Raw genomic sequence first — 72089 nt, forward strand, 5'->3', positions numbered from 1 at the left:
AAAATTACGATGAAAAACAATATAAATTCACAATATGTTAAATGCTAAGTCTTTTTAATACACAAAAAAATTCTTATAATTATTGTTACTATTAATATTGTCAATTCGTTTTCTTTTTCAAATATTTCCCAAGGTATATTTCACAGAGCAAGAAAATGTGCACAGTATTTGCTATAATACTTTTTCTTCTAAAGAAAGGCAAATTTATTTTACTTTGGCTGGAATAAAAGCAGTTTTTACAATTATTTTTAAGGTCAATATATGAGTCTCCTAAAGAGTTTTATTTATTTTTTTACATTGCTTTTTGTCCAGTTACTTGCCTAATTAATCTAACTTTTCTAGTTGAACTAGTTAACCCAATCAAGTCTTTAAATTTGAATTCTAATATCTTGCTAAATATAGTAAAATATTATCTTTATAGCAAAGTCAAGGGAAATTAGTTCTTGAAACGATTTAAAAATGTTTAAATGTCTACATTAAACCGCATTTAGGAAATATTTTACATTAAAACGAAATTAACATTTCATGGTACCTTTTGTCTATATGTCTGATACTGTGATTCTTCTAAAATCTCCTTTGGATAAATAATCATAAATCCACATCATGTTGATGTTGAGATTAATTCAGGATAAAATGGACAAATAATTTGGTTTAACCCCTTCAGACCTGAAATATGTTCCAAAATTCAGAAAAATGGGATGTCATGTGATGTCCATTGTAATGGACGCAGGGTCTGAAGGGGTTAAAATATTTACAATTTGTTGGTGTGGTGGCTCAGTGGGTAGCGGTAGTGCTGTCGCCTCACAACAAAAAGGTCCCTGGTACAAGCCTAAGCTGGGTCAGTTGGCATTTCTGTGTGGAGTTTGCATGTTCTCCCTGCGTTCACGTAGATTTCCTCCGGGTGTAATTGGTTGCAAAACCCCCAAAATCTGATATGGTAAGTAAGACATAATTTAAACAGGATTGAAGAATATGCCTTAGCGTTTATGCTATTATACACTCCACTGTATGGCTTAATATGTGTATATAATTGGATCCTTGTGGAGCCACTCAAACTGTTAAATGCGCAGAATGAGCTGCCAGCCCACATCTCAGCTCAAGAGGAGAGAGTGGGCAAATAAAGAGATGTTTTTTTTTCATATATCATCACTGAAATGCTACAAAGCCATTATTGTAAGCCAGTGCATAGACAATAGAAATTAAACTCTTAATTCTTCAAATTTGAGTCAGACAGGACCCCTTTTAGTTTTGTTTAAAAATAATATTTACATTTTAAACAACCTATTTATGAAAACTTAATGTTTCAAAGTAACGATGAGACCATATTTTGAATATATATATTGATATTAATAATTTGAAGAGTTTAAATGCAAAAACCTCTAAGTGCCGTCTGAAATTTTCATCTAAAATGAACATTTTTATCAGGCTGTTGTGTGTAGTTTCGGTTAAAATCACACTTATTGCCAATAATAGGTTATTTTCATTGCCTTTAAAGTAAAATAACTAAACCTGACCATAGTAGTCTGAGAAAAACACACATTTAAAGGAAAATTTCAGACGGCACTTGCAGAGGTTTTTGTATCTGAACTCTCCTTTTTCTAAATCATTTAATGTATTCTGATTAATCCTTATTTAAATTAAGGATTTAATTTATCCTTACAATAAGCATATAATAATCAGATTAATCTATCCTATCTTTAAAAAATAAATTATGATAATATCACAAAACAAAACAAAATATACAATTACTATTTTTATTACTACCACAGTCATACTACTACTAAACTACTTTTAATAATTATATTAAATACATATTCAATTACTGTGGTTGTCTTTTATTTATACTATATATTGTCCTAAAAGAATTTCTCAAATATATATTTTTGAATGGAGAAACACCAATACACTTTTTACACCTAATTTACACATACACTATGGCCAATTTCATTCATTCATTCATTTTCTTTTCGGCTTAGTCCCTTTAATAATCAGGAGTCGCCACAGCGGAATGAACCACCAACTTATCCAACATATGTTTTACGCAGCGGATGCCCTTCCAGCCGCAACCCAACACAGGGAAACACCCATACATTCTTGCATTCACATACACTACGGCCAATTTACCTTATTCAATTCACTTATAGCACACCTTTGAACTGTAGGGGAAACCAGAACACCTGCAGAAAACCACGCAAACTTGGGGAGAACATGCAAACTCCTCACAGAAATGCCAATTGACCCAGCTGGGACTCGAACCAGTGACCTTCTTGCTGTGTGGCGACAGTTAAAACCACTGAGCCACCGTGTCGCCTCCACATTTACATTTTATGTATTAAAGCTCAAAACATGTCAAAGTAAGGATGACAAAATTTTTAAATATATTGATATTAATAATTTTCTAAAACATTTAATTTATCCATAAGCATGTACAATTAACAGATAAATCTATCAATTTTTGTTTTAAAGAATTATTATGCAACATAACTAAAAATATATACAGTACTAACACTTTATTTTGATGGTCTGTTTGAGTATTAGTAGACGGTCTGCTTAGTATCTGTTGATACTGCTCCTTCAACAGACATTTAACTGACTATAATGAACTTTGCAAGTAACCCTAACCCCAACCTAACAGTCTACTTATAATCTAATGAGAGTTAGTTGGCATGTAGATACAATGTAACAAACTGACCATCAAAATAAAGTGTGGACTAAACGATTACTACTATTACTAAACTATTATTATAAATATATTTAATTACTTTTAATTTATACCATCTATTGAACTGATTTCTCAAATGTTTTTAAGCATATTCAATTGTCTGTATATGTCATCTTCTTTAGTTTAAAAATATAATAATTTAGCAAAATATATTTATTGATAAATATATACAGTTGAAGTCAGAATTTTTAGCCCCCATTTGATTTTTTCCTTTTTTAAATATTTCTCAAATTATGTTTAACAGAGCAAGAAAATGAGCAGACATTTCACAGTATGTCTGACCATATTTTTTCTTCTGAAGAAAGTCTTATTTGTTTCATTTTGGCTAGAATAAAAGCTGTTGTTTATTTTTTTAAAAACATTTTAAAGGTCAAAATTATTAGCCCCTTTAAGCATTTTTTTTTATTAGTCTACAGAACAAACCGTGGTTATACAATAACTTGCCTAATTACCATAACCTGCCTAGTTAACCTACTTAACCTAGTTAAGCCTTTAAATGTCAGTTTAACCTGTATACAGTAGAAGTGTCTTGAAAATCATATTTCACAATATTTCACTGTGAAATATTAATTACTGTCATCATGGCAAACATAAAATCAATCAGTTATTACAAATGAGTCATTAAAACTATTATTTTTAGAAATGTGTTGACAAAATCTGCTCTCCGTTAAATAGAAATTAGGGAAAAAATAAACAGTTGAAATCAAAATTATTAGCCCCACTGAAATATAAGCCCTCGTTTATTTTTTTCACAATTTCTGTTTAACAGAGAGCAGATTTGTTCAAGACATTTCTAAACATAATAGTTTTAATAACTCATTTCTAATAACTGATTTATTTTATCTTTGCATACTGTCATTTATGATGTCAGTAAATAATATTTGACTAGATATTTTTCAAGATAATGGTTTGTTCTGTAGAGTATTGAAAAAAAAGGCCTAAAGGGACTAATAATTTTGTCCATAAAAAATAAAAAATTGCTTTTAATTGTAGCCGAAATAAAACAACAATGATTTTCTCCAGAAGAAAAAATATTATGAGACATACTCTGTTAAACATCATTTGGGAAATATTAAAAAAAGAAAAAAATTCAAGGGGGGGTTGGGGGGGGAATAATTCTGACTTCAACTATATATTGGTGTAACTTAATTAACTGTAATCAAATTACCCTAAAATTAAAAGTCATCCCATACTTTTCTGTAAAAAAAAAATTAATTACAGTAACTACTTACTTTGCAGCTAATTACCTCCAACACTCATAACAATAGACTGTTAGGAAATTGAACAATTGACAAAATCACATGTAGCCACATGCAATATGACAGATTCTTAAATTGTAACTTTAATACCATCAATTTCTGAGGATACGTTAAGCAGAGCTTTTCCCGTCCAAACAGGTAGCAGGTCAGATTAACCTCGTGGGCTTCACTTAACTGACAAAATCACGCAAAATCAAGCTGATGTTCATAGATGCTGTGCCAGGCAAACTCATCAGAGTGTATGACACATTATAAATCAAGCCTGTACGAGCTGCCCTAGAGATTTAGTCCTTAAATATGATAAAAACAGATGGAGCATTGCACCCCCCCCAGGTATCCACCTCTCTCTCTGCTGCTTTATGGGACTGTCTTCTTTCATTCTTCCCTCAAAATGTCCTCAAACACCTCCTGCAGTTTCAGTCAGGACTGCTTTCCAATCGCTTCAGCAAAGTTCATGGCTGCATTAAAGGAAGAGTTTACACACACACACACACACACACATACACACAAACACGCACATAATTCTGTTATAGCGCCTTTATTATTATGATGTCTGCTGGAGTGCTCGATTATGATAGATCAGCTGAAACATTCATATCAAATCAGACTTTTGTTTCTTTAGACTTTTTAATTAATTAAAATGCAGTTGGCTATTAGTTCATTTTTTTATTAATATGAAGATATGCAATTTTTAATAGAATGCTATTCTCGAAATGGACACTAGGGGCGGTATGAATTATTTATGATTCAGTGAATGAATATTAACCCTTTAAGGTGCACTCCTTGAAAATATTTTTTTTGCCCCCATCTTGTATTGAATAATATACTGACACAACTCCAATAAATAGTAATAAGCAATTAAAATAATTAAGATAACTTATGAATAAATGGTCAACCAGGTGGTTATGATGCCTGTTAAAGGGTTAATGATCTTAATGAATCGTAATGTCGCGTTCATTTTAGTCATTTAATCTTTCATTTAATTAGTTCAATTGGCTGATTCACTGAGGAATGTATAAATGGCAGTCATTATGGATAGTTGATTGGTCTACTTCCATTTAAAATGCAGACCCAGAAATTAATCCTTGCTGTGTTTTAATCAGAGACGTAGTCCTTGCTGTTATAATATATGCATCTTTACATGTATACTAAAGCACACAAAACTTAACAAAAAATAAATAATGTTACCACTATGATGTCTACCAGATGTTGCATTTTGGTTTGCCATACTTGACAAATAGCACTTTCTAACCTAAAATCAACCCCCCCACACACACACACACACACATACACATGATTTGACAAATGTCATGACAACAAAGGTTTTGTTGATTTTACTTTAACTTCTTTCAATGCATTCATCAGGTTTAATTGAATATTTTTGATATAAGTTGGGATGACTTAAAGTTCCTTTGATTTAAAATAAAAAAAAATATGCAGCAATAAATATATATTTTAAAATATTTTTTTATTTTTTATTTAATTTTTTTTTTTTTTTTTTTGCAATGCACACAAATTCTTCAGCATTTTTCTGTGGTACTTGAGATGCTATTTTTTTTTTTACTCATTTTAGTGCTAAATAGTGATAGTTCTTTACTGGTTTAGTAGGTTACTGATAATCAGCAATAATTCTTTGGGGTGATTAAGGTGCCACATAAAATATCACCATCTTTAAAAGTGTACAAGCTAGCACTTAGACCCAATCCCAGTTCTACCCCTTAGCCCTTATCCCTTGAATTTGCTACTTGGTGAGGTTTAAAAGTGACCAAAACCCTCCAACACCAGGTTGTCCAGATGAAAACCGAATGGGTGACCCTCAAGTCCACAAAAAAAGCTGGTCATCAAAAGACGTATGCAAAGTACAGTGTATTTCAATGCTGCAGCTGGAATTACTCACCATTTCACATCAGAGCAGGGTAAGGATTTGTCAGCATTGTCATTTAAACACTTAAAATAATTTGGACTGAAAGCCTACTCTCTCATACGTTCAATCACCATAAACAATAAAAAAGAGAAAAACTAACAACAAAAAGAGAAGCTCCTGTTCAATTGAAACACATTAGTACTAAAAGGGCCATACATTATATTTACCTTATACATAACAGGTTAGTTATTGTGCGTTGATCATCCATTTTGTGCACCGCAGTTGTACAGCTGGCTTCTGTAATGGGGATTCAGAGAGCAATATGAACAGCCTCAGGCCTTCATGCACATGAAACAGAGCTTAGCAGAAGTGCGTCTTCATATCTGTTGTGCTTCATCAGCCACTAACAAGAACAACAGTGGGAAACAATACAGCTCCTGAATATTAAATACCCCGGTTTCAATTATCTTCCTTTTTCAATTATAAAAATTCAGCCCCTCGTCTTGGAAAACGTGTCATGGTTGTTTGCTTCCATGTTCCTTTCATCAGAAATACAAAGGAGAGGAACTTGTTTCTCTCATCCATTACATTACGAAGCTGCTTCACAGCATATTATATCTAATATCTGACTCTGTCTTTAAACTCGCTGGAATTGAATAATAACGTAATCTAATTACAGCAGCAGCTTGTTTTCATTTGTTTCTCCGGTAGTCCTGCGTTTTTTTTGCACTCGACTTAAGTTTAACTTTGAAATGAAAGATCAAAACATATTGTGTAAGGGAGAGAGACATCTTGTGGTGAGAGTCACAGTTTACGCTCGGCAATTTCCTTAGTGTGTGTCTGTGTTATAAAATGTCCTTTGAGAATTGAGGCAAATACAACCAGTGGTGGAAAGAGTACTGAAAAGTTATTCCTTAGAACCATTACTTGCCTAAAATGTAGTGCAAGTGGAGTAAAAGTATCTGTTGTAAATATTCCTCAAAGTATGAGTAAAAAGTAGACCTTTCAAAAGTACTCAAGAGTAGTATTACGCTGTCGCTGTGAAAAGTAGATGCATTTACATATGTAACATTCTGTAGTGCATTATATTGCTCAGCAGGCACACAAAGTCTTAAGACGTTAATATTAGATTAGATTTAGGTTGTGATGTCAGATGACCAAAATTCAGTGTCTAGCCAGCATCAAAGGACAAGGTTATTTTGTTGCCAATAATGTCAATTGATGTTGATATTTGGTTGATTTTAGGTTAGAAAGTGACCAAAATCCAATGTCATATTGAAAGGAAATACTGATATTTATTTGTCAACTATGGCAACCATAATCCAACATCTAACAGGCGTCATAGTGGTGAGGTCCACACCACTACAAGCTGTAACATCATTAGACGTTGATATTTGGTTGGATTTAGGTTGGACATTTTCTAATTCCCATAGACAAGAAAAAATATTAACAGCAGGTTGAAGAAAAGTAATAAAGTGAAAGTATACTGCACTAAAAATTTACTTAAATTATCTTAAATACTTAGTAAATTACAATTCCTGAGAAAAACTACTCTCGGTGGTTTGAGAATTTGCAGTTTGTTACTTTACACTACTGAATACAACCTGCAAAACCAGTTGGAAATGACAATGGTTGTCAAATTGTCTAATATTAAGCAGTGTGAAAGGGATAGTTTAGACAAAAATTAAAATGCATCAATTATTTACTCACACTCAAGTGATTCCAAACATTTGAGTTCATTTCTCCTGTTGAAAACGAAAAAAGGTATTTTGAAGAAAGCTGCAAACGTGTTACCATTTACCTCCATTATAGAAAAAACAAATACTATGGAAATCAGTAGTTACGGGTTTGAAGCTTTCTTTAAAAATACCTTCTTTTGTGTTTACCAGAAAAAATAAAGTCAAACTGGTATTGAAGTCAAGTAAATGATGGCAGATTTTTCAGTTTTTAGTGAACTATACCTTTTATTTCTTGTATAAGTCTTTTAGGCAAGGTTATTTATATAGCATATTTCAATTGCAATAGTATTTTAAAGTACTTTACACAACAATTAAAGAAAGAATAAGTATAAGAAATAACAGTTATATTATTTATAAGTAAAGTTGTTTAAATACTGGTTAATAATATAAAAAGAAAAGAAAAGACAAATAGTGCAATCTGTCAGACGTAGCACAGTGCCTTAAAACTTGCCTAATCCATTGAGGTCCTAGGCTAAATAGTGCTTTATAAACAAGTAACAATACTTTGAAATCTATTTTGAATGTAACTGGGAGCCAGTGAAAAGACCCGAGAACATGTGTGGTGTACTTTGATTTTCTGGTTCTGGTCAAAATCCTTTCAGCATTGTTCTGAATGAGCTGCAAATGTCTGACTGTCTTTTTTGGGAAGACCAATGAGGAGTCCTTTACTGTAATCCACCCTGCTGGTGATAAAAGCATTAATACGTTTCTCTACAGTAAGTCCTGGAAACAAAGCATCTAATTCTTTGCATCTCATTCTAATTTTTCCAAGCATCTAATTCAAATTTTATTTCTTATATTTATGCTCAAAGTACTTGAGGTGATAATATGCTGATTTAATTACTGCTTTGACCTGCCCACTAAAAGATCTGAATCCAGAATCACATCAAGATTCTTGACTTAATTTTTTGTTTGTTGAGAATCTCATCTTTGTTCTCAAATGCAGTGACTTCTGTTTTGTCTTTGTTTAACAAAATAAAAATTTGGCACACCCAACTCTTACAAAAAAAAACAACCTAAAAAGAATAAACGCAAAATAGAAAGAAAAATGTAAAAAACAATTCATTAACATAAGCTACCTTTAAATGAGCTTCCTAGTCTGGTGTTTTGTTGTCTTATTTCTCCATCTAGTGGTCTCTGCCTTCTTTACACTCTGTTAATACTGTTTACACTGTTATTTGCATACTGGCAATAAAACATGATTAGGTGTTAACATGACAGTTAAGTATCTTGTTTTCTGTTTCTTGTGTTGTTTTCTTGGCAACCAAAAATGACATTTATTTAAGATTTCTTCATTATGGAAATATAATTTTAGCATAAAGCTCCTGACTGAATCAGTTTATCAGACTGTAACCTTACTCTCCCTTTGTTGAATGTTTCTGCAGTTTTTTTTTCCCTTAAGTATATTTAATTTATTGTGTTATGCTTCATGCCTTTTGTCCCAGCTTATATTTTTTTCTTGACCTATAGGCTATTACAATCAACACCAATTTGACATTAACTTGATTTTATAAATGTACTACTGTATATCACATAACCAATTAACCTTTTGTAAAATCTTGAACATTTTTTTTAGAAACGGCAAACGTTTGAAGTTTACTACTGAAAAGTGTATACTTTACTATTTTTCATTTAGTTTTAACAATAGTTAGGCCCTTTGTGGGGGGGGTGGCTCTGACTGTCAGCTTGTTTCAAAGTAGAAATTTCACCTTTTGAAGGGCACTTTAGAGTGAAAACAATCATGCCTGTGATATCAGTGCTCAAACTACCCTCTTTAAAAGGCCTTTTTTTATGAAGGATTTTCAAGGATACAACATTACAGCCGAGATCCTTTTAAAAGTTTTTTTGGTGTCACACACCGTCTTAAATTCAGAAGGGGTCATCCCTCTGGCCTAATCCCTTCAGAGTGATAGGGCCTTCCTATTAGAACCCAGTATCAATGTATATGAAAATGTAGATGCTTTATTTATTTATTTATTTATTTATTTAATTTTATAAGTTTGTTGCTCTACAATGGCTTACCACTAGGTGGACATTTCCAACCACACTTATTAACCTTTGTCAACCTTTATAGAGCTATTGATCAAAACGTCTTATTTTTAAACACATATTTAAATGCAATGCATCATAAAATGTAATGCATGCATAAAAATAACATTCAAAGTATGATTTATGTCCAGTCACTATAATGATGTAAACTCAGATTCCACTTTGGATATGTTATGTTATGTTATGTTATGTTATGTTATGTTATGTTATGTTATGTTATGTTATGTTGATAATGTTATGTTTATAAGAATGACATCCTTGTATATTCTTATGCAGTTATCTTTGTAATAATGTAAAAAAAAATCTTGTGGAAAGCATAGTATATTATTATATCATGTTATACAGAAAAGAACATCCCTGGACTGTATTTTATGCATTTATCATTATGTTGATGATGCAAACAAAAACCTCCCTGAAGAAAAAGCAGCAGCAGTACCAGCCATCACCGTCCGCTACAACGGCGCTGCATCCCTGACTGGAGCTCTTGTGTTCTGGGTGGGGCTTTGCCAGTGGGACATTTCCTCTGGTGTCGGGTTTCTCCAGCGCACTGGCATTTAAATCTGCGGCAGTGGGAAGCCTGTGAACGCCTGTCATCGTGACTGAATCTGCTCTGCTGGAGGATTTGCCGCTCGTTTTCTTTTCTCTTTCACAACTGCAACATTTGTCGCGGTCGCTGAATGAGGCATTGTCGAGTGTTGCGGCGCGCGCTTTTATTCCAACAATAGCCTCAATTAAAGGCTGCCGCTCTGGCCATGTTTTGATCGTGAAATATCAGCATTATATTATGTAATAAGTTTCATTTTGTAATTATGATTTAGTCTTTTGTGCATTTTGTGTCGTGAGTGGCCTGCAGACAAGGGAACATTTTCAATGGACATTTAAAATACGTCGACGTCAGAAAAGATCCATTCATTCGAAAACACTACAGTCGGCGAGTTTGTGCGTATTTGTGGAAAAATTGTCCAAGTAAATAAAGAAATATTGTAGAAAGGCTGTATATATTAGAGTTGCATCATGTTCAGCTGGTTGGGTACCGATGACAGGAGGAAGAAAGATCCAGAGGTCTTCCAGACTGTCAGCGAAGGACTCAAGAAGCTCTACAAAACCAAACTGCTTCCTCTTGAGGAACACTACAAATTCCACGAGTTTCACTCACCCGCGCTGGAGGATGCAGATTTTGACAATAAACCCATGGTTCTCCTTGTGGGTCAATATTCTACCGGCAAAACCAGCTTTATAAGGTAAGATATACGTCTTTGCTCCTATATAACAGGTGCGAATGTCCTGAGAAGTACAGTATTAGCATTTTGTTGATGTATTTGAATATTGTTTCCTATACATTTGTTGTCTTTGCTGACTGGTAAGTGTCACGGTTAACCAGGTAACATTGTTTTACATGCATAAGCATTAAAATAATGAACATAAACGAGCAGTAGAAGTGTGTATAATTGTATTGGTTATAGGATTATTTAATTGTATTAATTAAATTACTTGGTGTTTTAAGTAGTATTTATAGTCTCCATGTCTTTATTGATTCATGGCCGTTATAAAATGTCCTGTCATTTACTGTTAACATAAATTTTAAGTTTAAATATAATATATGATTTTTTTTCTTTTCACAAGCCAGGTAACTTTATAATCACGCATCTTTAAATAAATATTATAAAAAAGTTATATGTGCGTAAACATTATGAAATAAAGACATAAAAGTGCAGTAAACAATGTGTGTGAATGCATAGGTTATACAGTTTATGTATAAGTTTAATTGTATTAGTTTAAAGCAAGTGGTATTATATGTGTTTTAAGTAAGATTTATAAATAATAATAATAAATAATGTCTTAACTGAGTCATGGACATCATAAAATCTCTTGTCATTTATCGTTAATTTTTACATTTAAATATAATATATTAATATGTTTTCTTTTCGCAAGCCAGGTAACTTTATAATCAAGGACCTTTAAATAAATGTTATGAAGAAGTGATATGTGCATACACATTATGAATATGGTCGTTGATTTGAGCCTCAACTGGATCAGTTGGCATTTCTGTGCGGAGTTTCCATGTTTTTCCCGTGTTCGCTTGAGGTTCCTCGAGATGCTCCGGTTTTCTTCACAGTTCAAAGACATGCGCTATAGGTGAATTGGGTTAGCTAACTTGTCCGTAGTGTATGTATGTGAATGAGAGTGTGGGGATGTTTCCCAGTAATGCGTTGCAGCAGGAATGGCATCTGCTGCGTAAAACATGTGCTGGATAAGTTGCCGGTTTGTCAAGGATTAGGATTAGGATAGGATTGTCAATGACACATTTTAGTTAATTTAAGAAGCACATAATAGACAAAAAAAAACATTTAAACAAAAAACTCCACGACTGGCGATACAGATTTATCCGTCATCTGTTTATACGAAAACTTAATTTCTGTGTCCACTGAATGCAGATCTTGATGTTACATGCTATACAAAGTTCTTAGCATGGTACTATAATTTCAGTTTAGACAGAGCTGGTTTCCTTGTAAACAGAGCTGGCTCCAGCTCTGAGATGTGTCTGTATGACACAATCGCTGTCGCTGCTGTGGTGTGAGACTCGTCTGCTGGGGGATTTAGGGCTACTTTGGTCCAAAAGGAAAGGCAACAAACTACTAACAATCACTAGGCAACAAGAGACACTTCCAGTTGCTCCAGCATTGCCATAGTAACTTGTCATTAATGGGTTCTAATGTAGAAAACGTTTAGGACTAACCTGAAGTCTAGTTTAAAACATTTATTTTTGTAAGACTTTTTATTCAAGAATTGTGAAATCATTAGTCAAATTGGCAACTTTTTAACTTTTATTTTCATCATGCAACATTTTGACCAGAGCCCACTTTTTATATTCATAAATGGTCAACTTTGTTTAATATTATTTAAAATAACATAACATTAAGTTAAAAGGCACCTATTTTACAAATTTTTCGAGATTTAAGATAAGTCTTTGGTCTCTCCAGAATGTGTCTAAAGTTTCAGCTCAACACCCATTGGATTATTTATTATACCTTTCAGAATGTTGGGATTTTCTGCTCTAAATACACTGTATCTGTTTTTTTTTTTTTTTGCCTGTGCCTTTAATGCTAGTTTGCCATGCTCACTGTTCCTATGTACCTGTCAGAATGTGCCTCAATCTCCACCTCGGCTGTGTCAGATAAACAGCACAGTGACATACATGAAGGAAGCAGATTTCATGTAAAGTTTGTGAGAAATACTACAGTATAGTATAACTTTACCAATGATTATTTGATGTATTTGTTGTGGAATTAATTCAAGCCTTTTTGCAACGAGTCACACAAAATGTAATTACAAAGTTCACGCACACACACAGCGCTTTTAACTTTGCACAGTGTTTGCTCGGCAAATGTGAAAGGATACACATTAATATCCACTACTGTATGGATGTCTGTTATGTTAATGTACAAAGTAAACCTGATTTAATGTCCGCAAACTGGGATTGAAGAGTCTTCTTTTGTAATTGTACTGACATTGGCTGTGATGATAAAGAAGGTAAAATAGCTGTAATTCATTACAAACATGCACTGTTTTACAAACATTTTAAACTTGTAAAACTTATTCTTGATCACATTTGATGACTGATGATCACAGAGAGCTGAACAGAACTTTTAATCCCAGTTGATTTGCGCACATCCTGTCTTGTGGATATGATTATACACGTTACTACAGAGACATGTTATACCCGGCTGTCAATCAGTTGGGTGGGCATGGAAACCACACTTCTACGTCATGTTGCGGGTGATCTCAAAATGAGAGGGATTTGGGTCCTGTTTTAACATCAGGACATTCAAAAAACAGACTTATTGTCTTTATATCACCCCAATATGACAGTGGACACACAATACCTACACACAGTTCTGTCCAAACAGCTTACAAAAGATGATTTTCATAATAGGTGCCGTTTAACATAATGCTCATACTGGTCAACTTTGGAGTTAACAAAAAAGAAAATAAATGTATTCTTTTATTAACCAAAGCTGTTAAATTTAATAAATCATTTGCAATGTTTTAAACCTGCTCACCAAAATATGTCATGCTTTGCACAAAAATATTAAGCTGCAAATCTAATTGGAATTTTGTTTTGAAAAAATTATCAGCATAAATTAAAAATAATTGTACACAAATAAAAAAAAATAGAAAATAATAATTTTTGATTAAGTATATTTTTAAATATTTCTGTATATTAACTTCTGAATTCACTTTTTAAAATAATTTTTCAGTCGTGTGTACTCAAGGTGAGTTTTAAATATGTGCGAGTGTGATATTGTCCAGCGCTGGTAACAAATGAGCCTCTTGATCTTTCGCTCTGGCTCTCTTTCCTCCTTGCATTATTCATAAGGGTCGTGAGAGCCTCAGTGGACACGCTGCCTGTTCTGCTGACTGAACACATAACTGTGAATGAAAATAAGCTCAACTTTCTCCACATGTTTTCTAAATGTAACCCCATGAAACACTTCATTATAATGTGTAGGGAAGTTTAACATTGAATCTTTTCAACATGCTCACATTACACATAAGCTCTGCTCTGTTCCACATGCATCACTTTCTTGAAAAAAAAAACAGTCAAAAAAAAAAAAAAACAGCTGAATCAGTGTTAGTTAGGTTGTTGTGCTCAAACATATTATACTATTTCGATCTGTAGACCTGGATTAGCTGAGTATTTTCACATTTTTCAAATTAAATTTTAAACTTTAATAACAGCATTTAAACTTATTGTGGAAAAACTACTAAATAACTATTACTCCAGTTTTCAGTCTTCACATGATCCTTCAGAAATTTTTTTAAAAGTGTTTGCTGCTTAGAAAACATTTCTTATTATTAAATGCTGAGGAACGTTTGTGCTGCTCAATATTTTTGTCAACACGTTATTTTATGCCTACAACTTGAGAAGAACACCATTTATTAAAAATGGTAATCCATTTTAATTGTATGCGTTGTAAATGAGCAATTCCAGCCTTATTGATGTGACATTTGGAGTAAAAACTTAAAACATAAATTCACAGCGAATGTGTAACATTGTATTGAAACATCTGTTTATATTTTACAAAACCACTAACCACAGAGCTACGGCATAAGAAAAATAGCAGCCTGTAAACAGTTTTTAGATTTTAAATGAGGAAAATAAACATGCGTTATGGATTTGACCAAAAATGTTATCAAGTTTGCAGTAGACAACATATTTTGTAGTAATTCTGTGAATTAAACTGCACAACACAAAATTAATTATGCGAATCAAAAGGATAAGAGTTGGCTCACTATACAACTGAAAAATATTTATTTTATTTAACATTTTTGCATTCATGAGGAAAACGCTTGGTTATGCATGTGACAGATGTGAAATTGGCACTTGTGTGACTTTGCTACATTAAATATAAATCTTTAAAAACATTGACAGAGACATTTTTGATTATTTTTAAAGTACTGTAAATGCTTATGCAAAAAACACAGAAACGATTTAGCTATTTTAGTGGAAACTTGGCGAGGTTGACATTTGCAAACTTTAGTGTTATCAAAGAGCTTAGAATCACCAAGAGGCGACACTCTAGTGCGATTCGGGAAACAGCCACTAGACGGCGCAGCAGCCTTTTTGGAATGAAAATTCCAATAGAACAAAAGCATATTATAAGTCTGTAAAATAAACTATAAAAAGTACTGATGATTGTAATATAGTTAGTGTTATATTGCCATCTTTTAGGTTGCATCTCAGCTTTCAATGCGCTTTTTAAACGAATAAGATCCAATGGAAAGCCAACCGCTTTCACCCCAAAATGGTGGAATCCGGAGCTGTTGCTGGGCACTGCTGTTGCAATGAAATGTTCTCTTGAATGTCGCCTCTTGGTAATTCTAAGCTCTTTGGTATTATTTACTTGACTTTAATTTAGTCACTTTAGTATTTCACAGCACTTAAAATATTGCATAAAAGTAAAGATATTAATACCAATTTCAAACTTTAGAGCAATAGGAATCTATTTTAATGGTCTAGGCGCAAAGTCTGAAGCGCAGAGTGCTAAAGCGTGAAAGGTGGACAAATCCAAGCTTGTTTTTTAATAAAACAAATATAAATATGCATATAAGAAATAATACTAATGATAATAATAACATTATACAAAAGCAATTTGTCATGAATAAACTGAAAAAAAGCCCCCGATGTGAAGAAGGCATGGAGGTACTGGTTTTTATATTTATAGAAAATAATATTTTTTGTAACATTTCAATCCTTTAATTCTTTTTCATTTGTAGAGAGATTTCTGTATTACTCTACATCCTACATGTTTTAAGCAACACGAGGTGCACAACTAACGCGCTCTGTGCTGGACTTTAGACCTGCTCTCAGCGGGTCTATTGCGCAGTCTATTTTAGTTCCTCGTAATAGCATTGCGCCTTAACACACCTCCTTTTTAGACCAGAACTCCTATGGGCGCACATCTGAGCGCAAATGCATTTGCTATTTCAACGGTGTGGTGTAAAATGTCAAAATTACACTTGCATCGAGCTGAAACTAGCAAATAACATTTGCATTGCGCCGGGTGTATGATGGGGCCCATAATGTTTATCATGAGTCGGTGACAGATCAAATTTGTTTTGCTTCTATTTTATTGATTTCATCAGAATTTTAGTGTAACAGTAAAAGTGAAGTTATGAACTTCCCCAGTATTAAATCTTTTGGCCATGGGAAAACATCCCTACCATAAACTATGCCAATGTTTCATTTACACTCTTGTGTTAGTGGTGTAAACAGCAGCTAGTTACTTCTCAGTTGAAGCCAAGTGTCCTGTAGCTACTCAGACTGTCATTTTAACATGCTCTGATATTGCAAACAGTCTCCATGCCTCACATGTCCAGAGCAGGATCTAAATGCTGAGAAGAGTAAACATTACCTTTCAAACTCCCATTCCCCATCAGAGTGTGATCTTAGCAGTGTTCAGAGCAGCAGAAATAATCAGAATCATTAGAATGTATGGGGTCTTAAATGAGGCAACCATTATTGTCATGCAAAAGTTTGAGTGCCCTTTTTTATTTGGTCTGTTTCATCATGGAATTAAATGCATGCTGGGTTCAGAATAGTTTTGTCTGTGTCATGACTGTCACTGTGTCATGTTATGCAATTATGACTCTTAGGCTTATGTCATGGGCAAAAGAAATGTCAGACAAGTCAAAAAACATGTTGTTTCACAGACATTTATCACTTTCTTTCACATTATCTCTAGAAAAACCATCAAATTTTGTATTTTAATCCTTTTTTGGAGCAAAATATATTTTTATCATATGAAAAAAGATTGACCAGATTTACAGATGACTGAAATGTTATTTGGTATAACAGTGCTTTACGTACCAAACAGTACATGTCAGAGTGAGTAATGCTGTATCTTTGCTACATACATTTTAGGGCTGCATGAAGTAAAAATTACTTAATATCTCTGTTTGCAAAAATTATCATTTTAGGTTGACTCGGATGACTCTTTAGAGAAGTGCATCTGCATGGTTTAAGCAGTATAAGCAATATACATATATAATGCAAATAAGCAATATACAAGCATAGATAAATTAAATAAAGTAAACAGATAAAAGATTTAGAGTTTTTCGAGTACAACAATATCAAGTAATTGTAATAAAAATAAATTAGTCCAATTAATTGTTATTAAAGTTACAAACGGTACAATTTCTCATGCCTGAATGCTGTTAAACTTGTTGGTCATTGGCATCAAAAACACATGCATGATAAATTATAATACAGACTTGTCATTGCAGATTTTGCGAAGTGACTATTGGAAATAATCAATGCTGAAGTGATATATTGTGCAAAAATAGATAATCATTTTTCAATTATTTGACATTACAACTGAAGTTATTCGAAAGTATACTTGTATTCAACATGCTCTCTGTGTACTGTATATAAAATGAGTTGTAAATGTCATGCTGATATCATATAAAAGGCATCTCAACTTTAACTGTTTGTCATTATATATTCATAGTAAAAGGAATTCAAATAACCATTCATTCATTTTCTTTTCGGCTTAGTCCCTTTATTAATCTGGGGTTGCTACAGTGGAATGAACTGCCAGTTAATCCAGCATATGTTATACGCAGCGGATGCCCTTTTAGCTGCAACCCATCACTGGGAAACATCCATACACACTCATTCACACACATACACTACGGACAATTTAGCTTACCCAATTTACCTATACCACATGTCTTTGGACTATGGGGGACACCGGACGCCAACACAGAGGGGACATGCAAACTCCACATCGAAACGCCAGCGGACTCAGCCGAAGCTTGAACCAGTGATCTTCTTGCTGTGAGACGATCGTGCTACCCACTGCGCCACTGTGCAGCCTCAAATAACCAATAATTCACAAATATTCAAATCAAATCACTTTTATTGTCACATCTCAGCAGCACGTGCGCTATGATGAGTGAAAAGCTTAGGTGCTGCCTCCAGACAGTACAAAATACAGATAGGGCAAATACAACGTCAGTGCAAAATACAGACAATGCAAATACAACGACAGTGCAAAATACAACGATAATGTAAAATTGACAGCAATTTATACAATGAATAGGTGTCCCCATAGTTGTAGGCAGAAGAGTAAACATGACAGATCAGATTTCAAAAAACATCTCAAGTGATATAATCTAAATGTATCTTCTTCTTTTTTTAACAGATATCTTCTGGAACAAGATTTTCCTGGAATGCGGATTGGTCCAGAACCTACGACGGACTCCTTTATAGCAGTGATGCATGGCACCATGGAGGGACTAATACCAGGAAATGCTCTGGTCGTAGATCCCAAAAAACCCTTTCGGAAACTCAACGCCTTTGGCAATGCCTTCCTTAACAGGTAGGATTAAAACAATAATAGAAACAATTTTACATAAATAATAATAAAAAACTGTTTTACATTAGTTCTTGTGTTCATTGAAGTCAACACACTTTGGAGTAACACATTTAGAGCTGAGGTTGCCAAATGTAACATGGTCTTCCTGAGTCACGATGACATCACAGGGGCAACATTCCTCCTCTTGATTGAGTTTCCTCATGCTGTCTGATCCACTGACCTCCTGTCACATGTCAGATAAGATCCCATCAAGCTCACCAGTGTATTAAACAGTTATTCACAGTCTGAAAATTACACAAACAAAGTGGCTATATGATGAATGGCAGTCCTTTTTTAAGAGCTAGTGAAACTGATATGGCTGTAAACCTAAATGCAACAACAAAATAAGCGTCCCTGAGGATGCAATCACATGCATTTGATTATTTTTGCAGGTGGTCTGTGCTGCACGTCGTAGTCTGAGGGTTTGGCAGGCTGTAGTGCTTGTTGTGCAAATCAGCAAAAACTGTTGGGAAAATTGTCTTTTTAGACTTTTGCAATGACAGAAGTCTGCACACTTTTAAATAGTTCTTATGCAATTCTGTCAGAGGAGTAGCAACCGACACTTTAAAGTTCAAACTGAGTCAAATCTGTGAAATCAGACCCAGCGGTTGGAGCAGTGGTTTCAATTTTTAAACTGAAGGCAGAAGATTGTTTGTAGTGTTGCTGAATAGGACATTCGGAGATGACCCCCCCCCACCACCTCAGAAAAGTGGGTGAGTCCAGCTTTGTTTAGGTGGGAGTGTAGAGTGGTGAAAGAGGGAAGGGTTTGCTTGAAAATGGGGAGTTTCATTACGTGCTCTACAGCTGATTTTCACAGCGGCAACACAAACACAGATGCAGGGGAGATAGACTGTGATTCGGAGGGCAACATTTACATCAGATCTGTGAGCTGTGTGGAACTGGGGGATTTTCAGTCAATGATACTGTGCAATTAATCTAAGATCAGGTTTTGATTTAGATTTTGGCTTCTAACGATTATGAAAAACCAATAATTGAGGTAAAATGATTATTGCATCATATACAGCCCCAGTTATACATATTTGTTGCTCTGCAAAGCTCAGTTTCACGTGAAAATGACTAAAAGCATGTACTGTATTGTAACGTTTGCAGCACGGGATGCACATTATTCATTGATGTACATTTAATGTTTTTAAAAACGCGAATGAGATCGCATGCTTTTGTGTGTGCGCTTAGCCTCAAAGACGAGCAAAGCACACACATTTATTGCCATCTTAGGCCGTACTCACACTAGGTACAGTTGCCTCGAACCGGGCCAAAGCACGCTTGTCCCCCCTCCCGTCTTCCCCGACAGCCCGCACTCACACCACAATTTGGGCCTCGGCACGCTTGCGTCATCACTGCTGTGCTGTTCAGTGAGAAGCGCTCTCTCACTCAGCAGCACAGTGGAGATTTCTCTAGTTATATCGTTTCAGTCGTTTGATATGCAGTGACATGCTGTCAAATATTTCGCCAAACAGTCCTTAGGGATGCGGTGACACGCAGTCAGATATTTCGCCTAACAGATCCGCCACTTTTGCCACTCATAAACAATCATAAGCTCTCGTGCTGCAGGAATGAGGAGGTTTGCGCAGCTGTCGTGCTGTGAGGAGTTCTCATCTTTAATAAACTGCGGCAGTTTGCTTTCACTAAACAGTAAGAATGATTGATAAATCCATATGAAACAGCCCCTTAAAAGTCATGTCTCGCTTTCAGTTTCGGGCTTTGGCGCGTTTTGCACTTACAAGCGTACCGCGCCAAAGCCCAAGTGAACCGCGTTCAGGCCCACCTCTTCCAACCGGGCCAGGGCCGGCCAAGTGAACCGTGCTTGAGCCCGATTCAGCGCACTCACACTTCTCAAACGATCCGGGAAACGGGCCTGGGCACGGTACAGACGGCATAGTGTGAGTAGGCCCTTAATGTCAGCGCTTTAATGGTCAAATACTGTAGGTGTCAAAACATGTTGTTTAGTAATTATTCACATTAACCCTCATCTGTGTAATAAACAAACAAGTTGAGAATCAAAAGACGTGAAAAACAAACCATAAACAAAACGGTGCTGCTCTTAAAGTGACCGCATGCAATATTCCTGCTACCGACTGAAGGACTTTTGTAGCTATAATTAAAGTTTTGTCTTACAGTGAAGATGCTTAAAGCACTGTTTGTTTCATATTGTTATTCTATTGTATTTATTTCCCTTTCCTTATTTACAGGGAGGAAAATAAATGAATACAGTTGAAGTCAGAATTTTTAGCCCTCCTGAATTTTTAGCGACCCTTTTCCCCCCATTTTCTGTTTAATGAAAAGATTTTTTTTCAACCAATTTTTAAACATAGTAGTTTTAATAACTCATTTCTAATAACTGATTTCTTTTATATTTGCTACGATGACAGTACATACTATTTACTATTTATTATATATACTATTTATTGGTCGTGCCCAACTGAGTCTGGTTCTCTCAAGGTTTTTTTTCTTCACTCCCATCAGGTGAAGTTTTTTTTCCCTCTCCGCTGTCGCCACTGCCTCGCATGGTTCAGGATTGGTAGAGCTACGCATCAATGAATTGGCTCTTCAGTGTTTGAACTCTCAGTAATGATTAAATCACACTGAACTGAGCTAAACTGAACTGAACTGAACTTAAACACTAAAACCTGAACCACACTGTTCCAGTTACTGAACCACACTGTTCCAGTTACTATGACCATTTATGACTGTTCCAGTTACTATGACCATTTATGTGAAGCTGCTTTGACACAATCTACATTGTAAAAGCGCTATACAAATAAAGCTGAATTGAATTGAATTGAATTGAATTACTAGATATTTTTCTAAATACAAGCATTTAGATTAAAGTCTGATTCAAAAGATTTAATTTGGGTAATTAGGCAAGTCATTTTATAACAGAAGTTTCTTCTTCAGACAACTTTAAAAATATATATTGCTTAAAGGGGCTCATAATATTGACCTTAAAATAGGTTTCAAAATATTTAAAACTGCTTTTATTCTACCCAAAATAAAACAAATAAGATTTTCTCCAGAAGAGCAAAATGTTATAGGAAATACTGCGAAAAATTTCTAAATCTGTTCAACATCACAAAGGATTTTTAAAACATTCACAGCAGGGCGAATGATTTTGACGATTACACTGTAATCGTTTTAAATATTTGTGATTACAATTATTATACAAAATTATCATGAATACTTTTTCTCATAATCGAGCAGCCCTAGTAACAGTATATTACAGTAAACTTAGTAACTACGTAATTTTGACTAAAGTATGTCTAAAAACTGAAAGAGTACTGCTGACGATACTAACTTTTGCTATCTGAAGAAACCTAAACAACGAACACTGATCATATGCTTAACAAATCTGTAGAGACAGGACAATCAACACCAACTGGAATCACGTCTTTTTTTAAAAAGAAGATGAGTGGCAAATCTGGATTTCACCATTTCCAGATTCGAAAACCTCTTGGGTGAAAATGCTCTTCACAAACATATTTTTTGTTGCATGTTAGCAGACCACTGTAATCCAACTGCTAGGGTCCACTCACGAGCTGTGCTCTCACTGCAGAAAAATGAAAACAAACACTGTTGCGGCACATTTATAAATGCAACACTGACGACCCATGTCTCCATACAATTCTTCTTCTATTACTTGTTTGAATCACGGTTTGCATCACAACGTGGCATCTCTCTGCTGTCTGAACACTGTAACAGCTGATTGGTTTGAATCAAGTCTTTCTCATGAATTAATGAGCAGATATGCTGAAAACACGTCACTTTGTACCAGCCAGTACAGACAGCCAATCTCCACGCTGGAATTTACACAATGATCTGAAATGAAATTACAGACTGAAACTAACATTTCTTTTTAAACCGGAAGAACAAAGACTAATTGCACTTTTTAGCTAAATATATGTACAGGGAGAAAGTAAACATGCCCATGAGATATTATTTGTCATGCACCCTCTTCGGCTGTGGGTTTATGTAATTGGAAATACTTGAGACTACTGCCCTGGTTTTCCAGGTGTATTTTTAGATATGTATATCATTTATAAATGCACAAATAGCACAGCTCAGTGTGCACGGTGTAAACTACTACGAAGAATTATACATCAAATAGATAATGCAAGCAAAGTAACTACCATTGTGGTTATTTTGCACTTAGATCAGTGTTGAGGTAATGGCCCCTTCAGAGGTTCTTTTGACTGTAACTATGCAACTGCAGGTCAACTAGTAATCATTAAGAGAAAATTCATCCAAACTATTTAAAATTACTCATTTACTCACTCTCAAGTTCTTTCAAACATTTATGAGTTTCATTTTTCTGTAGAACACAGCAGAAGATATTTAGAGGAATGTTTTAAATCAGTAACCATTGACTTTCATACTTAGAGGAAAAAAATACTTTTTATTATTTACTTCCAAATTCTTAAAATTTTAAAGGTTGGTACTGGCCCAATACCCCCATAAGTGGTTCCATTTTCCGATCAGTTGGAATAAAATAACTTTTGCATAGATTATGATAGCGACATTTTACTTTTTTTTTTCTATAATTACTGACATGTGCAGGAACCAGTCAAATTAATTAAGCAGCCTAGACCACTCATAACCGCAAAGGTACACTTTCAAATTTGAGTTTACAAAAATAAGCTTTTTTGTAATGGTTTATTATAAAACAAAAAACATACAATTATTTTAATCACTTTCAACTGTGTTTTCTTTAAAATAATACCAAACGTTTGCATTTACACCTCTGTATGTGGATTTGAGAAGCTTTTGAATTTGCGTAAACAAAATCCAGGCAGAAACCCCAAAATAGAGCTTGACGTTAAGTTAAGGATCAATTTTCACCATTAGTTAGTTTTTTTTTTTTACCTGCCTATTTTTTTTTAGGTATTAGCTGTTTATTTGTTACTTCTAAAGTATATATTTTGCATGATGACATTAATCTGGATCCCTAACCTTACCTAATATCTTAACCTAACTACTACCTTAACTATTAATAAGTAACAAATTAGGAGTTTGAGGCAGAAGTCATAGTTCATGGTTTGTTAATAGCGAGAAGTGTTTATTTATTTATTGGCATGAGAGCTACCTATTTAATATCTTAATATACCATGTTAATATATTTTTTCTATTTTATGTAGAGGTAAAAATAAATGTGAAATATCTGAGCGGTTTTATACTGCTAGCAAGTTTTTCCAGCTGCAGCAACCTTTTCCAGGAAGTTTGCTTTGGAAAGCGTTTATGAACTACTAAAAAAAACTCCAAATGAACTTTGTTTTGGCCTGATTTTGTTCAAATTATGCCTCTCCACTTCATTCTTGATTTATTTTGAAGTTTATAAGAACCTTTTAGTAGACTATCTACCGACATTAGCCTATTGTCTCTTACAGTAAAAGTCTATAATGCTTTAATTTGCGGTATTTAACGTGTAATTTACTTGGAGTCAACACAATAGATAATAGGGACCATCACAATGTACAGTTGAAGTCAGAATTATTAGCCCCCCTTTGATTTTTTTTCTTTTTCTTTTGTTTAATTATTTCCCAAATGATGTTTAACCAATCAAGGAATTTTTTACAGTATGTCTGATAATATTTTTTCTTCTGGAGAAAGTCTTTATTTCTGCTAGAATAAAAGCAGTTTTTAATTTTTTTTTTAAAAGGGTCAAAATTATTAGCCCCTTTAGACTATATATTTTTTCAGTAGTCTACAGAACAAACCATTGTTATACAATAACTTGGCTAATTACCCTAACCTGCCTAGTTAAACTAATTGACCTAGTTAAGTCTTTAAATGTCACTGAATATTAGCATCTTGAAAAATAGCTACTAAATATAATGTACTGTCATCATGGCAAAGATAAAATAAATCAGTTATTAGAAATGAGTTATTACAACTGTTATGTTTAGAAATGTGTTAAAAGAAATTTTCTCTCTGTTAAACAGAAATTGGGGAAACAAATAAACAGTGGGGCTAATAATTCAGGGGGCTAATAATTCTGACTTCAACTGTATGCAACTCTCATGTTCAACCTGTCACATTTGACTCAAGCATTAGCTTAGATTACTTACAGTACATTTTTTGTACAAGTATTGCCAGATGTTCAGTAAATGAACGTGCTAGACTGTTCTCTCGCTTGCTTTTTTGTTGTTTGTGTCTAACATGTTATAAAAGGAACTGTCAAAAGCAGAGTAAATAATGTTAGGAAAAAGTTAGCCCAGCCTGAGGTCCTTAGCGATTCGCTCCAAAACATGACACGCTTTTTCTGGGCTTCAAAGCTAAGCCTCCTTTTTAGTGCACTAGGCTGCTTTTAAAACATCTCAGAGCAGACTTTTTGTACTTGGACTATAAAAATGTGAAGTCTTGCTTTTTATGTTCTTTTGTGTCCAGCTTGGTCAAACAAATAATGTTTTCTGGCATTCTGTTCCATGCTAAGTTGCAAAATTAGGAACAAATTCACATTTATTTATTTTTATGTAGAACTTTATTTAGGCTGTGATAAATCAGAGTTAATTCACAAAATGAACAAAGTTTAGCTTAAATCAGAAATAAAGTGGAGAAGTATAAGCTGAGGAAAGTGAAATGTGTCAATGGTGTGCTGGGAGACTGCAGAGTCCTTGAGTGTGACTGGTTTGTTTGTGTTGGTTCTCAGGTTCGTGTGCGCCCAGCTTCCCAACCCGGTTCTGGAGAGCATCAGTGTGATTGACACTCCAGGAATCTTGAGCGGAGAGAAACAAAGGATCAGCAGAGGTAAAACACACCGCAAAAATGCTTAAACACACACTTATGCACAGAAAAAAGAAAATGAAATGAACCAGGAGCTGTTGTGTATATTTATTACCTTTCTGAAGTTTGGGGTTGGAAAACATTCATTTAAAGTAAATTATGGACTATAAGGACATTTTGATTTTTAAACAACAGGTTAATCTGCATGCAAGGTCAAACATTCTTTCATTGTTCTATAATATGCTTTTATTTTACCTAATCCTCCCAATGATGACTGCAATGATTAGTCCTGTAAGATCTTCGCAATATGATGGCTTCAGTTTTTTCCAACAATTGTGCAGGCAATGTTTCACTTGTGCATGAGAACAAAACGTCTCAATATGCATTCCAAGAGCAAGTTGTTTCAATGGCTTTGGTATTTCAAATGGCACCATTATTTACACACTACTTTACTATTTTTAATGGTAATATTTCCTTATTAAGTTTATTTTTAAAATCTATAATAGGGGCACTTAAAAAAGTTTTTAAAATCTTATATTCCCACAAAAGCATTAACGTGATCAAAAAAAAAAAAAAAACATTTAAATGGTGGTATTTGCAGTTTATTTCAGCTATTTTTGAATGTAAAGGCTTCAAGGAAAAATATGTTGACTTCAGTTCTAATAAAGTGATTATATCACAGGGTTTCTGCGGGGTCTTAAAAAGCCTTGCATTTCAAAATAAAAATTTTAGGCCTTAAAAGTTCTTAAACTCACTGACAAATTGTGTTGAATGTTTTAAATCATTGTGTTAGTAAATCTACTCAATTTGGGCCGACATCCATCCAATGACCAACAATAAAAAACTTTTTTTTATATTTAAATTTTATATTACAAATAGATACAATTCATAACAGTTGTTTTGACAGCAAATTCCCTAAACTAAATTCCCTCATCAGGGAAAAACCTAAAAACAATTAAACAATTCATCATGATAATAGTAAAAATCATTCATTCTAAAAAGTCTAAAATTTAATTCTTAATAATCTTAAAATTGACTTAAAGTCTTAAGTTTGACTTAAAATCTTTCTGAAACACTGATATCTTGAATTATGCTCTTTCGCTACTAAATTAATCTTATTCTCACATCATATCTGCATTTATACTGGAGTTAATGATTAGAGAATTTTTTAGCACTTAAAAGTGGCATAAACAAGGTATTGAGCAAAGGCTGTGAATACTTATGTACATGTGATTTTTTTTTCAGGTTTTTTATTTCTATTAAATTTGCAACAATTTCAAAAAATCTTTTTACACATTGTCATTAATGGGGTATTGTGAGTGAAGTTTTGAGGAAATAAATGAATTTAATCCATTTAGGAATAAGGCTGTAACAAAAATATGTGGAAAAAGTGAAACGCTGTGAATACATTCCAGATGCACTGTACATGGGATAAAATGCATTTAGGCCTTTACACATACTGCTGTCCTTGACTTCTCAAAACATTTTACATTTGACTTGCCAAACCTATATTTTAATTTACATGTTTGTCCTGTTTTGGTATTTGCATGTAATTTGTAATATTTTGCAGGTAGTTACCAGATGCTAAAGGTTGGGGGTTTAAAGTGACTGATTTAATACACTTATTGTTTTGGTTGGTTATACCGGTACTCAAATATGCAGCCTATCGAGATCATGTGATCTCAAATTTCAAATGTGAATGCTTGCTCTTGTTCCCTATTACATCAACTGAAAGAGATTTTCCTTAGGAAATCCTAACCACAAAAAACTCACTTAATACTTATACTGAAAAAAAAGGGATATGTATTTTTTCATTTTGAATTTTCAACATTCTCTCATGAAGAATATTGTGTAACTGTTGTTCAATCTGTTTTTAATTGTGATGTGTTGAAAGTCTGAGAACATGGTGAGAGACAAGGCTTTGTGAAGATGATGTTTTATGGGTCGTAAAAGTCAATGCGACAAGCCTTATAATGTAAAAAAAAAATACAGAAAGTATGAAAGGCACAGGCACACAAAACTTTGAGTTTGCACCATATTGTATCTATTGTATTTTTCTTTTCATCCACAGCTGTATTTGTATTAAAGGATTGTCAGTATGTGACCAAACAGAGTTGTTTTTATAATATAATAACACATTTTATTGAAACCGTAAGCCTAGTGTAATCATAATTTTCTGCTTCCATTATTTCATGCATGATCATAAATTCTAGACTTGCATATGTAGATGTAAAGTAATTCCTAGTTGAATCACTGCACAGATGCCCTAACAACAAGCTTGTTTAGCACGTGGTGACTTAATTTATCATTTACAATAGCCCATTGCTGCTGAGCGGCCTGTAGTATTACCACTGGGCTTTCTGGCATCAGCATTTTCATTTTACCAACCAGTCACTACCTCCCACCACACTTATCCTCTCAGACTGAACTGATATGGCCAGAGGATTATAGACACTCGTGTTTCTGTGGCCAGAGCCAAGAGCTGGGCTCTCCAAGGTCATTTTAGAGATCAGATATTTATTAGCTCACGTTTGCAATGAAAGAAGTAAATGTAGATTTACATTTAAGCAGTTTAATTTGACAGTGAAATTAGTCGTGAGCTGATACTGGAAAGGAACCAGTGTCAAATGATCTGCCCCCTACTGTAAAACTACACAACACAAATTTAAGGCTCAAGAGTTTCATTTCAGTCATTATTGCATTCAATTTTATTGTAAAAATTGTGCGTATGGTTAGTTTCTCACGCATCTTATCCAAAGCTGAAAGTAATGGAGGCTTGAGCAATTGACCGCAAACTAATGCAGTTGCTAGAGAGCGTCTGTGTTGAGGTGCAGTATTTTTGGCTGTTGTAGACTGTGAAGTAACTGAAATTGTTCAGCGTAGTGATATAGAACTGTGAAGTGGTCAAGACCTGCTGGAATTACTCCTGGAACTACTTTATTTGTTTTTTGATGTTGTTAAAAAAGGCTAGATCAAATGTATTAGTCACTTGTTGTTTTTCATTGGTGATTCCAAATTGAATTGTAAGATTGGCAAACAGTTTTGGAGAATTTGATGTTTGCCCACTCAAAGAAATAGAAGCTTGCCTGAGAGGAGCTTTAAAGATTGCCGCCAAGTGAAATGACTTTCTTATAGGGACTTTAGCTAGAGTAAATCCTGATTTCTAAATGAGTTTTAAAGTGACCAATAATGACCTTGGTCTGTACTTATCTGTATCTGAGTAGCTGTGGCTTTAAAAAGCTATTGATCGTACTGCACATGTTGATTGTGAGCTTTTAAAGTTGCCAATTTAATATGGATTGGGTTTTTCTAGTGTTTTCACACATGAGAGCATGCAATAAGCAGTTTTGGCCCAATGACACCTTCGCATTAAACTGTGTTCTGCTACTTTCATAGCATTAATCGATTTAGTGATCATTTTTCTTATTTGAACACTGGATCTAAATGTGTACAGTTAAATTAAAAAGAGACCACTTACTCTCAGCATCTCTCTCTGTTGAGTTAAATGTTTAAATGAATTACTGAAAATATCAATTGTGCTCATTTGGAACGAGTTTTTGTCAAGCATAATCAAATAAACTTGAATTGAATATTGTTTTTTGAGTCACTGAATTTACAGTTCCATGGCAAAGAAAATTGTGTTGGCAAAGTTGTGAACTGAATGTAAGCGAGGATGGCACCGAAACATAAAATATATAAAATACATGTTTCTATTGGAAAATCCTTGCAAACTAATGACTTGTGCGTTATGAAGGTTTGAATCAGTCTAATCACTCATTGAGTGAATATTATTCATTTATATTTCATTCTGTATTGAGACATGAAGTTCATCTGAGTCTATTGGAAAAATAATAAGCGGTGTAACAGATCACAAATAATAATAATAATAATACATTTTATTTATATTGAGCTTTTCTTAGACTCAGAGCGCTATCAAGAGCATCAACACACAGAGAACATGAAATACACAAAGTAAGAATGATAATAATGATAAAAAAATACATATTAAAAGAAGGCCTCATAAGTTATAAGCAATAATATTTGAGTTTTAAGAAGTTTCTTAAAACAGTCCAGGGAACTGGCGTTTCTGATGTTTGTGGGGAGAGCATTCCACAATTTAGGTGCACGTTAAGAGAAAGCCCTACCTCCCATGCTGCTAAGTTTGCAACGGGGCTGATACAAGGCGAGCCCCGAAGCAGAACGTAGATTGCGAGAGGATGAGGAGGTTGTAATCAGGTCACATATATAATCAGGTGCAGAACCATGAACAGCTTTGTAAGTTAAAATCAAGGTTTTAAAATCGATGTGTGACTTAACAGGCAACCAGCGTAACTGCTGAAGTACAGGAGTAATTTGAGAGCGAGATGATGTGTGAGTTAGCACACGTGCGGCTGAGTTTTGAACCTATTGTAAGATCTTAAGTGAGTTGGCTGGCAGACCCCCAAATAAAGAGTTACAAAAAATCTAGACGAGACTTAATAAAAGCATGGACAAGCTTGGACAAATCTCACGGTTCGGATCACACTGCGGTTTTTGGGTCACTGATCTGACCATTTTTCGGATAAGCAAAAAAGGGAGGAGGCAAATGTCATTTGCTTTCCGTTCATACAAAAATATTACTGCAAAACAATTGCTTTCAACAAACATAGAACTTGTCATTTTAATAAAAAGAATCAGCAGAAAAAAAACAAAAATATTGAATATGAAAAATGATCTTTGCTACTGTTGCTGATAATGCTTAATATAGAAATCTAACATCTTGTACAACATATTTTATTTATTTTTAATTAATGATTCAACAATTCACACATAAAACATCATGTTTCATTATAGGTGGATTTTAATCATTACCATAAACATCAGTGTTTATATCTAAATTATTAACTGTTCTTGCAGTACTTTTGTGTTATTTAATTGTTTGAAACGAACTGAAAAAGTGAAGAACTTAATCTCTCTGGATCAAACGCATATTTGAATGTGGCGCTTTGAAGGATCAATAAACAAATGCAAATCAAAATCATTTATCATTCATGTTGCGCGGGTTTGAATTGAGATCACAATATTTTAATGTTTTATTGTGCAGCTTTACACTGAATGCATTAATGCAGGCTAAACAAACAGTTACAGAAAACACCTTTAAATCATTCAATTTTACAGGTAAGCCAAAATGCTTTCATACACGTGATTTGAATGATGCGGGAGGCGATCTCTCTGCAACTGTTATGAATAGTGGATTAACCTACAAGTTCAAAAAAAGTTCTTAATCCGCAGGTCATGTGTGTTCCGAACTGTGGGTTGTGATCCGTATGGATCATGGATCAACTGTGATCTGTTACACCCCTAAAAAGTAATATATCTACTCATTAGTTGTCAATTGGAATTGAATATAGATCACACTTGATCTTTCAATTTAAACACAATTGGAGAGATCTAAATTACTATACATTTACTGTAGATTGGAGTGTTTTTGTAGTGTAAAGGCTGATGTTGTTGAATCCATTCATACCGCTAAAAAAGTGATGAGGATTGTGACAATAAGTAAAAGTTCATGAAATCCATTTGAATGCATGCATGTTAGTACCAGATGGAATCTGACAAAAATTATTATAAGCTTGTGGAGGATTGATTTTTTTTTAATTTTTATTAAACATTACTAGACCAGAAAATTACATATATTTAATATATTTACAACTAGATATTGTATGATTATTTTTTTCATGAAATGGATGGATGTGTATCATCTAAAGCAGTGTTTTTTTTTTCTGAGCCAAGCATATTTTTTTTGTCAATGGAAGAGTCACATTTTTTTATAACGCCAGCAGCTTGGCCAAGTATACTGAGCATGCATTTTCTGTGTTTTTCAAACTGGAAATGCACCCTATTTTTGGAAGATCAGTGGCATTTTCCTCTGGAAAGAATTCTTGGGTCCACACGCATCCCCTAAAGTCACCTTTGTTTAATTTCCTTTCCAGAAGTCTCATTTACACATCTGTGAGATAGTTGTATTTAGCAGGCTGTAATGAGAAAATGTGTGTCACGCATCCTGTGTTCTTTTGATTATGTCAAGCAGCACTGTGGAATTTCTCCAGCGCTCGTATGAGATGACAGGGGAACGTTTTCTCTCAGATTCATGACTACAGGCAGCTCATTTCATGTCATATGCTGGAATCTGTAAGCTAGGTTTGCTGGTGTTCCTGCAGTGCTAGTGTGCTCAGTGAGTTTGAAGGATTCAGACAGGTGTGTTCAGCCAGGTGCTTGTGTTTGTTTATACTCACTGTGCGTCTGTAATTAACTGCTCTTGTTGTCTCTCTACTCGTCTTAGCCTCAGATGGCACACCCACAGACTCTTCACTGTCACTATTTGGTGCATATTGCTCAAACAGCACTAGGAACTTGTGGAAACAGTCCAATTTGATTGACTTTCTTTAATGCAAGTGTGTATACACTGTAATAAGATCCATAAATTTTATGGTAAAAATGGCAGGTGTAGTAGCTGGAATTTTAGCATTACAAATACAGTAGGGATGTAAGAGAAATGTACAAATTTCGCAGTAAAGCACCTTATTTCATTCATTTACATTAATGTTTTGAATTACTAAGATATACACAATGTAGCTTTAAGGAAACAAAAACAACCAAAATCATGTGTGGATGAGAAAGTGCTCAGTGTCATTCACACAACTACTAGACAGCATCATGGAATCATTCAAAACTAATGCAATAAACATTATTTATCATCATTAGATTTAACTTGCGCTAATGTACATAAGCAATGGGAATAAAACTAAAATGAATCATAATGTGCTGGATAATGTCAACAACAACAAAAAAAAAACATTAAAAAAGGAAGTGTCAGGCAGGGAATTCCGGAAAAGCGGTTATTTGCTGTATATATTAAGGAAACTTACAGTTAATCAGGTTACAGATTTTTACTACAGCATTTTTACAGTTGTTTTTTTTTAGCCTTTGAAATCACCCACATTTGTTACAGTCCAGAAGCAGGACACACCTTTCATTAGAGTCCACGATTAAATCTGTGATTCAACATGACTTTTAAAGTAGTAATATTTCATTTCATAATATTATTTCATCAGTATTTTAATATTTTGATAAGCGAGTTAAATAGAAATAAAGTCTGTTCTATGATAATAAGAATGTAAATTAGATTTTTGATAAATATTGTTGTGCTATAATATATGTATTAACCAAAGGTCATTTTTACTTTAAACGTTGACAATTGTGTATGTATGGAAACATTGGGGTATAGTAGATACATTAGTATCAAAATAGAGTAATATTGTAAAATGTTGTTACAAAATAATATAAGTCTTTTCCCTTTGAGTATAATTTAGAGTTTCATTTATTCCTGTAATGGAATTTATGATAAATTACTATTCCCCATAAACCTTCATAGATGATTTATTGCTCTTGAAACGTTTATTTTCAATGTTTGTTTTTGTTGTTTTTAATAAAGGTGAATTAATTTGGCAACACCATTAAAAAATATATTTTCCGATAAACAGTATGTTTAAATGAACAACATTTATTTAAATTGTAAAATGTGGGCAATTTTGATCAATTTATTATATCTTTATTATAATTGTTTATTTAAAATAAATAAATAACTCAAACCTCTTGGGGTAAGAATCTCAAGTTTACTCGCAATATGATATTATCATGATATTTTGCCTCCGATATTGACATCATGATATCAGCGATTTTGCGTAATATCACAAAAAAACCATCCACGATATATCACGATATTTATAAATAAATGAGAAAAACTGCATCAAAAAGTTAAGATAAGATGCAATTATTTTATTAACAGACTGCACATGTTTTATAGAATTGCAACAATGTAAAACAAGCACACAGCTGCTCAAACAAGCTTAAAAATGCTGATGTCCAGAGAGCAGTTTGCAACTGAAAGGGCACATCTCCAAATTTGTCATAACAGCAGAATCTCAATTTTGTGGAATATACATTTAAGAAAACGCTGTCAAAATAGCAATTTATTGCTTTCTAGTTTTTTTTTTTTTGCAAACTAAGGACATTTAATACAACTTGGCCAACTTATTTGATGTATCTTATGCTTATCCCTTGATTATTTTTAGTCATGTAAAATCATGCATTGGATTCATATTTTTTTCTTTAAGTGGTAAACTGCTGCAGTCAGTGTATGACAGATTTATTAATTCAGATCTTTTGTTCATTTTGATGAATATCGATACTTGGCGCCAGAGTTCGATAATGTTTCACGGACGAAATTATCCTGCTATATCAGCATAACGATATTTTGTCCCACCTCTACCTTTTACCCCAAATTTGTGAATGTTGGTGGACATACTGACTTCACAGTGCATTTCAATCAGATTGTTTTTGTGGTTCAAGTGACTAAAAAAAGCTACACCGCATAATGCATAATTGGTCTAGGTGAGATTAACTCAAGACATTACCTGCTGTATGACTGTTAGAGTGTCCTGTAGCGTATATAGCTTTATCAGCACCGTGAGATGTTTCCCCATGATCGTTAATAACGTCTATACACTTCTGACAGCCATCAGCACTTTTCCCATGCATCCATTATAAGAATAGCATCTCTCAGAAAGCATTGGGGCATAAAGTGCTTTGTCTGACAAACACTGATGCACCATAAATTCACAGCATAGCATAGCCTTCAGAGCTTTAGTGCTTCTAATGTTAACTACATTTTCTGACTATATGTCATTATTTCTTTTTCCATATCGATTATTCTGTTCTTTACGTATACGTATTACGTATCATTTTTATTTGTCTTTCTGATGTTCTCTCGCTCTTCTCTCGCTCTATCTTCTGTCATTCTATCTACAGGGCTCGAAATTGCGACCGTTTTGGTCGCATATGCGCCCGAAAATTAATCTATGCGACCTTATAATATATTTTAGCGCATTAGTGCGACTGCAGATAATGGTTGTAGTGCGACCTGTTTTGATTTTTTTGTAAAAACGTGCTGAATCGCTCTTCCCTGCTGCTATATTGGTTCATATTAGCTGTCAATCACTCAGGGAAGGAGCTTTTATGACCACGGGAAATGCAAACGTCTGAATAGTGAAAACTTAAAGCACACATGTTTGCAAACCCCACCTAAAGTTGAGGCGAAGATGAGAGCGATCATGACACGTCACGTGGTGAATAATGATCCGCCAGCTGAGATCAATAGAGTACGCGCTTCTTGGAGAAGGTGCCCGAATCTCCATGCATTGCATTCACTGCGTGTTCAGCGCATATCATCGCCAAAGAAGCTCGCCGTTACTAAGTTTACACTGAAATTGCGGCTCATAACAAAGAGCGGTATTGCGCCGGTGGTCACCGCAAGAATCCTGCTCTGCCTGCTCATAAATTGGATCGGCTGACTCACCAGCTTTTCCACAAACACAGAAAAATGAAGATCATCTCAGACTGAACCTTTAAATTGACACAAACTGAAACCAAAACTTTTAAAGAGTGATAGAAGTGAGACTTTCTTTCTTTTGTCTATTCTTTTTTGAGGTGTATATTATTTTTTTATAATCTTTTGTTTGTTTTGTAGCAGAAATATTATTTATTAAATTGACATGCATATAAAAACAGCAGTACAAAATAAATATTTCTTACTGCAGTGCTTCATTTTTGTTTGATGCAAACTATACAATTATTTTTCATAAAGTAACAGACTTTTTATAGCAGATAACCTACATTCATGCACATTCAAGGCAGTATCATAATGAGAAATGTAATTCATTGTTACTATTATTGTCATTTTCATCATCACTAATATTCTATAGCCTAATTATTAGACATTCATTTTGGAATTATTGCACACAAATATCAATGTCTTCGCAGCATTAGTTAGATAGTTGTTTCTGGTTTTTGTCAGTCCTATTGATGTTGTTTTAAAATACAATAAATCCCTTAAAAAGCAATTTGCAGCGGTGCTCATTCAGTTTTGGTGGGTGCTCCTAAATTTTTTCTGGTGCTCCTAAATTTATTTTGGTGCTCCTAAATATTTGAAGTTGGGAGCACCGGTGCTACCAAGTAAAAAAGTTAATTTCGAGCCCTGTATCTACATATATTTTAAGTCATTTTATCTCCCTTTCTGACATTCTGTTGATCTACAGTAGCATTGTTTTATCTATCATTTTTTTCAGTTCCTTTGTTTTATCTGTCAGTTGTCATGTCATTCTGTCATTTTACCATTTCTTATTCTATTTTCTATCTATCTGTCATTCTGCCTGCCAGTCAACAACGTGCTGCAAAACATGAAAATTATGGTTGCACTGGTCTGAAAATAGCAACAAATCACGCCAAACACATCTAGCGCCTAATTGGGTGTATGATAGGTCCCCTTCTCTCTCTCTCTCTCTCTCTCTCTCTCTCTCTCTCTCTCTCTTTCTCTCTCTCTCTCTCTCTTTCTCTCTCTCTCTCTTCCTTTCTCATTTCACTCTTCAATGCCGTTGTTGAGTGTTTGGCAGTGTGCTGTGTTTGTGAGCATGCAGCTGTATGGTTCTATTGACCCTGAGCCAGAGCTGCTCCCTAAAGCGGCTTTATCATTCCCAGCTCTCCTCCACCTCTGCCACAGTCAGGTGCAGTGAAATGGACCTTATTTCCTCCTGGAAAAACTCCCTGCCAAATCCAGGCACTGGAGGGGATCTGTAGAATTAAATGTTCACTAGACTGTGTCACTGGTGAAAGTGGCTCCGGTGTGGGGTTGTAGAAATGCAGCGGTCACTTAAATTGTTGTGTTTGTGGTTAAGGTTCATTTAATGACATTAGTGTCTTGTTGAATGGGGCATGCTGTGCTAAATAAAACCTTGGCTCTGAACAACATATCTCAAAACCATACACCTGTTTCTGTTTGAGTTTAATTATGATTATTGGGCTGAAATAACAATATTAAAACACTTTGTAGCCTTATTTGTTTGTAAAGAAATTAATCTTATGAAGTGGTTGTTTTTAGTGAATCAAAAAAATCCTGTAGGGCTGCTTGATTATAGAAAAAAAAAAATCATAATCACAACTATTTTTGTCAGTTTTGTAATTTCGATTATTTAAAAGGATTATGAGTGGGCCATATGACCAAAACATATTGGATTGATTGATTGATTGAAAGATCCACTGTGTTGTGAATTAAAATCAATTTGTTTCTTATTAAAGCTCTAAAAGTTTCTCAGTTGAGAAGAAAAATGATTTAGTGTTTTTGTTCTTTGATTAATTAATTAGGTTGGTAGTTAGCTGACATATATCCACAGTCACTTTAAGAGCCACGCAGATCTGATATACTGTTACGCTTGCATTTTCATTCCTAACATGATACTTACATTTCTTACATAACACATAAGGGATTATATGATTATGTGTGTCGCATTTTGACATTTTTGAATATATTGTATATTTTTACAAACATGAATACATTTTATACACTTCAATAAATCAAGCACACCCCATGCTGCAAAAGTCACATTATGATTTTGTTTTCTATGTGAAATCGGGCTTAGCAGAGGAACAAATATGGACTGCTGTAAAGTGGACATGTGGTGCAATAATTATTTTTCATAGTTTGAGGTTAAAATCAAAATCAAAATTGTATTTAATTTCATTACAAAGCCCTACCATCCTGCATGACTAATGTAGTCAAGTCAAGTCGAGCTTTATTGTCATATCACTACATGTGTGGAACGAAATGTCAAGTCTTTCTGGACAACAGTGCCACATAAACAATCATAAATTCAGGCAAAACACAGTTTGTAAGAGCTATGGTAACACTTTATACTAACTACACACTGTGAAACATTTATTAAGCATTAGCATATAGTTAAGCATTAACTCTACATTAATAAATGTTAGTAAGCAGTTTATAACTGCAGCTACAAATGCTGGATTCTTGACTTATAAGCACCTATATAATGTGCTTAATTATTGTATTTTCATACTTTAAGGATTTTTTCAGTACTAAATTATGTATTGCACTATTTACGAACCAGGTATTTAAGCATAGTTGGTTGTTTTTAAGATCATTCAGAATGCATAAGTAAATGATTAAAAAACTATTCAAATTACTATTTATGTATCTTATTATTCAGACATGTGTTAATAGGTAATTTGTATGTTACAAAAAGCTCTATTAACTCAACTTCATGCCGTTTTGTGACCTAATCTAAAGTGAGGACTATTTATGCTTTATAGATCTCTTATAAATGACAATTAAAGGCTCAGTTAAATTCTAAACAGGAAAAAAGAAAATAAACAACTGCATTTATTTCTATTCATTTAAAGATACACAAATGAAACTGTATCAAATAAAAAATGCATTTATTTGCAATCTTTAACCTTTAATCTTTAAACATCTAAACATAGTTTAAATATTGCTAAATAACATTAAAATGTTGTATTATAAAATGCTGTTAAATTATTATATTGCTGTTTTTTTATCCAACTTTGTTCTATTTTGACACTTGTTATTCAGCAATGTTTAATTTTTATACAGTACTTTTATTCTTTAGATAGTTTTGCAAAGATTATTGTTAATTTAATGTAGAGTAAATGCTTAACAAATAATGAATTCACTATATGCTAACACTTAATAAATGGTTCATAGTGTGTAGCTAATTTATAGGTTTACCAATGATTCTTATAAACTGGTTCTTTTTAGTAAATCAGGTACATCCAACATCTGATTCATAAACGAATGGTTCTTTCAATGTTGTGTAATTAACTGAACTTCAAGAAGTCATTAGCTTTAATGATGTCCTACTGGATATTGTTCTTTTAAACTGTGCATTTTATGATTGTAATCTCTCTTTTTAGTATGTTCATCAGTTCAGGATGGTGGAAATGCAGCACATCATCAACCAAAACCATTTTCTTTTTATCACTTTTCATGTTGTTTTACTGATATCTTGATATCTGTTCATTCCAAACTGTTTTGATCTGCCTAGATTTTCCCTTCTGTCCTTCAGGAATGACTTTGAGACATTTCTAATTAAAACTCCATACTTTCCATCCTGTGTTACTGTAATTTGACATCTCTGTATCTCTCTCTCTCTCTCCCCATGAACAGTTGCTACAGAAGATGGTTATAGCTGCCTGCGTAAATGTCCGTACGGAGGTATTGTAGATACTGCCAAACTACTGTTAACACCTGCAGCTTATTATGCAAAATGACGTTCCAGCACCGCTCGACCCCAGATGTGCTGTGAAATCACAGAGCCTCCTGATATTAACCCTCAGATCTGTCCCTCTTCCACTGTATAATCACAGCTGTAATGCCAAGCCCAGTTTCACCGCTGTTATTGTCCTGCTCTCAATGACACTGTCTCATGTGTCTGTTACTGTAGATTTTGCCTTTCTTAGGCCTTTATTTAGTTTGCTAGCCCCACTCTGAAGTGACAACAACTATGGATAGAGATCCGTAAGTTGTTTAAAAAACAATCCACACTTTTGCAGGTGACAATAAAGCCTCTCCATGTGAAACTGCCAAATCGGAAGGGATGGTCCACACCATTCCTGTAGGCATGGGATCTTCCTGTGGAAGAAATGGCTGTGTCGGCCATATTCCATGTCACTGATTTGAAATATTAACACACTAATGCCTCCCTACAGAACTGACAGCTTTGGAAAATATGCCTTTTTTTTGTCTTTTTCAGTCAAGGTCATGCTAAAAGCCCCTGGGTACAAAGATGTTGGATGTTATTATAGAAGATGTGTGTCAGAGAGAAAACACTGACATAGACAAGCCTGGTCGGAGTCATTTTTGCCATTTTGTTTTTCTACCAAAAACAACAACGTTTCATTCAAATGTCTTTTATTGTTGTGTGTAATGGTATCCTTTAAAGAAGAATTACATGAGGGATTTAAAATCACGTTAAAGTCAGCATGAACCGGAAGTTTCTCAGACTTTCTCAGAATTTTAGTATATTGTTAAATGTGCAGACTTTGATTGAAGATATCCAAAAAATATTTAGTTTTTTAGTGGATTAGCTTGCACAGATTAATTGTTCACCTGCAGAATAAAAATGTGCGCTAGCAAAATAAACATTGTATTTTGATTTCACATGGACTTTATAGACAGATGGAATGCAAGTTGGACACACGTGAAATTTGCAGTTTTGGAATTAAAAAAAATATATATATTAATGAAAATATTAATGAGTATCTTGTATTGTTTCATGTTTGTTTTACATGTGAGTTTACTATGTGATTGCATATGTGATGCTTCATGTGTTTCTGTAAGGCAGTGTTTCTCAACTGAGGGGTCACATCCCAAAAGATGGTGACCGAAGCCTTTTTAAGTGGATCGCGTAGAGTTTTTATGATGAATAAATTTAATTTTGAAAGACTTGTGCGAGAGTTGTTGATGCTTCTGTCAGACATAGTTCATGAGAGTGAGCGTTACAGTCCTTTCATGTGGGATTTTCAATGGGCGAAATTCAAAAATTCACTGGCGGTGGGCAGGCAGTACACAAGAGGTCGTGTTGTTTAAATAAATGTATGATTTTTCGGCAGACAGCCCTTAAGATAAAATATTTTATCATTTTATGTGCCAATCACATTGGCTTTAACCAATTACTGAACATTCAAAGACACAATTACAACATGACACACAATCAAAGAACGCTGAAAACTTGAGTGTAGTTTTTGTGTAAAAACGCTGATTCTGACATGAAAATCAATTTACTGTAGTCTTGTTTCTTTAAAACAATTAATAAAAGTATCACAAGCACAAGTTTGTTATTTGTACAAACTCTCAGCTAAGGAAAATTTACTTCATCGCTTTATTTTAAGAAGCAAAAGAAATTACCAGCATGGAATTTCAATGTGCAACTATGGTGGCTTATAGCCTATTACTTTACACATTTGATTGTATCAACAAAAGTAGTTTGGGAGTGATATTTCAGGCTAATAATTATGGGATAAAGTGGGTCCCATGATCAAACCAGTTGAGAAACACTGCTGTAAGGGATAACATGCTTATTCATAAACTTTATCTTCCAACAGGTGTGTCCAAACTGTCAATTATTAAAAAGGTATAGCCAAAGGCATGTAAAGAGTCACAGAAAAACTTTTAATGTATAATACTTTCCTGTAATATTTGTATTTTGTTTCAGCTTTATTTCAATTGCTGGTACAATTTTTAGCATATAGTGTTTGAGTGAAGTATCAAAACAAATCTTTTTCGTTTCTAAGGTCAGTGTGAACCTTGTTATTTCTAGTGGTGTTGTGTTCTTAGCACACAGTGTCCTTACCAGTTGCAATGGGCTTGTAATTTGCCTGTCCTCACTAAAAGCAAAAACAGTGCACAATAACAATCTCCTGTTGATGCTGGTGAGGACACAATGACGTGAATTCTGATTTATTTTCTGTGTATTGCATTGGCATGTTTTTAGTCATCATATAATCCTAAAATCAAGTCTTTTGTCCTCTGTGGATGTGCACCAGAAATGAGTTTGGAGATATATTGACTAGTTAGTCCACAGCGTTGTTTCATTTAGTTTTTAAGGCTTTAAAAGAAGGTTTTTAAAGAGAGTCAACTGAAGATTAAACTTTTCTGTTAATGTGCCTATCCTCAGGCCTTTTGTTTTCAGTAGAACATTAAATATGTTTTTGGACCTCTGAATATTACTGTATTGTAAACCAATGGTCACTGGTAATTTTAGTAAAAAAAAAAAAACCCTTACAGGCAAACAACAGCATTAATACCTGTGGCTCCTCACCGTAAGTCCTAAAGAATTTTTAAATACGCAAGTACCATGCTTTCAACTTTAAATCTTTTTTTTAACCCTTGTGTGCTATTGGGGATGTTTTCATGTAATCTGTGGTGATTTTAAGTTTTAATTGGTTTCAGCAAATGGAAAGATTTTTAGTGACGTCTTATTTTGAAACAAATTTTTGAAAAATTTCAAAGCATTTTCCCAAAACATAACAATACACGGGTAGTGCTGTCACCTCACAGCAAGAAGATCGCTGGTTCGAGCCTCGGTTGGGTCAGTTGACGTGTCTGTGTGGAGTGTGCATGTTCTCCCCGCGTTCCTGTGGGTTTTACTCCATAGAATACCATATAAAAGCCAGGAGCTTTTTGCACAGGCCTATCTAAAGGGGTAATGCTTCCAACTGATGATCAACAGTAAACAATAACACGTTTTACTTATTCCCAGCAGGAAAAACCACCAACAATCAATTATATATTATTATTGTCTGTCATGGCTTTGCAATAAAAAAAATGTCATTATAATGTAAGACATACGGGGGCAAAAACAACCACGAACACAACCAAAGAGTAGTAAATTTGAACAGTGCACAGCGATTAATGTTCTACTAAAGTAAAATCACATCATTACCTTTGGAGGGTAAAATTAAACGGAAAATAATTCTGATTTATAATTTTTAATATTAAAGTTTTGTTTGTTAATAATGCCTAATGCATTTAAATAATGTTTCCTTAATATTATACATAACGCAGTCTTTGTTTTAAATGAATCATCATTTTGCTGTTTACTTGAACGGTGGACTCTCTCTTTGACTTGCTACATCCCTGGAGAGAGAGAGTAAAGCTGAGCTGCAGAAGCCATTAACTGGCAGACATTAGATCATAAAAACCGCAACAGGCCTGAGCATTTTAACGATACTTGGAAGAGACTCAACATTTTCAGTTCTACTGAGCGCCAGGTCTAACAAGGTCATTTCGCCCATTCTGATTGGCCGACTGCCTCTCTGCTCTCATGTATCCATTCATGCGGTGCAAAAGCTTTGTGAACCATAAACACTGAACAGAATATCAATCTCTTTTTTTTTCCAATCTCTCCCTTCAGGCTATGACTTCGCTGCGGTGTTGGAGTGGTTCGCCGAGCGCGTAGACCGCATTATCCTCCTTTTCGACGCCCACAAGCTGGACATCTCAGATGAGTTTTCAGAGGTCATCAAGGCCCTAAAGAACCATGAAGACAAGATCCGTGTGGTGCTCAACAAGGCCGACCAGATCGAGACACAGCAGCTGATGCGAGTTTACGGCGCCCTCATGTGGTCACTGGGAAAGATCGTAAACACGCCGGAGGTGATTCGTGTCTACATTGGCTCTTTTTGGTCGCATCCATTGCTGATTCCAGACAATCGCAAGCTGTTCGAAGCAGAGGAGCAAGACCTGTTCAAGGATATACAATCACTTCCTCGCAATGCCGCTCTTCGCAAGCTCAACGATCTGATCAAGAGGGCCCGTCTGGCTAAGGTAAATTTGAATTTCTGTAGGCTAATCTTGTCAACGAATAACCCACCTGAGATTTCAGCAAAGTAAAGGCCTGTTTTCACCAAGGTCAATAGCTTAGTCCGGAAACTGTGACCATTTCTTCTTTTTCTTCCCATTGTGCCGCATTTCCTAGAGAAACTGAATACTAGATGAGGAAACAGTGGGTGTGGCTTGTTTTTTGACTGCGAGCTGATTGGATGTAGTAAAGTAGGCATTTCGTTCAGAAAGATCGGGAAAGCGTTTGGGGAGAGTTATTATGACCAAATATACACCTTCTCCTGTCCATTTCTGTTTTTTGACAGTCCGAGTAGCGTGGTTAAGCCCAATACCCCACAAAGACGTAATCTGACAATTTAACTAAAAACAAACAGAAAGTGCGTTTTCAGATTTCAATTTTAGATAACATGGGCAACATTTTTACCTAATAACATGAATTGTTAACCTCAAAGCTAGCAATGCGAGTTAACACAATCAGTATGCTTAATTTTGATTTCATGTGTACTTTAAGGTAAAAATTTACTTCTGCTTTCAAAAGAATAGTCCACATCCATTATAACAATAATGGAACCGAGGAAACATATAAATATAATCACTTACAGAATTCTTTTTTCCAGCTCATAAACAGTAAAAATGCAGACAGCCAATCAAATTCCATGGTGCTTTGTAGAGATTGAATACTTAAAACCAGATCCACTCTTATGATAAACACAATGCTTTCGTGCACTGCTGCGGACACTGAAATAGTTTTCTTTATAGTTCTTATCTTAGTGTGAATGAGCCTTAAAACATTAGTCACATTCACTTGAACACTTGTGGATTCAGTTTGGAATGATTTCATTGAAATTCATTCATTCAATTCAAAGTGTTTGCATGAACTCTAAATAATGTTATGAAGGTAAGTGTAAGCATTAACATGTCATAAGCTTAAAATTGGACTCAGAATTTAAACCATTACATACAGAATTGACAGAATTACATTTAAGCACAAAATATTCAACTTTTTTTGCATACTATCCTTTATCTCCTTTTCTTTGTTTTAAAAACCATCAAATATGTATCTGTTTCTGGCCATACATAGGATGGGACACAAGCAAGCAAAGCTTTGTGCAAGGCTTCTCATATTTATTAGGCAGTAAAAAAGAAATGTATACTGACACAGCAGTCATTTATTATATTTAATTGCAATATTCGTTTTTTCTGCGTATCTTACATCACATTATGTAAATGTGTCTGTTTGTGCACAAATATCTCCAGTTGTGTTCTTCAGTTTAGAGATGTGTTTACATTTTCTGTCAGTCGGTTTGGAAAAAAGTACCCCACCTCTCTCAAATCGATTGTCATGTCAATTGTTTTTTTTGTTTTTTTTTCCAAATAAGTTTTTTCAATCAGATTGTGATTTTAAGCTAAACGTAATCAGAATTTAACGAATGCTCCATATAAACACACTTACTGAAAATTTTATGTAAAGCATTATAACAACAGATCATTAGTATTTTCTCAAAGTATTTTCACTTTATTATTATTATTATTATTATATTAGAGCTCAAAATAATGTATTTAAAGGATGTCTTTATGCAGTTCTTTTTACACAATGTTAATAACAGCAAAAAAAACAGCAGTCAGCACAGTTCATTTTTTGGGGTGAACTAATGCTTTGGTTTCTGAAGCCACTAAAGAAACCATGTGTAGGAAAACTTTGGCCAGCAAGTGATGTTGAGACAAAAACAAGCACTTATGGTTTTACATGCCTGTGTTCAAAGGGAAAAATATTTAGTGTGTATGATTCAGAACAAAAGCTCTCCATTTCTGCATTTATTCAGTTGACATGCTGTGAATGCTGCAGCAGTTTCAGCATGTGTTTGATGTGGTTCAGCATATAACCCTAGTGTAAAAGTAATAGCAGTATATCCATGCAGTTTGTGTGTTTATAGGCATTTTGTCTGTCTGATCTTGCAGACTTTGCACAGTAATGGGACCATTTTCCAAACTGTACGTCTGCTGAGGTGGCTCAGTGTGTGACCGATGTTTTGCTACGTTTTTGATCAAGACTGTCATCCAAGATTTGTTGACTCGCTCCTCCCCTACACATCAGGCACATAATATTTGCAGCTCAGACTCATCGACAATACATGCCTCAGCCTATATTATTGTGAAACAAAAATACGTTGCTCATCGTGCATTTTGTTGTACGTTTCAAATGACAGATCCACTAGTGGCCACTGTTTACATTTTTCGAGTATGAAATGCGTTACTTAGGGCAGTGATCCTCAACCTTTTTATCACCACAGAATGGTCAACATTTGAAAATAGCCGAGAAAATACAGTCATTTTTCTAAATAAATGATTGTTCAGACTCAGATAATAAATAAAACAAAAATATTTAATAATTTCTTGTGTGGCCAGGTACCAATTAAACCACGGACTGGTACTGGTGTGCGGTCCAGGGGTTATGGACCAATGACTTAGGGTATATTTTGTTGTACGTTTTTGATACACGTCCTTCTTGTTCACATCCACAAGAAGGTGGTGCTTTTCATACACATCACCTAGACCAGCTAACCACTGACCTAAACCATTTCTAAACACAACCAATAGTGTTTTCAAAAGCAAACACAAGACCAAAAGTACACTTACAATGCCAGAAAAGTTGTCCATATAAGAAGATAGATGGATGTGGCAAACATATTTGATTACAAATCATAATAACTGTTAAGTTGTTTTGTGTTTTTATTTGGTTTTGTGCAAAAAAATAAAACAACACAGCATGAAAATAAAACAATAAATTTTGACAATAAAATTCCCTATAAATATCATTAGTGTGAAAAGAAACATAAGTCGGAGATTTTATACTATCACATACAGTATCATACATTTTACTCAGAAACTGCAGTCAAGTGCATTTTTTATTGTTTTTTGCAGTTTCGCAAAAACCAAAAACAAAAAACGAAAGGATGAAGCATGTATTTCATGTGAGTCGGTGTTGAATTTTTGCCTCCTAGTTCGGTTTAAAGGAAGGAACAAACTCAAGGTCATTCATAAGCATGTCTTTATGGGGAATGACGGGTATCTTTCAGCACATCTAATTCCAATTAATTATCTGACCCCTGAGTGGAGTTCAAGGACTTTCTTTGCATTTTGCAGTCTTGTGCTTTAGATGCACCTGATTTCCTGCCAAACCATGTCCTCCTTGGACTTGCTTTGTCAATATACAGCCCTTAATTACTTGCCTATGAATTATCACTTTTATTTAAAGGGAGTTCACTCAAACATAATTTTCTTTAACATTCTTTAAACCCCTTTTTTTTTTCCTCTTTAAGAGTTAACAAAAAGTGACAATGTAAAATTTTACTAAACATAAAAATGTTTAATTTACTCACCCATCAAAGATGTAGGTTACGTTGTATCAGTAGTATTTTTAGCAATGCAAGTCAACAGCTACCATCAGTATGTGTCAGAAAACATGATTTCTGAGTATACAGTATATCAGTTTAACAAGATGTCATTTAACATGCTTTGTAGAGAATGATTGTGCTAAAGACTTGTCAAAAGCAGCTTTTTTGATTTCTTTCATATGTGCCATGAAATCTATTAATGCTATAGAATTATAACATTTACATCACATTTCAAGGCAATTTTACCTTTAAAAGGGTACCAGGAGTCTCATTTATAAAGGTGGCATATGCAACATCCCACACAAAAGTTGTGATCCAAAAAAAACTAACTTTTTAACAATGCAAGTCAACAGCTGCCAGCACTATGTGTCAGAAAACAAATAAAGCCGTGGTTTCTGACTTTATATCGGTTACTTGAAGTGTTATGATTAACCTGTATTCCAGGATAACCAGATACCACTCCGTAATGTTGTCAAACATAAGGCTGTCATTAAAAAGAAAACCAAAACAATCTGATGTCGTTTAATTTACTGTACATCTGAAATCCTTTATTATCCCCTTTAGTCCTAAAAACACACGGCCTGGCTTAAAGAGAAGGAAATGTCGGGAACTGTTAGTACTGGTCAGTTGTATGTCATCAGATTCAGCTGCATGCATTAAAAAAACTTTAAAATGTGTCCCGGTGCCTTACCCTGATCATACAGATGTGCTTCCCCTCCTGTCATCATTATTACAGTCACCTTCCTTCCACACAGGGGCCGAGCCTTTCACTATCACAGATGACAATTTATTTGGTAGCTTGTGGGTAGCCACTATCCAGCTTTGTAGTGATTGTTTGTGCTAAAGACAGTGGTCAAAAGCAGCATTTTTATTTCTTTCATCTCTGCATTTTAATCTATAAAGGCTATAGAGTCATACAATGGTCATAACATTTTGGGACTTTTCAGTATGTTACATCTCATTTTGGGGCAGTTTAAGGGGCTGTAAATGCATATCTAGTATCTTTTATAGTCTATTATATCTAAGTTATTGTAAGAGTTGAAATATTGCAAATATTTTGATATCTTTGACAATTCAAAACATGAGCTGAAAACAGAGACTAGTGACTTAACAACCCAGCAGTGGGGGAATGCGGGAAAAACTAGTTCCTGCTGCATTTGCATTTGAGTCTGCTGAAACTCGGCTTCATCCACCCCATCTCACATATGGTCATTTCAATGTTTGAATTTTCTAGATTAACCAAACTGACTTTAATTATCATGTTTGATATCATTTGAAATGTCTCAGTGCGATTGGTACAATGGTCTCATTCTCTCAGAAATAGACATAATCAAACCACTTTTGAACCACTGTGAAGGGTGTGACTTTTCCCTAAGTGTGAATGCCTTTTGTTATACACACACCCCCTTCCTTGAGGGAATTCTTGGATTATTTAAGGTAAGGTTAGAGAAAGGCTCAGGGCGATTCTGCCTAACCAGATCAGCCCCATAAAAAATATCCTAATCTGAGGCCCCGTTTACACTAATGCGTTTTAGTTTGAAAACGCATAAGTTTTGCTACGGTTACGCCAACCGTCCACACTACGCCGGAGTTCTCGAGCGCCGAAAACGGAGCGTTTCGAAAACGCTGGAGAGGCCGTTTTCATTCTGAAACGCTGCTGCTCCGTCTCAGTGTGGATGATTGAAAACGGAGACATCTGAAAACGGAGGCGGGGCTGCAGACATTCGACTTTCTGATTGGGGCTTTTCCTGAATATTAAGTAGCCTAACACACAGTTCAGTCCTGCATTTTCTCCTTGTTCAGACTTCGCAAGTTTGATCACGGCTGCATCTCTTCTTCTCAGTTTCATATGGAAAACAGACTATACCGAGGACACGCGTCAATCTTCAAAGGGAACAGTGTACTTTATAACTTCATTCACATCACCCTGGCTACGTTGTTTCACTTTCTCAACAATAAAATGTATACATGATTTAAGGAACTGCCTATTTTCATTTTGATATTAACAACTAAACAGACAGCAGAAATGTTGAGGCGTTGTGCTGCATATATGAGCGTCATCTTCTCTGTGTGGATATTTATAACAAAACGGAGCCGATAACAACTGCCTCCTTTCAATTTCAGTGAAAATACGAAACACACCCTCTCTTTTGCTGAATATCAGTTTTAATAATCGATAATGGCCATTATAAAAGTATAACATACAATAAGTTTTTACATTATAGGAAATAAGGGCAAGCGATCAGTCAATATACAGAATAGGCTACGTGCTTACATTAATCATTAACTTATCTTTGCGCTAAGCCACGTTACCTGAGAAAAAATCCAATGACCAAAGTCAGGGAACATGTCGTTAGATAAAGACAACAAGATGAATGAAATATCCCGTTTAATAAATATAGTGAGATTAGATCCAGCGGGAGATGCTTGATGAGAAGTCCGACTAGCAGAGCTCTCATCTGGGTAGACAGGCTGCAGCGCTTGGCAGAGAGTGTCTGTGTGGTCACGTGATGTGCGTTTTCAGCGTTTTGGTGTGGACGGAGAGGAGTTCAGAAACGCTGGGTAAAACGCGAGTGTGGACGCGGATCGTTTTCATTCTAAAACGCCGTTTTAAAACTAAAACGCACTAGTGTAAACGGGGCCTGAGTAAGTAGGGTTCTGCCTTTTTAGGATAGCGGTCAATCGCCACTGTTTAGTGACCAAGACTGACATGCTTGTGCTTAAGAAATTGTATACTAGGCCGGTACAAGATTCAGGATGTTATAGGAATCCCAATGAACGAGAATAACATAAAATGATGAACCGAAGAGAATATTCAATCATAATCTAAATTAATGTGAACGGAAACAAAATAACCTTCTCAATGTTTTATAATTGGAGTCAGATAAAACAAGAATAAATATATTAATATTCTAAACCACCTCATACTAAAATTGGAGTCAGATATGAGCTAAGTTTAATATAAATCAACATTGTGCACTGGAAAGACCGAACATGCAGTGAACCTTCATCCACCAGTGGATACCGTCATTGGACCAACTGGCTGGACCTTACAGTTAAATCTATTGTATCTAAATAGTATATCTATTTATAAACGTGGTGTATGGACAAATTGGTGGTGGAAATGTGCGTTACTACTGCCCTTGTGAAAATAGTTGTGATTTTTTAAAAAACTAACTGGATGGGAGAATGTGCGCAGATGTTAGTGAACTCGAAGTAAACATATTTCACTTTAATTGAGGTTATAATTGAACTAAACAGAAATCTGATTAAGCCGTGGAGTATGCTGATTATAGTCATATTGTTGAAGTTCAGTACAGATACTGTATGTAAACACTTTAATAAAACTATTATCATCATGTAGAACTTTTCGGCAAATTTTGCGACAGGATAGTGCATACACACATGGCTGACACTATTCTCTGCCCTTACCGAGTCAGATAAGGACCACGGACACATACACCACAAAATGCAGAGGTTTTTTTCTCCCATTTGGTGTGCGGTATGAAATTCCATTAAAACACTCCTCCAGTAGTTAATACTCGTGCCCAATATCTCATTTGTCATGGCAGGCTTTCCCGAATGAAAGTGAAAGTGCCAAACTGCAGTTAAAGTCGACAAATTAAAAATGAAAAACCCAAAATGACATGAAACTCTGGAAGAAATGTGCATAGCGTAATGACGCAATGACGGTAATCGAATTATGTGCTATAACGTAAAATGGGATGATGAAAGGAACATTCTATAAGCAACTCATGTAAACACCTTAATCATGTTATTATCTTATTCAGACTTAGGCAAATAATTACTTATGTCCCTGTAAGAGTAGTCATTGACTCAATTGAACCACTTTAAATCCTCATGTGAGCCATAATCGTTAATGAATATACATTTATTCTGATAGTAGTTCACTTATAGGAAGTTTCTAGGAATTTTTCTACGCAAATTTTATAAATCAGACTTCTGGTTATTATTAATGTACATATATATATATATATATATATATATATATATATATATATATATATATATATATATATATATATATATATATATATATATATATATCTATGAGGACCAGACAACTTCCGCTACATTTGCCGCCATCCTTGAGGTCATACTGAACCACGGTACATCTAAACGAGACTGAATGAAATCGAAACTAATTAAATACTGGTTATGATCCTTCTGATGATACCTCAAACTGTGTTTTGTCCCTTCAAATCTGCAACTTGTCTGTTTTAACTTACTTTTGCGTACCTTTATTTATAATTTTACAACTTTTTGTTTGTGTGGTCGCAATGTTTAGTACCTTTGTGTAGCCTCTTGTTTACTTGCATGATAATTAACACACTGCAATCCTGTGTGTTTCTGTGTGAAATGTTTTACAAGAGAAAACGTTTATATTAGTATTAGTATTATGCTTTTTACATACCCTGTAAATTGAAGTCAGAATTATTTGCCCTCCTGAATTATTAGCACCCCTGAATATTTTTTCCCCAAATTCTGTTTAACGGAGAGAAGATTTTTTTCCACACCTTTCCAAATGTTATTGTTTTTATAACTCATTACTAATGACTGTTTTTGACTTTGCTATGATGACAGTACATAATATTTTACTAGATATTTTTCAAGACACTAGTAATTAGCTTAAAGTGTAATTTAAAGGTTTAACTAGCTTATTTACACAAGTTAGGGTAGTTAGGCAAGTGATTGTATAATTATGGTTTGTTTTGCAGACAATTGAACGAATTATATTGATTAGGGGGGCTATTAATATTGACCTTAAAAGGTTTTTTCAAATCAAAACTGTTTTTATTTTAGCCAAAATAAAACAAATAAGTGTTTCTCCAGAAGAAAAAATATTACAGAAAATACAATGTAAAATTCCTTACTCATATTATGTTAAACATAATATGGGACATATTTGAAAAAGAAAATAAAACTTTTCTGGAGGGCTAATAATTTTGATCATGTTCTTGAAAGTTTGAAACTGTCTTGCCTTTAAACTAATAAAAGGTTTTGTTCTTGTGCTCTCGCAGGTCCATGCATACATCATTAGCTCCCTGAAGAAAGAGATGCCCTCAGTCTTTGGGAAGGACAACAAAAAGAAGGAGCTGATTAACAGCTTGGGTGAGATCTACAGCCGCATTGAGAGGGAACACCAGATTTCCCCGGGAGACTTCCCTAATCTGAAGAAAATGCAGGTAATGTCATTTGAACCAAAACAAAAAGAGTGAATGATTCATGCACATTAAAAGGGCCTCAATTTAGATTCAGTCGCTCACGTTTTAGTGCATGTTTAAAACAATGAAGTGACACTCAGAGCAGCTCTAGAGATAAAGTTTAGGTCTTCACATCCTCGTGTAGCAAAACATCCAGCTGTGAAAACACTCAGCTTCACAATTTCACACAGAACATTTTGAAGAGTGGTATATTTTTTGTGTTGTAATATTCATAGACATTATTTAAGCTTATTATTTAATCATATGTATACTTTTGATTTATATAAAGCTCTCGAAACCTACCTGGGCTCGAGGACCTTCTGAGCTTAGGGCTCTCTCCCAGGACAGCATGCCAAACACACTTTACATCCAGGATAGGGTGACACGGCATCTCAGTGGTTAGCACTGTCGCCTCACAACAAGTAGGTCACTGATTCAAGTCCCAGCTGGGCCAGTTGGTATTTTTGTGTGGAGTTTCCTTCCACAGTCCAAAGACATGCAGTATAAGTGAATTGAATAAACCAAATTGGCACAGTATACGAGTGCTTTAGTACTGGGCATTTACTGCAAAAACATGCTGGTATAGTTGGCGGTTCATTCCACCATGGCAACCTCTATAATCATTGAATAGGCTGAACGAACGAACGAACAAATTCAGGGCAGTACTCGAGATCTACCCAGGCTCAAGGATCCTGGGCATAGCATATGAGTGCAGTAGTTGGTAGTTCATTCCACTGTGGCAACCCTTATAATCAAGGAATTGGCCGAACAAGTGAATTCCGGCCAGCTCTCGAGACCTACCCGAGTTCAGACTCCATCCACTCTGGATGATATGGGAGGGATACCCGGACTCGAGGATCTCCTCAGCTCTCTCCCGGGATAGCATGCCAAACACTCTTTATCATCAATCATCAACTTAGTGTGAACTCTTCAAGACTAGTTTTCACAAATCCATCTACTGTACATTCGTCCACATCATGAAAAAAACGTAGGGCTGTATGCATGTTTTGGAAATGACCTCTATGACAATGGACTTTTTTGGCTTGTAAAATTGTGACCACACCTGAAGAATGCTGTTTATAAAACTGTTGCTTCAACTCAACAACCCTATAAACAAATGAACGCTGAGTCATTTGCATTTCAGACAAAATTTGGCCGGCTAGTTTGTATGTTTCTTCTCCGCCAATGAAACCATTTCCAAAAGAAGCCTTTTCATATTTTTCGAGCTGCAACAGCCTGACACAGCCCTTCTGGAACTGAATATGTAAGGGGAGTGGAGCTGTTTTGCTCTTGCAATATCAACAGATGTTGACAGGATCTTTTGTTACAACTTACAAGTGCTTCTTTCTCTTGGTTTCTTTCCCACTGAATAGGAGCAGCTTCAGGCACACGATCTAAACAAGTTCCAGCCTCTAAAAATGAAGCTTTTGGACACTGTGGATGATATGCTGGCCCATGACATCGCCCAACTTATGGTTCTGGTGCGCCAAGAAGAAACGCAGCGTCCTAACCAGGTGGTGAAGGGTGGTGCTTTTGAGGGCACCATGAACGGGCCGTTCGGACATGGATATGGTGAGGGAGCTGGAGAGGGCATTGATGAAGTAGAATGGGTTGTGGCACGTGACAAACCCATGTATGATGAAATCTTCTACACTCTCTCGCCTGTCAATGGCAAAGTGACTGGGGCCAATGCCAAGAGGGAGATGGTGAAGTCCAAGCTGCCAAACACTGTGCTGGGAAAGATCTGGAAGCTGGCTGACATTGATAAAGACGGGATGCTCGATGACGAGGAGTTCGCCTTGGCCAACCATTTGATTAAGGTCAAACTAGAAGGTCACGAGCTGCCAAGTGATCTGCCCGGGCATCTCGTGCCTCCCTCCAAGAGGAAAGTTCCAGAGTAAGATTTCGGAGTGAATATAGTGGATTTAGATTGCTTTTAAATTGTGAATGATTGGACTTTATTATAGGAAAAGAACAAACAAACTTCCTTCAAATGTATGGTTTATGCTTCACTAGGAGGAATGAATTTGAAAATGATCCACCTTTTCAACTCTTTTGACCTGTGTATGTTTTTATTTTGATTTTGATTTTAGTTTTAGTTTCTTTTTTTATGAATGATATTCTTGTCAGCAGTGTGTTTAAAATCATTTTGCGTGTGCTTATATGGATTTTACAGTCAAAGGTTTTGTCGTTATTTCAGTTTCATCTGTTGTGACTCGGAATATGGTGTCCTAACAAAATGTTAATCAAAACAATAACTAAAGCCAGGCTTAGACTGCTGGAGTTTTTCAATCTAAACCGATTATGAAATCTTATTATATCTTCATAATTTCCCTTCAAATTTCAAACATTTGCCCGCTATATAATTGGAAAATCATGGTATGTATACATACACCGTAAAACCCAACAGTCAACTTTAGCAAGTGAAATGAGTGTAATGAACTCCAAATTTGCTGAAAGTTTATTCTACTTGTATGAAAATGGTTTCGAACTCAGTGTTTAAGGTAATGAGTTAATTAAATACCGCATTACTTCAACTTAAATGGAGTAAGTTCACAGTACTCGTATAGATTAGTTTTTTAACTCAAATGGTTTGTAGCAATTGGTTTCTCCAGTTTAAGTTGATTTAACTTATTGGGGTTTACAGTACTCAATTAGTTTGAGTTCTCTTCATTTTTTGGGGTTTTACTGTGCTCGAATTACTTCGTGTACTCAAATGGAGTAAGTTCACAGTATTCATTAGGATTAGTTTTTGAACTTAAACCATTTGAGGAAACCAATTTCAACAAACCATTTAAGTTGCTTTAACTTTTTGGGTTTTACAGTGTACACTATAAGATATTAGGATAATTGCATGATCTTACACAGAGGAGCATCACTGAAGTGTTAACTGGTAATGTTTACATTAGTTAGCTAGCATGTTAGCTTCAAAACTAAGGAGTTTTAGTCATTTTTCAAGACGCAAAAAATCCTTCAAGAAATCAATTCGGCATTGATTCTGAGATTATTCAATCGATTCTGAGCACTGTAAAAAGTGATTAGTTGCTTTAAGCGAGTAAACCAATTGCCTTAAAAGCAAAAATTTGACTTTACAGAAATAATGCAAGTAAACCTATAGTAACTTGGAACTGTTAGGTTGACTTAATTTTTAGAATTATGCTAATTGTACTCACTTTTTAAGAAGAAAAAAAGTAAACCAATCACTTTTTTCCGATATACCTTTATTTTATTTGGGTTTTTTTCCAGCTTTTCTATATCTAGCAAAATGACAGTAATTAAAATGAATCTGCTCTTCCAGACTCCAGTGTCTCTAATTCAATACAGACTATAAGTGTAGATTTTATAGACTTAATGACGTACCAAATATGTAATATTGTGATAATTACATTAATTATTTAAAAACAGACTGCTAAAATAGTCTGACACTGTAAAAAGGGATTAGTTGACTTTAAAAAAAAAAAGTTAGTATAATAAGCATAATTATAAAAGTTAAGTCGACTGAACAGTTCCAAGTTACAATGGGTTTACTTGCATTACTTTTGTAAAGTCAACCTGTTGCATTTAAGGCAATTGGTTTACTTGTTTTAAGTAACTAATCACTTTTTACATTGTAATTTTTTTACAGAAGATGGTGCCAGAAGATGATTTGTTCCAACAAAAATCAATTAAGTTAACTTGTTGAGTTGTCCTTCAAAAAAACTCAAGAATTGTGTTGATTCAGCGTATTTTAAATTAAGTAGTTTAATCAGTCATCAAAAATACCGTTTTGAGTGTTGGCTGAGTCATTTAACATTACTTTAATGTTATGAGATTAATGTAAACGCAGCTCACTTTTAATTCTCTCAAGTCTTTCCTTATATATTAATGATTATTTTAGGTTTGTGTGGTATTTATAAGAAATTGGATGCAAGCAGCTTACGGCTGTTTGTAAACCATTCAGTGCCATCTACTGTTAAAATTTCAACTCAAAAGAGAATGGTGATGCATTTTAAAAATCGCAGAATCAATTTCTCACACCATATAACACCATGTCACCATGTACTGCAGCTTGTTTTTCAGACGTGCATTGGCTGTTGTTGAAATTCTGATGTCATAGCCATCCTGATTTAATATTCTAAATATCAAACAGGTTTGATTCAGTATGATCGGGCGGCCCCCATGCATCTGCAAACAATCTGTAAACATATTAGCAGCACAGTTGGGCTGATTTTTCTTTTTTCTCACATTGAAAACTCCTGTAGTTCAGCTTAAAATGGCACATTCTGGTATTCACTTCTTTCCATTTTAGCAGAATCTTATTGATTCACCTAACTGCATAACACATCAGTATCTTCTAATTGGTTGTCATTATGTTATTATGCATAGCTATGTTGTGTTCAGATGAACTGTCGCATGGTTAGGACATTGCTAAGTTGTTTTAGCAATTTATTTCACTTTCACATTCAATTTACACTGCTATTCAAAAGTTTGGGGTCATTTAAGATTGCAAGAAAGTCTTGTTTAAATGTGACTTCCATTAGCCATTATTACAGTCTTCAATGTCACGCAATCCTTCAACTATCTTTTTAATATTCATATTGGGTGCTGAAGTAACATTTACTATCCATGTTGAAAGCAGCTGCTTATTTTTAGTGGAATATTTGTATTTTATTTGATCAATATTAAAAGATATGTAACTTTTTGTCAATTTAATGAAAACTTTCTGAAAAAATTAATTTTTCTCTTATTTACTGACCTCAAAGTTTTGAACAGTGGTGTATATCCGTCTCATCTGTGTCTCAAAAGCGGCGAGACATCAATTACTGCAGAAAAAATGTGAATCTTATTCTGAATCTTTGTTAATCTAGCTGGTAAAGTCTACAAAGAAAAGCGAAATTCCTTTTATAAGTAGATGTAATTGTTCTTCTCTTCTTGTTAAGGCGGCATCTTAATGAATGCGAGTCCTTTTAGCCTGACCAAGAGACTGTTAAAACTGTATAGCCGTCATGTCAGAAGACTAAATGTTTAGTGTTTTGATGGACCCGTAGAGCTAGTATCCTTGTCAATAGTATACCGTATACGTGATTAACTAACATATCTAAACTACCTTGGATTACCGAATGTTTATATAATTCCAATTCGAGTTACAAAGAAGACAAAAAAAAATGCTGTGAATTTCTCTTTCTGAGCATTTCTTCTTGCACATGCTCATTGGAAGAGCAGCAGCTTTGGATCAAAATACGTATTTAGTCCTATTACTTTATAGTATCATTTAATCATTTAATAAACTCTTTACTTCTGTAATCCACCCCTCGACGAGCAGTAATCTAGAGCTGTCGTGCTTTCTCATTCAGTTTTGTAGGATCTGATAGGGTTTTATGCACTGAACTAAATAATCTTTAATGGGATAGTTCACCCAAAAATGAAACAATTCTGTCATTGCTATTGTTGTTTGATTCAGTAGTTGATGACAAAAAGAAAAGTTTATCAGTAGAGTGTCTATACTGTAAGAATGCTGGGTTCCACACAATACATTTGTGTTGGGACAACATGAAGGAGTTAAGTTAATGTATTAGGTTTAAAAATATAAGTGGATTGAACATAAAACAATTAAATTGTTTCCCAACCCTAACTCCAAACTCCTAACTCCTAACTGACAAACTTTTTTTACAAAAATGTAATAAAATAAAAACACTATGCTTTGTTACAGATGTGACTTACTGACATCATATATCTCAAATTATATTGACGATTAAATAAAGTTTGCTATATACCTTTAACTGCCCCAACAAGAAAAAAAAGTTTGTATTGCATTTTGTAACTCCTAATGTCGCTAGTTAACACACTCAATGCATTCTTTTTCAACACATCCCATCATTTCTAAAATATCAACCTCTACCAATTGGCAGTTTATGGTTAAAGTACCGGAATTAATACATATCGTCACCTTGGAGTTATAAGGTTCTATCTGCGTTCTGAATGATTTTGAGATACTGAGCATAGTGCATAGCATAGTGTCTAACATTTGTTTTTTAAATAAAGTCTTAAAATGTAAACAACTTATAAAAAAAATCTCGTAATGTAAATAAGTTGTCAATTAATAAGAATATGTCAATAACTCAATTTGGACAAAAATGTCAGATAGAACTTTATAATTCTAAGGTGACGATATACTATGAAAACTTTGAAAATGAAAAGTGTAAGACCAAATCATTTAAAAACAATCAAAATAAAACATTTTTGAATACTAAATCACCTTTATTTTTGAAGTATGCCATAAAATATTTCAGATTCTCATTTAACATGTTTTGTTGTTGTTTTACAATAAAACCAAAATCAAGTGTAGTAGTGCAACTTGATTATGTTTGTTTAATTTTTTTTTTAAACTATCTTTTTTTTTTCAAACTATGGTCAATGGTAGAGCAGGCAAAGGGATATGCTATGTCGATTAATGTAGTTTGGCAATTCCTTTTTCACGTCAATTCAAAACTTTTTAATTTAGTGCACTCAAATTACTACATATTTAAATTAGTTGAAATGACAATTCCTCTTCCTACATATTCAAATTGAGTTGTAACGTTGCAATTGCTAAGGTTGTTAGTGTACAACTTAATTGTTTTATGTTGAATCCACGTAAAATTGTTTAAGATAACTTTGATTAGTGTTGGTTCAACATGGAGGAATTGCGTGTAACCCAGATTTTTTTACACTGTGGCTAATTCATATGAATTTTTATGATCTCATTTATACGATTTGCTCATCCCCCAAAGACGTTTGGGACTGAACTCGTATGAATTTGTATGAATAGCCACTAAACTGACAAAACTAAAAATAGTTACATTTCCTCGTGAGATCAGGCTGGAAAAAATAATTCCATCATTATTTTACTACACTTCTGTCATTCCAAACCTGTATTGACAAAATATTTATTAAAGAATGCTGATAACCACAGTTTTATTCTCATTTCATTGACTTTTGTCGATGCGATGGACGTCATTGGGAGAATGACGAAAGAATGACAGAATTACATTTTTCTATGAACTGTTCCTTTAAAGCTGATCTGCTTTAATTTGAATGCTAATTTTGATTACGTGAAAAATCTCATTTACACCTATAAGCTGCCTCTGTGCCTTGAGACACACTCGCTTCAGTCAGATTTGTGACACTAGAGATGTAAAAATTGCATTGCCGTATTTTACAATATCATCTAATAAAATAAACAAGCATCCTTCAAAGACTTTCATTAATACTTTATTTAGTTTCATAGGAGTCTCAATAAAAATAACAAAAGTATATATATTTTTTTTGCACATGACTTTTTTTGGGCCGTAATGTAGGGTTGTGCATTTGTGTGTTTGACCAAGTATGTACATGTATATGGGTGCAATATGGTTTGCGTATGTTTTGTGACGTTGTTTGTGTGCTTGTGTGAAGCACTGATGCTCTGTTGCTCATTGTGTTTTAACCAGTGCGAACAAACTATGTGAGACACTACTGTTCAGGGAGGTGGACATATTCAACTAAATAAAGATCTAACTCATTTAAAGGTCTATTGTGTTTGACCTTTGTCACATATTGTCTTTTGGGTGTGCTATATTTTTTGATAATGTCATAACATATCTGTCTGTCTGTCTGTCTGTCCTCACCGGCCACTTTACTAGGTATATCTTATTAGTACTTTGCTGTACCACATTTTGCCTTATGAACTGTCTTAATTCTTCGTGGCATACAAGCTACTGGATATATACCTCAGAGATTTTGGTCTATATTGACATAATAGCATTACGTAGTTACTGCACATCCATGATGCAAATCTCCCATTTCACCACATCCCAAAGGTCCTCTGTTAGATTGAGATCTGGGGACTGAGGAGGCCATTTGAGTACAGTGAACTCTTTGTCATGTTCAAGAAACTAGTCTGAGATGATACTTGATTTATGATTATCCTGTTGGAACATTGGTGTATATCCGTCTCATCTGTGTCTCAAAAGCTGCAAGATTACGTTATCCTGCTGGAAGTAGCCATCAGAAGATGGGTACACTGTGGTCATAAAGGGATATGGACATGGTCAGCAACAATATTCAGGTAGGCTGTGGCATTGACACAATGCCCAATTGATACTAATAGACCCAAAGTGTGCCAATATCCCCCTCACCATTACACCACCACCACCAGCCTAAACTGTTGCAAGACGGGATGGATCAATGCTTTCATGTTGTTGATGCCAAACTCTGACCTTATCATCTGAATGTTGCAGCAGAGACTCATCAGACCAGGCAATGTTTTTCCAATCTTCTATTTTCCAATTTTGGTGAGCCTGTGAGAATTGTAGCTTTAGTTTCATGTTCTTAGCTGACAGGAGTGGCACCCGGTGTGGTCTTCTGCTGCTGTAGCCCATTCGCCTCAAGGTTGAACGTGTTTTTTGTTCAGAGATGTTCTTCTGCATACCCTGGTGGTAACGAGTGGTTATTTGAGTTACTGTTGTCTTTCTATCAGCTTGAACCAATCTGGCCATTCTCCTCTGGCATCAACAAGACATTTGCGCCCACAGTAAACCCTAGAGATGGTTGTGCATGAAAATCCCAGTACATCAGCAGTTTTTGAAATACTCAAACCAGCCCTTCTGGTACCAACAACCATGCCACGTTTAAAGTCACTTAAATCACCCTTATTCCCCATTCTGATGCTTGGTTTGAACAGCAGCAGATCTTCTTGATCGTGTCTACATGCTTGAATGCATTGAGTTGCTGCCATGTGATTGGCTGATTAGAAATTTGCATTAACAAGCAGTTATACCCAATAAAGTGGCCGGTGAGTTTATCTAACGTTCTATTTATCATTCATTCTTGTGGTTGGCTGATAAACATAACAATCACATCTCATTTATGCTCTGGAATGCTTTGCTTTGGTTGTTGCTAGAAAGGATACAGGTGCTGCCGGATGTTAATAAGAATAATTTATATTATTTACTAAAATACCAATTATTGTATTTTATTCATGTCTATTCGTACCGCAAACCTCACAGTAATGTAAAAATATTATTGTTGTACAGTGTCACAAATAGTATGCTATATTGATGTATCCCATTTAGACTTTAGCCTTTGCTTTAGCATTTAAAGTTGGGAAATTTGTAACAGTGCCAAAAAAAATAAATAAAACAGCCTCAAAGTTAACTAATCTCGCCAACATCTCTTTGTAATACATACCGTAATACATGCGTAGAGGCTGCCCTAAATATTTAATTGTAACGTAGCATTAAATTTAAACTAATTCCAGTGGTGCAACACAAAAACATTTAGGGCCCTATCATACACCCGGCACAATGTGGCGCATGGCGCAGCGCAATAGTCTTTTACTACTTTAAGCTTGGCGCAAGGGTCATTTTGAGGCGTTGCGCCACGCTGTTTAAATAGCAAATGCATTTGCGCTCAAATAGGCGTTCTGGTCTAAAAAAGTAGGCGTATTTTGGCGTGTTGCTATTTTGAGAAACTGTAAATAGTCTGATCTTTAGACCAGAACAAAGTCGGTCTATTGTCTGGCACAAAGTGCACCTGGCGTACACACTACACACAAGATGCAATATGCAAATATCTTTACATATGAAAAAGATATATTAAGGATATATATATAGGATATAAATATAAATGATTAAAATATTACAAAACATATTCATTTCTAGCCTGCATGAATTTAAAAACCACTGCCTTCATACTTTCTTCATCTCGGGAGGCTTTTTCAGTTCATTCAATTTGCTTTTGTATAATGTTATTATTATTAGCAGTATTATTTATTATATCCATATTTATATTTGTTTTATTAAAAACAAGCTTAGATTTGTCCACCTGTCAGGTTTTAGACCATATGGGGCATAGCAGGTGTATTTGCAAATAACTCAGTATTTTGACCAAACTTTGTTATTATTAATCATTTATACGTTTGCTGGAAATTAGAACTGAATTTAGAAATAGTTTTGAAACAAATCTTTGCGCTTAACAAACAAAATTAATTATTTATAGGCTAATTGATGTCTGTGCGTTAAGGTTTCCCTATCCACGAGAGCAAAAGCGAAAGTGAACTTACTTTGTCATGTTAATAGCAATGCACTTATGGCGCAACGCAGCTAGCTCTTAAAGGTAATGGAAGATGAGACTCTGATTGGTTTATTCTCAAAACACACCTATAACTCATAAATAAAATAAACTCAACCCTTTTAGACTATGCGCCATGGCGCAAAGCGGATTTTCTTTAAGTTAGCAAAAATGCGTTCTGACACGCCCTGAAAGCGTTTGCGCCCTGCGTTTTGCGCTCTGCGCATGGACCGTCAAAATAGAGCCCTTAGTGTTGTGTACTGTAAGTTGTAACACAGTGTCCCTTTACGTCACATCTAGGCTACGTTTTAACTTGCGCTGATGGCCCCAGGTGTTTAATTAGGGCCGGAGCTAAAATATGCAGGACAGTGGCCCCCCAGGAGCAGAATTGGACACCCCTGATCTGTACTGTATGTAAACAAGCCAAAAGCTGTGTTAAACATTAAATGTGACATTTCAAATATACAAATAAAGACAATAACTCAATAGTTTGGAATAATGTGAAACATCAGTATGAATGCTTTGGATTAATTCCTAACCTTGGGTAAATTACAGTGGGAAGAATATGAGAAAATATAAGATGCTTAACCCAGATTTCTATTTACCTGTTTTTAGATCAGCCCAGAGCTAAATTGTATTCAGTCCATAACTATGAGCAAAATAACAAAATAGATATATATTTTGTTTAATTCCCCTAAAATTTAATTTCGAAGGAGGCACGGTGGCTCAGTGGTTAGCAATGTAGCATCACAACAAGAAGGTCACTGGTTCGAGTCCCGGATGGACCATTTTTGTGTTAGCAGTCCATTCCGCTGTGGTGACCGCTGAAATAGCGAGTAAACTGAAGGTGAATGAATGAATCCATTTCTGTGTTTGTGTATAAATATGGAAAGCCAGGCCAGACTGATGGACAGTACAGTAATCGTGCTACACACAGGACGTCCCTGTGGAGACAGTACATAATGTTTTCAGCAGATCCCTGTGCTGCATTAGCGTCTGCGTGAATGATGCCTTCCTGTTTGTTGCATCATGTACTGTGTGTCCTCGGAAACTCAAGCACAGGGTGGATTCTCATCTGCTCTTTTTCTTGACAGCAGGATATGATAAGCAGGGAACACCTGACCCCCTTCCTCACTGCCGCTCACGAAATGTTCTCTGACGGAAAATGACCACTTAAGGACAAGCTATACAGAGCTGAGGAAAACTGGTATTTTTGTTCTGGTATTTTTGCTTTTTTTTTGTTTGCTTAAAATATGACGCTGATAATTCTACAGTTCACTATACAGATCAAGTGTGCCGATTGATCTCAAAAAACACTTTTATTTATTTTTTTGTTTTTTGGTGAAAACTGTGATTCTTGGATTCAAATCAAGTTTTTTTTATGAAATGCTTTTTACAATAATTATCATTCAAAAGCAGCTTCACAAAATACACGCTTTTACATTACAACAAAAAAAAGAGTTACAATAAGGTGTTGTGTATACACTTGACAGTACAGAATATACAGTTAAAATTAAAACTATTAAACCCCCTTTGATTTTTTTTTTTTTAAATATTTCCCAAATGATGCTTAACAGAGCAAGGACATTTTTACAGTATGTCTGATAATATTTTTTCGTCTGGAGAAAGTCTTACTTGTTTTATTTCAATATTATTAGGCCCTTTAAGCTATATTTATTTTTGATAGTCTACAGAACAAACATCATTATATCATTATACAATAACTATACATACAGTAAATATCATTATACAATAACTTGCCTAATAACCCTAACCTGCCTAGTTAACCTAATTAACCTAGTTAAGCCTTTAAATGTCACTTTAAGCTGTATAGAAGTGTCTTGAAAAATATCTAGTAGAATATTATTTACTGTCTTCATGGCAAAGATAAAATAAATCAGTTATTAGAAATGAGTTATTAAAACTATTATGTTTAGAAATGATAAACATAATAATAATTCAATAAATAATAATTCAGGGGGTTTAATAATTCTGGCTTCAACTGTACTATATCGTTAACCTGTATTTATACAGTGTTTAGTGTGCATAAAATAGGTTTATATAATTACAAACATTTTACATTTTTAAATTTACTATACATTTAGTGGCCTTTTTATGTATTTACAACAACAACAACACTGCAAAAAATGCTTTTCTTGCTTAGATTTTTTCTCTTTTTTCTAGTCTAAATATCTAAAAATTCCTAAATCAAGAAGAATTTTCTAGACAAGCAAAACACATTGTCTCGTTTTGAGAAATAATATGCCAATATTAAGTGAGTTTTTCCTTAAAACAATCAAAATAATTGTTTTTTCTTTTGATATAAGATTATTTTGCTTACCCCATTGGCAGATTATTTTGCTTATTTTAAGGAAAAACTCACTTAATATTGGCATATTATTTCTCAAAACGAGACAATGTGTTTTGCTTGTCTAGAAAATTCTTCTTGATTTAGGAATTTTTAGATATTTAGACAAGAAAAAAGAGAAAAAATCTAAGCAAGAAAAGCATTTTTTGCAGTGAATGTACTTTTGTGTTCATACTGTATTGCACAATATATTTATATATAATAACTTTAACTGGTAAAAGCTATTAGTTACTAGTTAATTAGTTAAAGTTATTAGTAACTTATGAAGTTATGGTACCTAATGATCTTAACTTTTACAATTTGATTGTAATTCAGTAATGTGCACCGTTTATAAAGCTGCTTGTTTAAAACAATAATGAGTGTGATTGTGAACAGCGTTATATACATAAACTTAAATTGAATTGAATTGGGGCGTCACCAGCAAGAAGGTTGCTGGTTCGAGTCCCAGCTGGGTCAGTTAACATTTCTGTGTGGAGTTTGCATGTTCTCACCTTGTTCTTGGGGGTTTCCTCTGAGTAATTCAGATGAACTGAGGTCACATGTTTGTAGAGTAATTTATGATGGCTTTGAACATGGCTCAGTCAAGGACTAGAATTATCTGTTGTATAATACAGAATTGATGTTCTCATAAATAAACATACTGCAGATTCATTCGGCATAGGAGCGTTGGAATGGTGTATTGTGGACAGACGAGACAGTTAGAGCTGACTGGCAGCACAGCCTGACAGGTTTGGCAAAAAAAACAACAACAACAATGATTGTTTTTGGCCAAGAGCACCTCAGAGCATCTGTGATGTTTTCTGGAGGAAGCATTATGGTTTTGGGCCGCTCTGGTCTGAATTCCACACATGTCCAGAGAGCACTGAGGGGAATGTGAGCATGTTGACCTCAAATGGACACAGCAATAACAAAACAATGACATGTGCTGCTCAAGGAAAGCCACAAATGAAGGGTTTAGAATGATGAAATGAGGTGTTGGGCAGCACTGTGGCTTAGAGGCTAGCACTGTTGCCTCACAGCAAGAAGGTCGCTTGTTCGAGTTTCAGTGGGTTTTCTTTTCTCTAGGTGCTCCAGTTTCCCCCAAAGTCCAAAGACATTCAGTATAAGTACACTGAATAAACTAAGTTGTCTGTAGTGTATGAGTGTTCCCAATACTGGGTTGCGGCTGCAAGGGCATCCACTGTGTAAATAGCATCTAAAACGTGGGAAAGAAAACGTTAGCTAAGTAGTGCCATTTTTTAAACTTAAGTTAATGAACTGATTCTTTCACTGTATGAGACTTGTCACGAAAATTTTAGCACTGAAATTAATTTTTTTTTAAAAACGTCAATTTGCTGCTAATATTTAAGCACTATTTAGCGCGTGCTTAAACACCGTGGATTTGCCATAGTGCTTAAATGTTAGTGGGATTTGGACATTTTTAAAATTTCATTTCCAGGACACACTGTAACATACAACACAAGGGTGTGCTACAGAGGACTGCATTGTTTTATCACTCACTGGGTTACATGGGTTGAAGCAGGGAAACTTTCCTACGGTGTTTACCTGGTGTCATGAGTTGAAGCCTAGGAGGACATTTAAGCGTATTACTCTTAAAGACAGTGATTTTGTTTGATGCCTAATATGCTTTTAATTGTTAAACTTTAAAAGTTAAACTTAACTAAATGATTTTAAAGTGATGTTTACACCATATCTGCATTTTGAATCGCAGCAACAGCTTGAGGTTTGTAGTCCACGGCATGTTGTTGCAATGTTTACCTGTATACTTCCGGATTTTTTCCCACTGCAGCCTCGCTTTTTGTGTTTTTAAAATGGCGGCCGCATATTTTCATTGACATTTTTATTTATTTTAATTATTATTATTAGCATTATTTTCTTTGGTAATTATTGAAAAATGTAAAACTAATAAAAACACTTGTTTAATTTTTTTTAATACAAATAAATGCATATGGGTAAAAAAAATCCTTATTTTATCAATAAATATATGCCCTTTAATATCAGGCATGAGTCAGTCCCCAGACCTTGACTCCTTCCCATGTTAAACCATAAGGAAGAGGAAGATTTTCATAATTCGAATGCTCCCAAACATCCGCCGCTCCAGATAAATCCCTCAGGAAGTGCAGCTGGTTTTGGGACTCAACTCACTGTATCCCTGTGTGTGTAAATGCATGTAAATGAGTGAGTGGGACACACTAGATTGCATAACAGCCAGCATTGTGTTCATCACTTTTGGACTTGGAGATTGAATATTCGGAAAGAAATATGATACAGTATTCTGGCAGGCCAGTGAAAATAGCAGTGGAAAATCAATCACGTTCATTCTGACAGAACTATATATGGTTTTCAAGATAAGGATATCAGAGAGAAGGATATACTGTACCGAAATGTCAGTGCTTGTAATCAGATCCATGCTTCATAAATGCTGCTGATAAGATCATCCGCGACTAAAAGGAATGTGGCTGTAAAGATGGTCTGAACACAGATGGTGGAAGATATAATAAAGGTAAAAGATTTTACAGCTCTCGCTTCTATTCACAATTAGTCCACATTATGCAACCGGTTCCCTGTAATCTTTTTGGCAACCCAAAATTTTGATCTGTCAAGTCATATTATCTCATATTAAAGATGTTTTGCAGTGGAGAAAATGATTACAGCAGGAAAAAACATTCTTCTGTGTGTTTTTTAGGGTCAATGGGTGTACATCTAGAAGGCACTTTTGCGAATGTAAAAGTATGAACAAGTTCAGTTACTGATTGTAATTTTGGGCTGCTGAACAGGCCTATTTTTCTGTTGGTATTAAAGTTTTCACATTTTTTTGCAACTGAAATGTGGTATTTTGGAGTTTTGATTTGGAGTTTTAATTAAAAAACAATTAATTTAAAGGGCACCTATGATGAAAATCATCTTTTGTAAGCTGTTTGGACAGAGCTGTGTAGGCATAGTGTGTTCACTGTCATATTAGCGTGATATAAACAATAAGTGTCTTTTTTTAAATTTCATGATGTTAAAACAGGATCCAAATCCCTCCTATTTTGAGGCCCACCACAACAGGATGTAGGAGTGTGGTTTCCCCACCCACCAAATTGATTGACAGGCCGTATTAGCATGTCGTCATAGTAACATATATAATCATATCAACAATACAGGACATCCGCAAAGTAACCAGGATTAAAAGATCTGTTCAGCTCTCTGTGATCATCAGCCGTCATCAAATGTAATCAAAAATGAGTTATACAAGTTTAAAACATTTCTAAAACAGTGCATGTTTGTAATGAATTACAACGATTTTACCGTCTTTACTTATCAGCACAGCCGCATATTAGTACAATTATAAAAGAAGACGCTTCAATCCTGGTTTGTGGACGTTAAATCAGGTTTATTTCATACGTTAATGAAAATAAACCTGTGTGTGTGTGTGTGTATGTGTAGCGACATCGTGTGTCACTCATCAAAAGGCTTGAATTAACACCACAACAAATACATCAAATAATCATTGGTAAAGTTTTTACTGTAGTATTTCTCACAAACATTAAGAGAGATCTGCTTCCTTCTTGTCTGTCACTGTGCTGATTATCTCACGCAGTAGAGGCGGAAATTGAGCCACGCTCTGGCAGGACCGTGGTATTTGTGAGTGGGGAGAACTAGCATTTAAGGCGAAGGCAACAAAAACAGCTATAAGATGCTCAAAGCTGAAAATTTCAATCTTCTGAAAGGTATAATAAATAATCTCATGGGTGTTTTGAGCTGAAACTTTACAGACACATTCTGGAGACATAAAAATGTATCTTATCTTGAAAAAGTGCTAGAATAGGTGCTCTTTAAGTAAATATTTAAGTACATATGAAAAATAAAATTTAAGTAAATAAAATTTGATTCAAATAAAAAGGTTAATGAAATAATTAATAACACTTTTTCATAATGGTTAAATGTGTATTGCAGTATTAGATGTATTAGAGTGTTACCTTATTCAAATATTGGATTATAGCTATTGATGAATCTGTATTTGCATTAAATTTATGGAAGTAACAATAACAGGGCTGCATTTAAACCTGCTTAAATAAATGTCATAGTTTTCCCATCTGTTCAGCAGAAAAGAAGACATTTAGGAGAATGTCAGAAACCTCCACAGTATTTTTTCATACAGTGTAATGTCAGTGGATATCAGTTTCCAACATTCTTCAAAATCTTTTTTTATAAACAATCCAAGGTTTGGACCACTTGAGGTTAAGTAAATGATTAGTAATTTTTATGGGTGAACTATCTCTTTATTGCAGTCAAAACTACTCAAAAAATTGAAAATATTTCTAAAACTTATTTTAAACTTCATAGTATATACCAATGGCAACATGGTGGCTCGGTGGTTAGCAAGAAAGCAAGAAGGTTGCTGGTATGCTCCCCGGATGAGTCCCGGATGATCTATTTGGCATTTCTGTGTGGAGTTCTCCCTGTGTTCGTGTGGGTTTCCTCTCTGTGCTCTGGTTTCCCCCACAGTCCAAAGACATGCTCCTATAGGTGAACTGAATTCACTAAATTGTTCATAGTGTATGTGTGTGAATGAGTGTGTGTGGATGTTTCCCAGTACTGGGTTGCAGCTTGAAGGGCATTGGCTGTGTAAAACATATGCTGGATAAGTTGGTGGCTCATTCCATAGCGGCGACAGCTGATGAATAAAGGGACTTAGCCAAAGGAAACTCAATGAATGAGTATGTACCAATATTATATTATTATTATTATTATTATTATTATATACTATAATTAATAATAATTACTATAATCAATAATGTAATATTTATAACTATAATTCACTGTAATTAGTGCAACATTATAGTTGATCTATTCTACCTAATATTTTTCCACTAAAAACATCTTTAAAATAAAAGTAATGACATGTCAAAGTATACCATCTTCCGAGATTCCCATAGCTGAACTTAAAGACCCGGGGTCACAAGAGTCAAGGTTAGCCTGTTGCTCATGGAAGCTCACATTAACTATCTAATTGTTTCTGACATGGAGAGCTCTTGTTGACAGAGCTGAAGATGAGCTGGCTGACAGCAATGCTGAACAGCGCTGAACCCGGGCCATGCACGAGGCCTCACGAGTCTAGCTGTTACTCAGCGCTAAGACCTCAAGAAACTCTCAAGTATGTGAGGAGAATGTCTCTTATATGCAGCAAACCTGATTAGCAGCTTCATGATAAGTTACATTCTCTGTCTCTGGAACATTTTGCAGGGCATTTAATGTGTATGCTGAAATTCAGCCTGGTATTTATATTACTATTTTCCACAATTGACACTATTGTTCAACTGTTCAAAGGCATAACTCAACTTTCTTTTACAAATCACTCCAGTATTTAATTTTAGTCTAGGTTGGTTGGATTTCTGAGGGAAAAAAGTTCCTCATAATAAAAGGTGGGAATCACAAAACTTGCATAATTGCAGTTAATTGTGAGTGTTTGTCTCCCCCTAACGCACAGCAATGTATAGCACAGGTAAATATTATTGTAAATAGATGCTGTGAGGAATTTCTATTCTTAAACACTCATAAAAGGTTATTATTACATACATTACATATTACCTTCAAATGTGTTTTGAGAAAGTACAGCAGTTTCTGCGCGACAAACTCACTCTGTAAACTCAGCATCGATTTCCCACTCAGAAAGAGATTCAGAAACGTCTGACAGGTGTTTGGATTTGCTGACAACCGATTGGCTAACATGTATGTTGTGGGCGGGTCTTTGAAGAAAAGTGATGAATGGCTCTGATTGACAGGACGGGACTAATTTATAAATTCTTTATTCTGGTTGGTCAATCGCCTGAAGGCATCTTTCCTGTTTACGTTGACGACGCTGTTTCATCGTTAAAATCAGAACGGACAGGCATTATACAGTTTCTACTGTATGTAAAGTATAGCATACCTTAATTATCAGACTCCAAGAAGTCACGTGGCGACGGCTGTTTTTGACTAAATGACCTTATTGGATTTCAGTATATTGCTGTGAAATGTTACGGTATTGATGTGGAGGCTCTGTACAGGTAAGATTCTGAAGTAAAATCACCAATGTCCACGTGTTTATCAGCTTACAACATGCAAACAAAACATTATTAATTTTATTATTAGTTTTGTTGTTTATAATGGGAATTGAATTGGTTTTGAGGAAAACTGTAAAGGTCCACTTCGTCTCTACTAATAGGTGGTTGTCAAACTTAATCCAAAACACAAGAAACAATTAGAATGTACCATATTTTATGATTTACATTTGATGGTTGCAAAATATTTATATTTAGCTCTTTTTCATATACACTTGTACATGCAGCTAGACATGGGCTGGTATAATTTTCTGACAGTATGATAATGTTGGACCACGGTTACATGGTATTGTGATTACTGCTATAAAATAAGTTATTTTTAAATATCTGGGTAGAAAAAAAAACTTTTCCTATTGAACACAATTTTATTTTAAGAAACATTTTGAAAAAAATTCGGAGCAGTAAACATGATCAGGCTATAGTTTAAATAAATTATTGTCTTCTGCTCTCTTCATTAGTTTAAAAAACACAAAATATATTTAAAAACCTTGCATATATCTTGGGAAAAGTATAAAAGAACATTTCAGTGGTATTAAATACTTGACTTTTCCAAACCGCTGTAAACCATGAAACCGGGTTTCATCCCATGCCTACATGCAGCCTGATGTTGTGATGTCTGAGGTTTCATATGTTTGTTGCTCTTTCCAAGAAAGAAAAACAGGATGCAATAGAGATTTGTCTATGAGTGGGCCGGGAGCAATATCCCTTTGTACAGACTGTGGGTAAAACTTGTCTGACCATGGCCGAGTACTGAACTTCTCTCCTCTGCGCGTTGGTGAAGGATATGTAAGGGCAGTGTCCTCACTGTCTTGTCCAAATGTACAACCCAGCCCACTCATGCTTAGATAGTCACAATAGTCCATTCATATTTATCAGTGCCCTCACATTACTGAGGTCTACTTTGTTTTTATTCATTTATACACATTTCCTGTTGTGGTGATTATCACAGATGATAGCTTGTGGAAATGAGAATTGCTTGGCTCAGTTATCCTAAAAAACTGGTGTATTGCATTCCTGTAATTACAAAATAAAATCTGATATTAATGTTATTTTTTTGCATTCATGTAATAAAATATAATATTATGTACAGTTTTAGTCAGAATTATTAGCCTCCTGAAGTATTGCACCACTTATTTATTTTTTCCCCAATTTCTGTCTAACAGAGAGAAGATTTTTTCAACACATGTCTAATCATAATAGTGTTAATAACTCATTTCTAATAACTGATTTTTTTGATCTTTGCATTGATGACAGTAAATAATATTTTACTAGATATTATTCAAGACACTTCTATACAGCTTAAAGTCACATTTAAAGACTTAACTAGGTGAATTAGGTTAACTAGGCAGGTTAGGGCAATAAGGCAAGTTAATGTATAACGATGGTTTGTTGTGTAGTTTATCGAGAGAAAAAAATATAGCTTAAAGGGGCTAACAAGTTTGTACCTAAAATGGTGTTTAAAAAGTTAAAAACGGCTTTTATTCCAGCCGAAATAAAACAAATAAGACTTTCTCCAGAAGAAAAAATATTATCAGACATACAGTGAAAATTTCCTTGCTTTGTTAAACATCATTTGGAGAATATTTAAAAAAAGAATAAAAAAATTTGAAGGAGGCTAATAATTTTGACTTCCACTGTATATATATATTGTTATATATATATGTATTGCGATATGAATTTAATTTCACCCGCTGCATATGGTGGCATACAATTTTATCTGCATAAAATCATGTCAAAAGACATGTAGTTTAGGTGAATTAGGTAGTCTTAATTGTCTTTAGTGTATGTGTGTGAATGAGAGTGTATGGATGTGTCCCAGTGATGAGTTGCGGCTGGAAGGGCATCCGCTGCGTAAAACCTTTGGTGGATAAGTTCGTGGTTCATTCCGCTGTGGCGACCATGGATTAATAAAGGGACTAAGCCGACAAGTAAATGATTGATGAATTTAATAAACAAATTAAAAGCATAAATAAATTTAAAGAAAAAGATACAATTGAAAATTGAAAGATTGATAAAACTAATCTTTACTAATGGTACAATTCCTTATGTCAAATTGCTTTTAAAATCCTCACACAGCGACAGGCCTCAATCACATAAAAAAAAAATTATAATACAGACTCAACATTGCATATCCTGAGATGTGACTATTGCAAGTAAACACAGTGGAATATCAATGCTAAAACGCTATATTTGGGCTGTACAATATTACTTCACATCTTGACTATTATAATGCACTTCTCACTGGGCTTCCTTCTCAACTTCTCCATAAACTCCGTCTGGTTCAGAACCATGCAGCTCGTGTCATCTCTAGGGCTTCATCTCGTGAGCATATCACACTACTTCTTTATCAGCTTCACTGGCTTCCGGTGGTTTCGTATTAATTATAAAATACTACTTTCACTTTCAA

The 72089-nt window shown here is 34.7% G+C and overlaps 2 protein-coding genes across 4 annotated transcripts in view; both read left to right on the forward strand.

The window, feature by feature from the left end:
* Positions 1-10214: 10214 nt before the first annotated feature.
* ehd3 (EH-domain containing 3) lies at positions 10215-58689 on the forward strand. 2 transcript variants are annotated; one of them, XM_087297436.1, is made up of 7 exons: positions 10215-10874; positions 18342-18518; positions 25216-25313; positions 38365-38412; positions 42113-42525; positions 50978-51142; positions 52534-58689. In XM_087297436.1, the coding sequence occupies exons 1-7, from the start codon at positions 10648-10650 to the stop codon at positions 53059-53061; spliced, it is 1656 nt and encodes a 551-aa protein (XP_087153562.1). In that variant the 5' UTR covers positions 10215-10647; the 3' UTR covers positions 53062-58689.
* Positions 58690-69398: 10709 nt separating this feature from the next.
* The window catches only part of ccl38a.3 (chemokine (C-C motif) ligand 38, duplicate 3), a 34048-nt gene continuing 31357 nt past the window's right edge, over positions 69399-72089 (forward strand). The window contains 1 exon segment of one of the 2 annotated variants that reach the window (NM_001386386.1): positions 69399-69628. In NM_001386386.1, the coding sequence (NP_001373315.1) occupies positions 69610-69628 (19 nt within the window). In that variant the 5' untranslated portion in view covers positions 69399-69609. 2 annotated transcript variants of the gene reach the window in all.

The sequence above is a fragment of the Danio rerio genome, chromosome 20, assembly GCF_052040795.2.
Source record: "Danio rerio strain M-AB ecotype USA chromosome 20, GRCz13ab, whole genome shotgun sequence".
Classification (NCBI taxonomy): Eukaryota; Metazoa; Chordata; class Actinopteri; order Cypriniformes; family Danionidae; genus Danio; species Danio rerio.

Coding starts and splice junctions, on each gene's coding strand:
- ehd3 (XM_087297436.1), top strand. CDS start 10,648: ATGTTCAGCTGGTTGGGTACCGATGACAGGAGGAAGAAAGATCCAGAG. Junction 25,314..38,364: donor GAAACAAAGGATCAGCAGAG/GTAAAACACACC, acceptor CCCCATGAACAG/TTGCTACAGAAGATGGTTAT. Junction 51,143..52,533: donor CTAATCTGAAGAAAATGCAG/GTAATGTCATTT, acceptor CCCACTGAATAG/GAGCAGCTTCAGGCACACGA.